The 68332-nt window shown below is 46.3% G+C and overlaps 2 protein-coding genes across 3 annotated transcripts; both read right to left on the bottom strand.

The window, feature by feature from the left end:
- Positions 1-26866: 26866 nt before the first annotated feature.
- PRR18 (proline rich 18) lies at positions 26867-33038 on the bottom strand. Its single transcript, XM_038001196.2, has one exon. The coding sequence runs from the start codon at positions 29868-29870 to the stop codon at positions 28986-28988; it is 885 nt and encodes a 294-aa protein (XP_037857124.2). The 5' UTR covers positions 29871-33038; the 3' UTR covers positions 26867-28985.
- Positions 33039-41434: 8396 nt separating this feature from the next.
- SFT2D1 (SFT2 domain containing 1) lies at positions 41435-64207 on the bottom strand. Of its 2 annotated transcripts, XM_008007791.3 has the most exons (9): positions 64035-64197; positions 63345-63433; positions 51413-51499; positions 50750-50832; positions 49556-49637; positions 47442-47477; positions 45930-45988; positions 44276-44305; positions 41435-41661 (listed from the first exon to the last, which is right to left on the bottom strand). In XM_008007791.3, the coding sequence occupies exons 2-9, from the start codon at positions 63399-63401 to the stop codon at positions 41622-41624; spliced, it is 474 nt and encodes a 157-aa protein (XP_008005982.1). In that variant the 5' UTR covers positions 63402-63433; positions 64035-64197; the 3' UTR covers positions 41435-41621. The 2 variants fall into 2 exon arrangements, with proteins under 2 accessions (XP_008005982.1, XP_008005981.1); XM_008007790.3 differs by lacking the exon at positions 63345-63433 and having other exon boundaries at positions 64035-64207.
- Between the last annotated feature and the right edge of the window lie 4125 nt (positions 64208-68332).

Below are 68332 nucleotides of genomic sequence, written 5' to 3'. Positions count from 1 at the left end.
GGGCTTCCTTTCGCCCTCTGTGGTTCTTATTCTACACTCTTCCTTGGGGGTCTCAACTCCTCCTTCTGCTTTCATTGCCCCCAGGATGCTAATGACTCCTACATCTGTATCTCCAACTCTGACCTCTCCCTCCCTGCTCTAAACTCACACCCACCTGGAGGTTCTATCAGCACCTGAAACCCAGTATTTCCAAATCTGAGCTCATTGCTATCCCCAAGCCTCGTCTCCCTGCTATATTCCTTGTCCACCCAGATCAGAAGCCTTGGAGTCACCTTCTCCCTTAGGATCTCCCTCCATCTGTCACTAAGTCCTAAGAAACCCACCCTACAAATCCCATCAAAGTCCACCCCTCCCCTTCCTCTCCACCACCATCCTTCATTTCAGCCCGCATCATCTCTAGCCCAGCCTTACCTAAATTCCTCCTGTTCCCTCTACACTTCCCCTTGCCTACAGGATCTTCCTACAAATCTGATTGGCCATCGCCACCCCACCTGCCCATCTTCTAATGTGCCCCACTCCCATGGCAGTCAAACCCCAGGGTGTAAGAACCATCCAGAAGGAAAAGACAATCTCATATCCCGGAGTTCCCACTTCAGTCGTTCAAAGCAGGCTCGAGAATCCACTCAAATAAAACCCCAGGTGACTGTGATGCACGGGTGGGAAAGGGAAGTTGGGAAGAGAGGCTTCGAGAAACTCTGGAGATATTCTTTAATTTTGGTCCTTAGGAGTGGGGGTGGGAGGGCTTGCTACTAGAATCCAGTGGGTAGAGGCCAACATCCCGCAGCGCATGGAACAGAACACCCACCCACCAGGGAAGACCTGCCTAAATGTCAGTGCTGTGGGGTCTGAGATGCCCTGGCCAGGAGGATGAGGCTCCATCTCCTCAGTGCAAATGCAAAGCCCTGCCTGACCTCCCAGGTTGATTTCCCAAGAAAAGACACTCCACAAGGCCCAACACGGTGCAGCTCTGCACTCTGCATGCCACGCCTCCCCACCTACCTTTGTTACTAGGAAACATCGACCTCACTTGGGCTGCCTGGTAGACCCTTGCCTGTCTGGGCTCCTCCCTGTTTCCTTCAGGTGTCAACTGCTACCTCTCCCCTGCCTCCCATACACAGAATGAGGCAGGAACCACACTCCCAGCGTGGACCAGAGCGGGCCGAGTCTTTTGCAGCTTTCTTCTGGGCAGGGGACCCACACCTGCTCATCAGAAACCATTGCTTGGAATCTGATACCTGAGGGAGTGACTCAAAACTGTGGTGCCTGCGACCAGTCAGGAATCCCACAGCCCTGGTGCACACCTAGGCAGCAGGTCCTGTGGCACAGAAAAGGGGGTGGCATTTTAAGTGGCTGTTCCTGTGTGTGACTCAGCCCACAGCTCATCACCCCTAGCTCCAACTCACTTCTCCAAGCAGCCTCCTAGGCTCCCTGTTGACTTTGTGAGCAAGTTAATGGTTTTCCAATTAATTATCATCATTCTCTTTTTTTACTTATTTAGAAATTACTTACTGCTTTTTGTAGCCAAGAGTCAAATTGGCACAGGTTCTATTACTTAGCATGCTTGGCACTAGAAAGAACTCAATAAATATTTATTGTGTAACTGTTACTGTTAAGAAGGAAAACAGAGAGAATGCATTAGAACAAAAACCAGGCAAACTTGAAACGTCCCATAGAAGGGCAAGATGGCATTCGCCTTCTCAGAGGGCGTCACAGCACCAGGTGTGGAATCAGAAGCTCACTGGCAGAAAATACACCTTCTGCCTCTGTGCTGACACACTAGCTGTGAGAGCAAACTGGAGATGAATTAGATGATGACCTCACCTAAGCTAAAGAATATTTTCCAAAGTAAAGTCAGAAAAGAAGTTGAAGCTGGGAACTTCAACTGTGAATGAATGATGTGGTCCACCTTATACAGCTCTGGGGTTGAAACGAGCCAGTCTATGCTTGTTGAGTGTGTTAAAATCATTGTTCATAACCTGGAGCGGATGAATGAGCACTGTTTAATTATTTTAATTGAAAATAACAAAGGAAAAAATTAGTAGGGCAGAGGTTTATTGATGGAAATAAAATGAACCCTGAAGAAAAGACACAATATAAACGTGTATTGGGTATGCCCACTGTCTCAGTCTATTTGTGTTGCTATAACAGAATACTGCAGACAGAGTAATTTATAAAGAAGTGAAATTTATTTTTTCACAGTTCTGGAGGCTGGGAAGTCCAAGACCAAGGTGCCCACATTTGGTGTCTGGTGAGGGCCTTCTTGCTGTATCTTCACATGGCAGAAGGTGGAAGGGTATGAGAGCAAACTAGCCACATCTATATCAAACCTCTTTTCTAAAGGCCTTGATCTCACTTGTGAGGGAGGAACCCTCAGAACCTAATCACCTCCTCAAGGCTCTACCTCCTAATACTATCATATTGGCAACACCTGAATTTTGAAGGGGACACATTGAAACCACAGCACCAATTTGAACAAATTCTTTCAATTTCTCAAAAGCCAAGTTGAGTCTTCTAATCATAAGAAAGGCATATTTAGAAGATTCTAAACATTTCATACAGGCACAAATGCACACAGAGATCCTTTAAAAGGTAAACTTATCTTCCTTTAGAATACTGCTACTCAAAATGTGGTCCACAGGAAAGACAGAAATTGACAGTAAGGGCTTAGACACTTGTATGGCAAATTGAACAGAATTTTTTTTGTCTTGTCATATCTAATATAGAAAACATTGGCTTGTATTTTGTAGGTCTTTGTAAATTTCCTTGAGATTGAAAATTTTTAAAAAATTTCATTATTTTTATTATTTTTTTTTTTTTGAGATGGAGTCTCGCTCTGTTGCCCAGGCTGGAGCGCAGTGGCGCGATCTCGGCTCACTGCAAGCTCCGCCTCCCAGGTTCACACCATTCTCCTGCCTCAGCCTCCCGAGCAGATGGGACTACAGGCGCCTGCCACCACGCCCGGCTAATGTTGTTTTGTATTTTTTAGTTAGACGGGGTTTCACAGTGTTAGCCAGGATGGCCTTGATCTCCTGACCTCGTGATCCGCCTGCCTCAGCCTCCCAAAGTGCAGGGATTACAGGCGTGAGCCACTGCACCCGGCCAAAAAAATTTAATTCTTTACAGCAGATAATTTGGGAAACAGAGTAATAGGTTGATCTATGGAAGTAACAGTTTGTGGAAAACTGATTTGCTTGGTGTTTTGCTTCTAGCATAACAATCTTCAGGGGGAAAAATATCAAATGAAGGTATTGTGACTGGGGCCAAGCTCAATGTGCCAGAGTGGGCTGTTGGTTTACAATGTTCTGCTGCTTCTCTCCACTGGGTCCATCCCTACTAGGGAAATTAAGAACCTCTCAGAATGTTGAGCCAAAAACCATGAGAACAACAGCCTAAGGACCTAATTCCAAGGAGGAGAAGCATCAGGAGTTGCTCAGGGAATGTTCCCATTCCCAAAAGGCCCTGGCAGCACCTGCCTGCTAAGGTTTTGGAAGTGCTACATCCTGGTGACTGCCTCGAATCTATTCCCAGGGAAAATGCACTGCCCATGTTGGGTTGTTGCTCAGCTGTGGTGTATTGAGAATGTGGCTGGAAGGTGGTCATCTCTAATTCATTACCCAATGGTTGGTTTAATCTGTAGGTCTCTGGATCGAAAGGTGTCACACCCAGACCTGGTAGAAAGATCATCACAAGATCTGAGACTTGGAGTCTGATAGGGTTTCTAGGGTGTTTCCTCTGGGAAAGAAGGAGTGCATTTTGCATGTGGAAAGAAATGGAGCAAATATTTGTGATAGGAAGAGGAAGAGAAAGCTATAGCAGATGGCTTTGTTCATTCAAAACATTCTCTGTCCACCACTACCAAACTCGTCCAACAGGAGAATTTCACTTCCCATGGACTGGTGTGGACTGGGTGGCAGGGGGCAGCGTGCTCCCAGCAGGACCACGTGAGCGGACATAGTTTCACCACAGCTCTTTTCCCCTATGCCCTAAGAATGTGTTGGGAATGAAGGCGCTCCTTTAGCCTGAATCCCCATGTGACATGGCCATGGAGAAGGGGCACGCCTTGGCTACTGCTGATGTGATTGTGAGCTGATGAGGTTTGGGGACTGCTGGTCACTCCAGCACAGCTAGACGAAGCTGACACACTAACCCACGGGAATGGAGGTCTAGTTCCTGTTGTTGTCGTTGTTTGCATCAGGTATTTACACTGAACTTCCTTCAAAACCAGGGTAGCAAATGACAAGATAAGACTGTGATAGGGTTTCGCTGATACTGTGAGGAAGGGAAGAAAAGAATATGAAAGCTTACTGTGCACTGAAGCATGTGAGGGTGGGAGCCTGAGGCCTCAAGTGAAGTCCCAGAAGCAGAAGGTAAGTCCTCCAGACCCACGTTCCCAAAGGCGTTGTGCCAGGTGCTGTGACTTGGAGGCAAAGAAGGGGTTCCAACTTCAGACACTCAGGGGCTAGAGACACCGTTATTGATAAAAGTGATGCAGGTTTGTGAGGCAAAAGAAGTTTACTTTTATATCTTCAGAAACTTTGCCTTCATTGACCTTCCTCTTAGAGCGCCCTTAGGACAATTTCACCAATGCTCATTTTGCAAAGGGCCTCAAAACGTGTCTCTCCTCCAGGAATCAAACCAGCTCCATGGCTCCCAGCTCTCACTGACCTTGACCTCCCAATGTTAAGAACACACAGCTGTCTCCTCCACCCAAGTGTGAACTCCAGGAAGTCGAAGACATGTCTGTTCAACTTTGATCACCCAGTCTCGGGCTCAGCGTCTGGTCCATGTGAGGCTTCCATCCACGTTTGTTCTGTGTCCATGCCATAGTGCAGAATACATAGCAGTGGTTGGCATTGATCCCTGGCTTCAAGGGTCTTATCATTAAAAAGAGTTGATGAATCAGCAAAGGCGGTTACAAATTCAGTCTAAACTGTGCGGTAGGACTAGAGTAGGAAGTACGAAAAGCGTGGGTACTGCTATCCCATCGTCCCTGGAGCAGGCACTCACAAAGAACCAGACAGATGAAGGAAGGTGGAGATTCACTAGATAGAGTGAGGCTTGAGCTGGACCCTGGAGGAATTGGGTTAGTGAAGGAGAAAGGAAAGAGCTACTAGGGCAGGGAATGACATGAGCGAACCCAGGGAAGAAGAAAAGGGTGCAGTGTTTGTTGGGATGAAAGGAGACCAGGTCCAGATGAGGCACGGAGGCAGCATGAGGCCAGGGAAGGGAGGGGCATCTGGGGCAGGAAAATGGCCTGCCACTATTGCAGCCTTTGGAGCAAGGCCCAGAAACACCTCCTCCTTACATGCCACACACCATCTCCAGTTCTTAGCATGCTTGTGCCCACAGTGGCAGCCAGGTGGCTGGGCCTGGGGAAGCCTGGTGGCCTCCTGCAGGGACCAAGTGACACACAGCCCTTAGGACCCAGATGTAGCCAGTGCAGTCCAAGAGTGTCTTGCTGCCATTGGTGGAACCATAAATGCTACTTTACTCTGCTTCACAGGGTCACTCCCCCTGTCCCTGGGCCTCAAGCCTCCTCTGCCTGACGTTAGCTAGGAGACCGTCCTGCAGGCACTTTTGGTAGCAACGCTACCTCAATTCAGTAAATGAAAGTTTCCAATCCAGCCTAGGCAACATAGCAATACCCCCATGTCTAAAAACAATCAAATAATAAAAGGAAACAAAATAGCCAGATATGGTGGCCCGCACCTGGAGAATCCCTTGAGCCCACCGGTTTGAGGCGGCAGTAACTGTGATCACACCACTGCACTCCAGCCCAGGCAACAGAACAAGACCTTGTCTCTAAAAGATAAAGAAAGTAAGAAATAGTTCACCCTGGATGACCCTCCCAGCAGGAGGGGTCGAGGGTGAGAAAGTCTGAATTTGAACATGTATCTGATTGCTCACTCCTCTTCTATATCAACATGAAAACATTTAATAATAGCGCACTGTGCTTTTATAAAGAAGATGGTCTGGTCCCTGAGGGAAGCTCTTTGAGGGCGAGCTTTAGGGCCAGAAGGACCCAGGTTCTAGGGTGCTTTTCCAGTCATCAAGATGGATTTGAGGGGCCACCTTGAGGCTTTGTTTGGTCCCCACAGTGAACATAGAATAAGGCCCCTGGAGATGGGCCTGTGGTCAGGGAGCAAGAGGAAGTCTCCTGGCCACCCTGGGACTCCATTCATGACAAGAGGCTCCTGCAAGGATGATAAGAGCCCCCAAAGGCAGGAGGCCCCTTCTACCAGGGCCTTTCATTAAGGGTGACTCTGGTAACTTAACTCTAAGGTTACATGGACAAAAAGTGGAAGGAGAAGGATTCTTCCCGGGTGTGTCCGGCTCTGTTGGGAATGCCCTGCCTCCCTTTAGACTTCAACTGCCTAGTTTCTAAATGGCATCAGAAAGATCTTAACCGCCTGAGGCAGGGAGCTCCAGTTAGCATCTCAGGGTCCTCTGGCTACATACTCTAAGGTGCCTATCCCATCCAGCCTGGCCTACCTGGCTCCATCCTGTTGGACATGAAGCAGTAAGAGAAGCGTCAACACCACTGAAAGCCAGAAAGCAGCCTCCTCCATTCACCTACTGGGCAGTGACACTTCTCAGGAACTCTGGCCTCCCCGTTACACCGGGAATGTGGAGTTTTCCTGGAGCCTATGTTTCCGAGGTCTGTCCTCTATAAATGATGATGAGCAAGTGAACAAAACAGGCATGGATTTTAGATTGTTGGCGTGGACGATAATTTAAAGTAACTTGTAATGAAGCTCCATGGGGGTGGGGAGGGGCTAGGAAGTAAAGTGTTCAACTGTGCTTCCGACCCTGGCCACACCTGGACATCACCTGGGAGCTTCTGACCTGCACCCAGGCCACCTCAGAGACTCTGATTCACCAGGCGTTGGCTTTTTGTTGGTTGGTTTGTTTGTTAGCTACCCAGGCGCAGCCAGAATTGAGAACAGGTTATTCATTTCCAACACAGAATAGCTGTTCACTCAACTGGAAGGGGAAAAAAAAAATGTTTAGTGGTACTGCAACTTAAAAGTCATTTTACTGACTCAAGAAACTTCACATCATCTTTAAGAGTACTTAAGAATGTAACAATTTTCATTTTTTCTTGACTTGTTTTGATAACAATCGGAGTGGTATGCCACCCTACCCAATATTGCTAGATTTTTTTTTTTTTTTTTCAAAACAGAAACAAACAAATATCCAACCTGACAAAAAATGTGTTTGCTTTTCGCCAGTGCTGTTACATTTTCCCGTGCTTTTAATTCCCTTTAAATTCCCCAGATAGATCACAAAGCAGCGCGCCAGGGGCCCTTTCTGGGCCAGCGCAGGTGGTGCCCAGGAGGCCTCTCCGGGAGGGAGAAACTCTGGTCCCAGAGTCCGGGCTCCATCTCCGTCCCCTTTGCCCGCCCTGCCCTCTCCACTGCCTGGGTCAGCCTCGGTCCTCACCCACCCTAGGGCCTCTCGCCCCAGCTCCCACCTTGACTCTCCCGGGCTCCGCCCCGCTCCCGGGGGCCCCGTGGCCCTCACCCGCGCTCTATCACCTATCCCAGCTTGCGGTGCAGCTGCCTCTTGACCCGGAGTCCCCGTTGGTGCGGACCCCACAGTCCCCCCACGTCCAGGCTGGGGACTCGGAGCTGTGGGCTCCGAGCCTCCAGCCGGTGGTCACAACACCAGCCGTGGCCTGGAGACTAACGCGTGCCCTCCCTGCGCTCAGCCTCCCCGCACTTGACCTCTGTGTGCTCAGCCTCCCGGCACTCAACCTCCATGCACTCAGACTCCCCTCGCCCAGGCTCTGCGAGCTCATCCTCCGTGTGCTCGGCTTCACTGTTCTCAGCATCCCCAAGCTCAGATTTACTGCACTCAGCCTCCTTCTCCACACTGCACTCAGCCTCCCTGCGCCCAGCCTCCATGTGCTCAGCCTCTGTGCACTTGGCCTCCCCGAGCTCAGCCTTCGTGTGTTCAGCCTCCCCATGTTCTGCCTGCCAGGTGCCCAGTGTCCGAGGTCTCAGTTCTTGGTTTATTTTTCTCCTTCACCATTCTAGCCAAAAGCTACGTGGTTGGTGTTGGAACTTAATATTATTCCTTGCAGTAGAATGATCTTGCTCTTTTTAGATTTGCTCCTTGAGGTGTTGGATTCTCAATTTTGTCTCCATTGTACCCCCATTGCCTGAAAATTAGGAGACACTCAGGAACAGCCTATGTGCATTTAAAAAAAAACACATGCACAATGTGTGATACTTAAAATTATACTTAAAAATATAGCCTAATAATGCCTAGTTAGGTTAAATAACTGTGGAAATAGAAGTGATTTTCTGTTTATTATTCAATTGATGACATCGTTCCATCCTTTAAGCCACTTTCAGAGGTCAGAATCCTGGCACCAGGAGGGTGAGCAGGGTGGCCTGGGCACACTTGAGATAAGGGGAAACTGTGACTGAGTCCCTGTTCACATGGGTACAGAGGTTCTTATGGAGAGGGGGGTTTAGAGGGAGCCCAGGACCGCTCTGAGCCTTGTCTGCTCCTTTCACCAACCATCTGAACTTAACCCAGCACTTAACTTGAGCTTCAGTTTCCTTGTGGGCACACGGCTTCAATAAGGGGCTGCTCTGTTATTCATCCAAAGGGGCTTCACAGTAGTTTAGCACAGATTCTCCTCATTAAGCAGTTATATCGTTGGGGGGAAAAAATGGAACTGACAGGGTCATGTTCTTTCCTTTTTTTTTTTTTAAGAGAGAGTCTCACTCAGTCACCAAGGCTAGAGTACAGTGGTGCAATCTCAGCTCACTGCAACCTCCACCTCCCAGGTTCAAGCGGTTCTTATGCCTCAGCCTCCTGAGTAGCTGGGGTTACAGACGCGCACAACACCTGGTTAAATTTTGTATTTTTAGTACAGACGGGGTTTCACCATATTGGCCAGGATGATCTCGAACTCCTGACCTCGTGATCCACCTGCCTCAGCCTCGCAAAGTGCTGGGATTACAGGCATGAGCCACAGAGCCCAGCCTGGTCATGTTCTTTCTGAAAACTGGAAAGATGAGTGAGCTATGCATCTATTTCAGTCACATTAAAATCAAGATGCTTTATAAAATTATAATACTTTTTTCATCATTTTAAACTGAACATTATCTTGAAGCATATTTAAGAATGAAATAAATTTTATTTTTTCTTGTATCTTTTTGATGAAAATTGGACAACTATAACAATTATTTCTCTACGGCTCGAATTCTTCGATCATTCCTGCACAGGAGTCTAGAAAGCTGGTCCTGCACGTATGTGGGGACCCTTTTCCACCCAAGCGACAGAAACAGCTGCCAACAGGAGCAAGGCCCCTGGGAAGCAGGCATTCCTTCTTCCTCATTGCGAGGTGGAAGGGGCCGCTGGCGGGGGACGGCCTTACTGTGCTTTTGTGTTCACTAGCTCCACAAAGACCTACTTGCCACCTGGCCATAACAGGGAAAAACAACTGAGGTTACTTCCTGTTTCTCTTCGTTTGTTTACTCTACTGTAACAAAGCAGACCTCACCCACTCTGCGATCAGAGGCTGCAGCCAGGACGAAGTGCTGACCTAACAGGAAGAAAATGAAACCATTTTGAAGGGAATTTCTTTACTGATGACTCAACAGGTTCCCTTCTCCTGTCCCGCCGGCCTGGGAGAATGTGTTGGCAAGAGTTAGGCTAGAGGTTTGAGCCCTGGTTCCCAGAACTCCTGATCTCTGATGGTGGCCAAGTCCATGAACCTTTCCAGCCCTCCACGCTCTCATCTGCAAAATAGTGCCTGCCTCATAAGTGTGTCAGGCAATTAAAGGAGTCAATATCTGCACAGTGTTTGGAGCAAAGTCTAGCAGATATGAAATACTTTACAATTATTAGTCATTATTGTCACCTCGCATATGCTCAGCAGAAAATGTTTTAAAACAGCCATAAACAATTTATCAAAGAAGAAATACAGACCGGGCATGGTGGCTCATGCCTGTAATCCCAGCACTTTGGGAGGCTGAGGCAGGTGGATCACCCGAGGTCAGGAGTTTGAGACCAGCCTGAGCAACATGGTAAAACCCCGTCTCTACTAAAAATACAAAAATTAGCTGGGCGTGCCTATAATCCCAGCTACTCGGGAGGCTGAGGCAAAATTGCTTGAAACCAGGAAGTGGAGGTTGCAGTGAGCTGAGATCATGCCACTGCACTCCAGACTAGGTGACAGAGTGAGACTGTGTCTCAGAATACACACACACACACACACACATATATATATACACACATATATATATTCTGTATTTACCCTTTTAGAAAATTTTCAAATGTCCATTAAGCCACTACTGCTAAAGTATAGCAACCCCTCTGGCAAATGCGTGGCTGCATTGGCTATGTTCCTTCCCTTATTGGAGGGGCTTTTGCAGAGATAAGAGATGGCCCCATGGTGTAGTTCCATTTATCAAACATGAGTGTGCTGGGTGCTAGAGCAGGGAACTCCTTAGGTGTAAATATTTGCTCTGTCACTTGATAGCCATGTGGACTTGGGCAAGTAATCCTTGGACTTCAGTTTTCTCCTTGAAAATGCCCACCCCATAAGCATGGGGTCCTACAAGACTCCGCGTGATCTACCCCAACCCCCCGATGTCTCATGCAGGGCTCCCCTCTGGGCTCACTCCTCATTAGCCACTCAAACTTCCCTGTGGCTCAGTCCTGCCATGCAGCTGATCTTGGATCACTGTCCCTAGAATCTGATGGGCCAGCCCTTCGCCTTCTTAAAGTCTTTGCTCAGATTCACCTATTCCATAATGCCTTCCAGGAGTGCCTAACACTGCAGGCTGCCTCCACCACCCATCTCCCTTCACCTACTAGCTTGCTCTACTCTTCTTTCTCCATCGTGCGTATCACCTTCTCTTTCACTACACAATTCCCCTTGCTATTTATTATTCACTGTCTCCATCACTAGAATGTAAGCCCGTGAGGACATTTTGTTTAGTGCTGCATCCGAGCTCTCCGAATAGCACCCAGCATGTATCAGACATGTGGTCCACAGAAGACTATGGTTGCCATATGGTGGAGTGCACACAGGGTACCCAGCGCACAGTGGGTACTGCAGGTGCGTCGAGCTGTGCTGGCAGGCAGCATTCACCCCACTGTTCTCTGGCCAAGAATCCTCATCTCCCTTTGGAGTACCACCCCCAAACACACCACAAGGTCCTGGGAAGACTCACACCACAGCTGCCCTTTCTGTGAAATCTGCAGCCTGAAGAAAGTGGCCTACATGTGGAGCACAGCCGCAGATCCATCCACAACCCTGAGAGAATCTGCATTAGCTCCTGCGGACTGGATCCCCGGCCTACCTTGGTTCTTCAGTTTTTCCTTCCACTCCTTTTTGAGCCCATAGCCTTCTAATCACTTTCTTCTTTAATCACATTGAAGCAGAGCTGGCTTCTATTGTAAGCATAAGGAAGAAAAAAATTTTCTCTACCCTCTTATGTTCAGTGATGGGGGTGTGTGAATTAAACTGACAACAGACAGATTAACAAGAGAAAAATCATACAAATGTTTGCTAAGTCATGTGTACTCATGGGAGCACTCAGAGGATGGAAAAGGAATAGGGAGAAAGGGTAATTATGGAAAGCACATTACCTTTTTTTTTTTTTTTAAAGTAGAAATGGGGTTTCTCCATGTTGGTCAGGCTGGTCTGGAACTCCCAAGCTCAGATGATCCACCCACCTTGGCCTCCCAAAGTGCTGGGATTACAGGCATAAGACACCACGCCCAGCCCGAAAGCACAATACTTTTTGGAAAGATAAATAGGCCCTCAGGAGAACAGACAGAAGGTATGCCAGTCTTATGACAATGTCTTTCTGGTTGGGATGCCAACTTCGCTGAAAAAAGATGACAGTTGCTCCTGGGAGGGGATTTATAATAACTGAGTTCTTTTGGTAGGCTCCTCTTTTAGGCAGGTAAGGGATTTCAGGAACTCAAGTGCCTTCAACTCAATAGTTACAATAATCCTTATACCAAAGTGGCATATTTTGAGGTGACATTTCCTGATTCCCTTCACTAGAAACCAAAGAATCCTAAAGATAGATTTTTCTTTCTTAATTTATCTATTTAAATGCATTTATGGACAGTAAAACCAAGGTTAGAAACATTAATTTTTTAAAAAACATTAACTTTTAAAAACATTTTTAAAAAACATTAATAACTGGACTAAGCCTTAAATGTGTTCATGTACAGTTCCTGCCCAAATTACCCCCAAATCGTCACTTTCAAAAACCAAAAAACTGCCCAGTGTCGTCACATTCTGCAAACTATAGGAACTGTCAAGTCACAAACAAAGCTGCAGGTGAATCCTACTGGCAGTCATGAAATATGTGTTAATTACCAGCAGAATCTGATACTGAAAAAATAATGTTTAAAAATCCCTTCATCCTTCCCAGCACCCATGGCCTCTAGCTTTCATGGACACCCTATTAGCAAAAGGACATCCATTTGTTTACCCATTTCTGGTTGCTACTGGTGCGCCTGGAGAATTGATGTTTGCGTTACCAGCTTTCTGGCTGCTATGTTGAGACATCATCAGATTATAAATGTACTTGGGTGTGTATCTACTTTAGGTAAAGATGGATATAAAAGGTAATAGAAGAGTAAACAAGGCAAGTTTTTCTAGTATAAACTGGAGCACTAAAATCTAACAGGAATGGAGAATCCCATCTGTTTAAAACTCTAACCAAGAAGAGGGACAGTTTGAATGAATGTGGAGAAAACTGAGGTGGTCACCAGTATGCCAGTTCCATTTCTGATTCAACTGAAGCCTTTACTTAGTCATCCCACCTGCGTTTAGATTTCTCCATGTGCCAAGAAAGTAAGTTCCCTTTTATAGGAGCTGTATTGATCATTTCTGATAAATTAACTAAATCAGATGAGTTGCTCATTTAGTAAAATGCATTGTCACTTGCTCATTGGTGCAAGAGATATTTGTGCACATTTACAATGTGTGAGCAAGTGCACCTGGAGCATGAAGGTAAATGACAGCTCCTCAGTTCCGGCTGCTGGGAGGATGCACTCTAAGAGGAGAAAAGAGGTGAGCACAAAACTAGCCATGCTCAGGGCAGAGCATGGTCAGCATCAGAGGAGAGTTAGAAAGTTAGGGTGTGTAGGTTGATTCCATGTCAACCTAGATGCCCATCAATGACAGACTGGATAAAGACAATGTGGTACATATACACCATGGAATACTATGCAGCCCTTAAAAAGAATGAGATTATGTCTTTTGTGGAAACATGGATGAAGCTGGAGGGTATTATCCTTAGCAAAATAACACCGGAACAGAAAACCAAATACTGCATGTTCTCACTTATAAGTGGGAGATAAATGATGATAACTCATGACCACAAAGAAGGAACAACAGACCCCTGGGGTCTACTTGAAGGGAGAGGGTGGGAGGACGGAGAGAAGCAGAACATTTAACTATTGGGTACTGAACTTAATGCATGGATGATGAGATAATCTGTATAACAAACCCTTGGAACCTGAGTTTACCTATATAACAAACGTGCACATGTACCCCTGAACCTAAAATAAAAGTTAAAAAAAGAAAGAGTGGTTCCTCTGGGCAAGGAACGGTTCCCACCAACAGGTGATATTTGAGCTTTAACGTCCAGCAATGCCTTCCACAGGCAGAAGCCAAGGGCCAGGCACAGAGGTGGTTAATTCTCTAAAACAAAAGCACAAACAGGGATAGCATCAGCTGCTGCAGAAGTAGCTGGAGAGGACACCAGCTGAAAGAGGAGGGCACAGCTGCCTCGTGGGCCCCGGCCTTGGCCATGTGCAGGGGAGCCCTGGCCTCGACAGTCCCACTCCACTACCACCTTTTCTTTGTAATTTCCAAGACCGGCAGCATTTTAAAGCATGAGTTAAATATAGGTAAATGTATGAGTCAATGAGTTCACAAGAGCAAAAAGGGCCAAACAAGGATTTCAAATCGTAATGGAAGGAAAACAGTGAATAACTGATTCCTCTACTCTCTCAAAGCAATGGAACATTTAGCAAAGAGCTAAGCCTAGCTGTCTCATTCTGAGAGTTACACACCAATTACATTCTGAACCACATCCATGTTCAAATCTGAATTGATCTCTAATTCCAAGCACATAATGCATGAAGTACTTTTGTTTAAATCTTATTTCTTTGTTAGCTTAAAGAAACCCATACAAGGGAAGGTAATTGAAAATTAATCATGTCTGCTGAGATTACAATGATCACAAGTAGTTTGCCCATTTCACTTTCTCCTAAATGGTCTTTTATTTTTTCGATTTCACTATTGGATAGTCATGAGTTTTTTGTTTTGTTTTGTTTTTTAGATGGAGTCTTGTTCTGTTGCCCAGGCTGGAGTGAGGTGGTACAATCTTGGCTCACTGCAACCTCCTCCTCCTGTGTTCAAGCAATTCTCCTGCCTCAGTCTCCAGTGTAGCTGGGACTACAGGCGTGGGTCACCACACCTGGGTAAGTTTTGTGTTTTTAGTAGAGACATGGTTTCACCAGGTTGGCCAGGCTGATCTCGAACTCCTGACCTCAAGTGATCCACCCCACCCACTTTGGCCTCCCAAAGTGCCAGGATTACAGGCAGGAGCCACCATGCCCGGCCATGAAATCTTTTTTAAAGGACATCAGTGATCTAGTATTTTTTTTTAATTGCAAATTGTAAAATAAAATTTGTATTTGATTATAAGTCTTTGTAAGATAGGAAATGTTTTGAGAATAGAAAAACCAAATGAATAATATCCTACAGTCAGTCAAATTATTTGATATATAAATAAAATGGGTTTCGTGAGGCATCTGAGGAGCCTTGCGGAAGCTGTGTGAGAGGCATTTATATTTATCTAATGGTTTCTTCTTGTGCGTTCCTCTTCATGGCAGATTGGGGCTGGAGAGCAGCACAGGTATGGACCTTGTCGGAGGTTCATTTTTTGTTGTGGCTTTTGTTATTTTTAAGACATTATTTGACCAAGAAGCATCAATTCTGAATCAGGGCGATGACTTTTCTCACTTTGGATTTATTGTGCCCTTATTTATTTAAGATGAGCTGAAAGAGGCTACCAGCAGAGGACACCCAAGAAGTCCTTACAACTGGTAGAGGAAGCGAGGAGAAGACAAAAAGGGGAAAATGCCCACCCACCCCACACTGCTAAATCTGTGAGATGACTGTTTTTTTTCCAAAATGAAATTAAAATTGACGTGGGAGAAGAATCTTAGTGAACCAGAATGTTTCTAAGAAATTCGGACTCAGTGGCTACTGTGAATACGTAGCTCAGGTATCCCTGACCGAACGGTGTTTCCTGGTGCAGCGGGGCTGGCAGGGGCAATGTGGGAGGTGGAGTCTTCCTCACTGCAAGAGGGAATGGAAGAAGACACACGCCTGCAATTGCTGGGAAAACCAAACCCCAACTGGTTGCTCTGACAGCCTGCTGTCCTGACAGTCTGTCCTCAGGAACAGCGGACAAGTCCTCCCGGGGTGGGAGCTTGACAGCCAACAGCCACAATTGCCTGAGCCACTGTGCCAGTGATAGGCAGGCAGACCCCTTTGAGGCACTACTAAAGTCTTTTTGTGGCCAAATAGGCAAGTCTTTTTTCTAATATCATATATATACACATACATATATATGTATGTATGTGTGTGTGTGTGTATATATATATGTATGTATGTATTTGAGACAGGGTCTTGTTCTGTCTCCTGGGCTGGAGTGCAGTGGTGTGATCAGGCTCACTACAGCCTCAACTTCCTGAATTCAAGCAATCCTCCCACCTCAGCACCCCACATAGCTGGGACTGCAGGTGTACAGCACACCCAGCTAATTAAGTTTTTTTTGTAGAGATAGGGATTTGCTATGTTGCCTAGGCTGGTCTCAAACTCCTGGACTCAAGCAGTCCTCCCAGCTTGGCCTCCCAAAGTGCTGGGATTATAGGCATGAGTCTTTGTGTCCAGCCAAAACTAAAAGTTTTTTAAAAAAACATAATTGTATTAGTCCTCAGATTTTTAAAATTGCAAATGCATAGAACAGAATCATAACAATTGAGGAAAATAGTAAATCGAAGGCTGAAAGAAAAATGTCAGAAGAATCCACTTCAGGTTGACTTGGCCATCTTAGTAAATGACAGAGCTGGAGCACCGTCATCTTGGACAAACACTGCCACTTTAAGTTCTAGCTCCCTTTCTAGCCTCATGCATTTCAACGAAACCACTTCTCTTCTAACAACAAGCAGTCGGAAAGAGCAGACAGTAAAATACAGATAAGACAGCTCAGGCACAGAGGCAGGTGGGGGAAAGTCTCTTGGGTAACTCCCAAACTTCACCCTCACAGAGTGGGCCCCAGTAAAACAGTGGGCCTGAATAAGAACATTCTTTTCTCTTCACGTGCACTAAGATAGGGAAGCTAAAAGCAGAACTCGGGGGTGGGGTCGGGGGAGGTGTACGCCTGCAGCCACAGAAAGACATATGGGAACAGACACACAACTCTCCCTCCCGGATAAGCACAACAAAAAGACACAGAAGCAGTCCAAGCCTCTAATAAACTTTCCCTCCCTGAATCCTTAAAAACCCATAGTCTGTAAGAGAAAGTACCTCTGACCTCACTTGGCCAGAAGCCCCTCTCAGGTTTATTCTCTAAAATAAACCTGTCTTTGACTGTCAAGCCACTTTTCATGTTTCTTTCCTCTTTCTTTAATTCTTACAGTAAGGAGAACTTTGGAGCATAGGGACTTTTAACTTTGTCTTTATATATTTCTATCCTTGGGCACAATGAGTATGTATAATTTTATAATTTAAAAAATCAGAGAAAGCTTTAAGTGAAAATTGTTCTTTTCTGTGATGCCTGAAGAAGGTCAGTTGCACAAGGTGGAATTTTCCATGCTCTTCTATCAGGTCTGCAGTAGCAGAAGTGTGTGTGTGTGTGTGTGTGTGTGTGTGTGTGTGTGTGTATTGGGGTGGGAGGAACAGCTTAAAGTCAGCTAAATGTGAGACAGCTCTGCGTCCTTCCAACACTACTGGTAAACAAACACATGCCATGTCAACATAGCCTGTTGGAAATGTATAGTTCATAGTCTAACCATATTAAAGAACCAGTCTGCAGGATGAATCCCCTTTAAGCTACATGAAAGCCACCTAGATGTGCACCAGTCTACCATCCCTGGTGCATTACCCAGCTGCCAAGTGTCCTGAGAGGGGGATTTATAATTTGTCCACAATACCAAGTACTTGAAATTTTTTCTCTCTCAATTTCCTGAACAAATCAACAACACTAACAAGCTGTACATACCAGAGTAGACTAGCAATGCTCTGGAAACAATAGCAGGCTCTTTAGTCCCAGCTGAAGGAACAAGTCTTTCAGTCTCTGCAATCCCATCTGGGTATGTTATTGGTGCCATTACAGTTAAAGAAATCCATGCATTGCAGAACAGTTAAGAATCTGAAACACTGGTCTGTAGAATGAAAGAGTGACTCAGGATGTTTTTATCAACCCAATCAACATGAAGCAATCTAAATACCCAGGGATGTTCATGCCAGCAAGCCCAGCACAGCCCCACCAAACCACACAGGATGCTTCTGTTTATGCATCCCATGAATGTGGTGCAAAAAAGACAAATGGTACTGATTGGAGTCTGTTTCATTAAAAACTGACTCTGAAGGAGTTTCTCATAGAGAATGATCAGAACCATTTTGGGCTTTGGAGAATTTGCTTGGCCCTGGAGGAGGGGCTGGCTTGAGAGAGAGGGAAGTGAGCAGGGGGCCCTCCGGCATTTTGCAAAGCCCAGGGTAAGTGGGTTTCCCTCTCTTCCTCCCGCTCACCAGTTCTCTCCTTCCTCTTCCTCCAGGGCTGGCAGGGCAGAGGTGACACCAGTGGGTGTCAGCTGACCCTGTTCTTTCCATGCCCAAGTCTTCCCTCGTTCTGGGTGCCCTGCCCACCCCTCTCCCACCTCTTCAAACACTTCATGCCCTCCATTCTCCTCGTTAAAAAATCCCAGTAGCTTACTATGGAGCAAATGAGCCATCTCCAGTTGCCTTGCCATGCTCACCCTAATGGTACTGACTGTGTTTTACAGCAAAAGTAAAATCTTCAGCCAATATCACTAAGTACGTACACATGGGGTTCAGTGCTTGGGGAGGCTACAGAAAATCGAGACATCAGGCGATTCCAGCCAGCGAATTCCCAGGCCTCCAGTACCACTGGAAACAAGCTCCCCTGGGTTCAGAAATCACAGGACCATTTCTTAGTCAGAGATCTTCGTGTAATTAGAACTTGCTCTGTCCCTTCATTTCCCAGCTCCTCATATATCATCCTAACCAGATCTATTTTCAAACAAAGGTAAGTATAACCTAAAAAGTACACACAGCAAAATATCATTGGTGTGATCACAATATTCTCCCGTGCTCCCGGCATGAGGCGCTACATTGAAAATATTGAGAACGCATTTTTTTTTAATTCTGGTAAATATTTTCTTGTGGACGTGTGAGTTTCTTCTGGAAGTTGCTGGGCTGCAAGCCCAGATATGTATCCCTAGAAAAGATGCCCATAACTTTTTATCTCCACAAAGTATATGCCTGCTATTGAGAGTAGGGAGATAAAGTCATCTCTGTAGCGTGGCTTTGACTATAGCCCTGGCTGACCCCTGAATCCAGTTGGCCTGAGAGCATCACGATTTGTAACAAATATGAAACTATGTGAGCTCATCTATTCTTCAGTTTTCTTTAATTGACACTTCCACTCCTCTCGATGCCTCTCCGCAGACCCTGGGATGACACAGAAGCGGGCGCTCATTGTCCTTTAAGTGGATGAACGAGGCCCTTTGTTCGAAGTCTCTGTCTCCTCTGTGCTGCCTGTGCTCTTTTTCTGCAGCATGACGACACTGCAGATGAGGAGAGCCACAATGGGCAGCGAGTGTCTCGGAACTCTGTGGCTCCATTGTCTCCGCGGTGCTGGGCTACAGTCAAGCCACGCTCACCCTTGCAGGACTGCACCAAGGGACAAGATGTGACAGTGACAGAGGATGGCCAAGACCATCTTATTGAGTGCCAGGCACAGGCCTCGGCACCTGCTGTGCTCTGTCTGGGGAAGCAGGCACAGAGAAGAAGTGGGCACAGAGATGAAGCGGCCCCATGGCAGTCCCTCCCCAAGAAAGGGGTGGACCTGGGGCCGGAGCCAGCACAGGGGACGCATGGCCCCCGTCGGAGCCGTCTGGTGCCCCTCAGCGCCTGTCCTCCTTCTCGTTTTCCCAGATAGCTGGTTTCGTATAAGTGTTTTTGTTTGTTTTTTATTTGTTTCTTTGCTTGTTTTGAGATGGAGTTTTGCTTTCGTTGCCCAGGTTGGAGTGCAATGGCACGATCTCGGGTCACTGCAACCTCTGCCTCCCGTGTTCAAGCGATTCTCCTGCCTCAGCATCCTGAGTAGCTGGAATTACAGGCGTGCACTGCCACCCCACCCGGCTAGTTTTGTATTTTTAGTAGGACAGGGTTTTACCATATTGGCCAGGCTGGTCTCAAACTCCCAACCTCAGGTGATCAGCCCGCCTCGGCCTCCCAAAGTGCTGGGATTACAGGCATGAGCCACTGTGCCTGGCTCGTATAAGTGTTTTTTAAACAACTTCCTGGAGTAAAGATTTCCTACTTTCATGATACTAACTCAGGAACCCCACGCCGACCCCTCCATTGTGAGATATAGTAAGGAAACAGGCCGCTTTCTCTAATCCCCGGACAGTCTTAACTCGAATGTGGCCTCTCGACCGTGAAGTTACAGTGGCAAGTACATGTCGGGAGGTTGTCCAAAGTACATTTGCAGGGATGTTTCCCTCCCTGCTTCAACAGAAGCACATCCCTGTGGGGTGAGGTACAGCGAGGAGCACACCCAGTCCAGCTCTCTCCGCTGACCCCAGGCCCTGAGGCAGGCACTGCCCAGAAGGGAGCTATGTCTGCCTTAAACTGGCTGTGAGTTAGTTGTTGCCACTCCTACCTGAGTGATGAGGGACCCCTCCCAAAGAGTTTCCCCGCCTTTATCTACAAGATTGACCAAGCAGTAGCGTCCAGTCAGTGATGAATGTGAGACCTCGAAAATTAAGGTAAGTCTTCTTATCGATGTTACTAGAAGGTGGGAAAGGCTATGGGGAGCTGATCTCTGGCACAGATCTACAGGGGCGGAGAGGTGAGCTAAAGTCCAGTGCTTGCTCAGAAAGGGCAGTGGGTGTCGGTGGGGCACTGGGGCTCTCACGCTCCAGGGACCAGGCATCCCCCGCTCCATGAATGCTGTGGCCATGCAAATTAGGCTCTTGTTTGCAAAAGGGAAAGATTTTTTCCAAAACATTTGAGATGATGTGTGCTGGGGGAGTTCTACGTATCTATTATTTTGATGAAGGAAATAAAAGCAAAATCCTCCTTGCCTCCACTCCTACAAAGAATATCATAAATCACAGAATTTCAGCCTCAGTCATGTGTATATGGGCTGTTTTTAATTATGGCAAAGAAGGTATTGACCACAGAAAAAATCTTTCTAAAATCACAGTGGGAAATGAGGTTGAGTTCTCCCTCTGCATGATGCTGAGGGCAGTGGGACGGAGGGGCTGCAGCCTGGGCCTCTTTCTGTTCATGGTGTGTCTGTGGATCCTTTTCACATCTGTAGGATCTGTAGTTATATCCCTTCTTTCATTCCTGGTCTTGATAATTTTTTTTTCCTTCATCAATCTTGCTAAGGGTTGCTTAATCTAATTTTTTTTCAAAGAACCAACTTTGGACCTTGTTTATCTTCCCTATTGTCCTATTTTGCTGATTTCTGCCATGGTCATTTTTCATCAGAGGTTTTAAATCTGTGGTCCATGGAACCCTCAAGGGTCCTAAATCCACTTCCTGGGAGGCTCCTGGATGTGGCACTGGTGTAAGTCCTACCTGGTGTCCCACTTGGCCCCACAGCACTGGGACAGGCCCTTTGCATACTGGTTAAGAACTTGAACTCAGGCCTACCTGGGCATGAGCTCAGCTGTAAAACTAAAGTAAATAGGTGTGAGGTGAATGTGCCAGTTGCTTTACCCTCAGAGACTCATTTTCTTTTTTTTTCTTTTTTTTTTTTGTTTTGAGACACGAAGTCTTACTCTTGTCACCCAGGCTGGAGTGCAGTGGCGCTATCTCGGCTCACTGCAACCTCCACCTCTGGGGTTCAAGTGATTCTCCTGACTCAGCCTGCCAAGTAGCTGGGATTACAGGTGCCTGCCACTATGCCCGGATAATTTTTGCATTTTTAGTAGAGACGGGGTTTCACCATGTTGGCCAGGCTGGTCTCAAACTCCTGACCTCAGGCGATCTGCCCGCCTTGGCCTCCCAAAGTGCTGGGATTACAGGTGTGAGCCAACGTGCCCAGCCAGAGACTCATTTTCTACACCTGTAAAGAGAAAGAAGGTTGCTGTGAGGCTCAAGCTTGCCCATGTGTGCCAAGCAGTCAGCACCAGCATCTTGACGTTCTGCCTGTTGCAGGATATGTGAGAAGCCACCTCCAGGACTTACGCAGATGTTATGAATTTTTAATATGATGCATAATGATTAATACAAGCTGATTGATCTATCCATCACCTCAGAAGTTTGACATTTTTGTGATGAGAACGTTTGAGATTTTCTCTCTTAGTGATATGGAAATGTATAGTCTGTGGCCTCTTGATTCGGTGGCCTCCACCTAGAAGGAAAAGGAAGATAACTGCTGAGTCAGCTAGAGACATCATATGGTCATGGCTTTAGCAAAAAGAAGAGAAAATTAAGAGCAAAAGAAAAATGCCAAGAAGTGATCAGAAGAAGGAAAAAGAGAGAAGGTGGGAAAAAGAAAAGAAAATTTTTTAAGAAGAGAAAGCAAGACAGAGTGTTTCTCTGTACATGTGCATCATGCAAGAATGCAGACAGACGGCTGGAGCCACAGGGCTGTGGGCCAGCAGGCAGCGGAGAACAGCCCGGCCAGGACTGTGCCCTGCATAGGTTCATTAAGGGACTGTGCCTTAGATTATCTGCCTGGCACCGCAGATTCAGTCAAAAATTTTGAGCAGGCCAGACGAGGTGGCTCAAGCCTATAATCCCCGCACTTTAGGTGGCTGAGGCAGGTGGATTACCTGAGGTCAGGAGTTCAAGACCAGCCTGGCCAACATGGTGAAACCCCGTTTCTACTAAAAATACAAAAATTAGCCAGACGTGGTTGTGGGCACTTGTAATCCCAGCTACTTGGGGGGCTGACGCAGGAGACTCTCTTGAACTCAGGAGGCGGAGGTTGCAGTGAGCCAAGATCGCGCCATTGCACTCCAGCCCGGGTGACAAAGTGGGACTCTGTCTCAAAAACAAAAACAAACAAAATTTCAGAGCAGATACAAAGGCAAAAATAAGAGATTGTAGAGAGCAAATAAACTCTTTGCAATCTTAGGTTACAGACTTCAGACCTGGCTTCAACTTTTCTGACTAGTTGGGCAAGTTCTTTTATCTCCACATTCTTGTAGGTAGAAATAAAAAGGTTGAACTAATTAATTTTTCAAATTTCAATAAAAATTCTTCTATTTTTATGCTTCCAAAAGTTATGTGTGCATGTGCATGCTTGCGTATGTGTGCATGAGTGTGTTTGTGCACGTGTATGTGTACATGCGTGTATTTGTGTGTGTGTGCTGCGTGTGCACCTAAGAGGTGGGAAGAAGCTGAGGATCTTATCTTGCTATCATATTCCATAAGTGGCCTTAAAAAGCAACTGAAACCATAGACCACGTTCTGGGTTGAATCTTGTCCCCAACACCTCCAAATTAATATTAATATATCAAAGCTCTAAATGCACTGTGACTGTATTTGCAGAGTGCCTTTAAGGAGGTAAAGGTTAAATGGGCACATACGTGTGGACTGTGATCCAACAGAACTGGTGTCCCTGTAGGAGAAGGAAGAAATACCAAGGCTCTGTGAGGACACAGTGCCAGAGGCGGCCGTCTGTAAGCCAGGAAAGAGGCCTCACCAGAGACCAGCCTTGCCGGCACCTTGATCTTGAACATCCAGCCTTCAGAACTATAAGAAAATAAATCTGTTTTTTAAGCCACCCAGTGTTGGTATTCTGTTAAGTTGGCCCAAGTAAACAAATACAGATCAATGGCTGTCCTAAAGAACCACTCAACAGGCTGGGCGTGGTGGCTCATGCCTGTAATCCCAGCACTTTGGGAGGCCGAGATGGGCGGATCACGAGGTCAGGAGATCGAGACCATCCTGGCTAACACGGTGAAACCCCGTCTCTACTAAAAATACAAAAATTAGCTGGGCGTGGTGGCGGGCGCCTGTAGTCCCAGCTACTCAAGAGGCTGAGGCAGGAGAATGGCATGAACCTGGGAGGCGGGGCTTGCAGTGAGTGGAGATCGCGCCACTGCACTCCAGCCCAGGGGACAGAGCGAGACTCTGTCTCAAAAAAAAAAAAAAAAAAGAGAACCACTCAATATTGACTGTCCTCAAACCAAAAGGCATTGCTCTTGGCAGACCTGGATACACCTTTGAACAGGCCAACCCATTCGATTACATAGGGAACAGTTCCAGTTAGTTTTGTATCTCAGATACCCTTCATCCTGTAGACGCAGGGTAAATATTTTTGAATGAATAACTGAACCATTCTGGGCCTGCTGGCATACTACGCGGCTCAAAGTGAAATATTCAATAGATACTTGTTATAATTTCCTCATAAAATCAGGTGTTGAGCTCTGTGCACTGTCTGGGGTTGGCTTTTCAGGACACGGCCATGCATCTGCAGTTCTCAGAGTCTGCCCTCCCACTCCGGTGACACGACGGCATCAGGAGTGGCATGTGTGTGTTGTGGAAGCTTGTATATGGGAGGCCCTCATAATTATGCTGACAGAGGTAGATGAGGGAAGACCTAGGACATCAGTCATCAACGGAGAGGACTTGGGATGAATGAGATCTGGGGCAAGGCCCCCAAGAAGTGGAGTGGCCAGCACTCCCAATTCTGTGAGGTGGACGGTGCCTAGGCTGATGACATAGGGTCACTTTAGTTATTTTTGGTCATTGCATCCTACCCTCCCTCCTGTGAAAACACATGGCCAGGAAGGGAGACATAACTACCTAGAAAAGGAGACTGATATTGACAGGGTAGCATTGCAGTGTCTATTCTGAGAGGACATAGTTGGTTAAATCCACCTTCAATAAAATCTGCCTGAAGTATTTCCTGAGCCTGGTCTTGTATTTCTTGCCATATAGCAATGGCTCCCAACCTGGTGGCACATCAGCCCTTTCCCAGATCTATTGAACTAGTAGTATCCTTAGGTCTGAAGTCTGGAAAGTATGTTTCTTAAAACACTTCCTGTCCATTTCAGATGCAGCTAAGCCAGCTCTTATAGCAGGCACTAGGAGCTGACATGGTATGGATGAAACCAGCAGTTTGACTGTTCTGGGGTCTCTGCTTTAAGTTCTGATACAGGAAGTCCTGATAGATAAACCCGCACTGAAGAAGGTTCTTTGGCTTCCCTCAATGCTTTTTTCCCCTTCAATAATTTTTGAGACTAGAAAGAGGTCATGAGCCCAAACATTTAAGGACTGATGTAGAATTGTCTGAGGTTCTAGGGCAGTACTTGCTAAATATTTGAGCAGATCTAAAACTGCTTCCTGAAGATTCCCTACTGTATTTTGCAGGTTTCCATCTATGCCACCTCCATAAGGTGGGATGGTCCAGTTCCAGGAAGGATGTCACTGATGATGGCCCCACTGGCTTTCATCAAGAGCTAACAGTGATGTAAAGAACATTTAGGCATCTTGTGCCGGGCGCAGTGGCTGACGCTTGTAATCCCAGCACTTTGGGAGGCCTAGGTGGGTGAATCACGAGGTCAGGAGATCGAGACCATCCTGGCTAATACGGTGAAACCCCGTCTCTACTAAAAATACAAAAAATTTAGCCAGGCCTGGTGGCAGGCGCCTGTGTAGGCTGAGGCAGGAGAATGGTGTAAACCCGGGAGGCGGAGCTTGCAGTGAGCTGGGATCGCACCACTGCATTCAGCCTGGACGACAGAGTGAGACTCCGTCTGAAAAAATAAAAAAACAACAAGAACATTTAGGCATCTTCGAGAAGCTGCATTTAAGTATACTATCCATTATGTTGTATATAATTCAAATACACACATAATAATTTTCTCCAAAAAGTGTTTCTTGTTATTGGATATTGAGGTTATATGACTCATTACTTTAAACTTTGTCTCTGCTACCAGGTAGCTCAGAGCTAAATTTTGTGCTCGTAACATAATAATTAAGTGTGAGATAAGAAGGCAAAACACAATAGACATTGTAATGTTTTAATTCCTCAGGAAAATAAAAGTGTAGGTGTGCATTAAATGGTTAAAGATAAAAATCTCAGAATGCTGTAACCAGGGAGGGTTTCCAATGTGCACATGAGTGACAGAGAAGGATGTTTTTTGAGTAAAGACTTTTTTGAAATAGTAAAAATTACAGTTAACCTTGAGCTGGGGGAACGCTTTGCATATTGCCTCACAATCCTCACCAGGGTCACCTATGTTCAACTATCCCCACAGACAGAAGATGAAACAGACATGGAAGTTTAATGAAACACATGGATAAATGACAGCATCAGTGTGGGAACTTCAGCCTCCAGGGCACCAAAACCCACCTTGAACCATGGTGCGGTTCTCCCGCACAATGCTGAGGGGTGCTCCATCTCCAAGCCAGGCCATGGGGCCACCACTACAGCTGTGTCCTTATCCAGACAGCATCTGGACAGAGGCCATGCTGGGGAACCACATCAATCCAGGTTTCCCGCAGGTCACAAAGGCCTGCATGTGCATTTCTGTTGATGCAAAAGTGTCCTTGCTTACTACAGAGACTATTATTTTCAGACTTTCTTTGAATGATATACAATGGTTGGTTGAAATGACCATGCTGAAAAGCAAAGATCCCACAGATCACCCACCCTAATCTGAATTGCGTAATTTCCAGGGAAACCCCAAAATTAATGGTTCTGAAAACTTGGCATTCACTTTTCTAGAAATAAGGCAGATCAACATAAAAACCTATCTTAAAGCGCCAGCGATTCTCTAAATAGATGGAATTAAGTCACATACATGCTCAGCTTTTGCAATTGGCAATACTTTTACTTACATAGTGGCACCCAATTTACTCTCCTGGGGTGGAAGTCCCCCTCAGTCCCTGCTATGAGCCAGCACAGTTATGGGAGAATTTGATAGTAATATAATAGTTATCTAATAGTCTAGCCATTATTCAAATTGACCCTTTAATTTCCGATTGGTATGGCCTCCCAGTTTGAAATTACTGTAGGCAAAAGAAAAAAATATTTTAGTGAGTGTATACAGGAGGAGTCCCTAACCTGGGACCCATGAGCTTCCTAAAATATATGCAAATTATATGCAATGTTTTGTTGCTATGTGGTACATGGTTTTAGGAGTCTTTCTGGAATATAGTTTTCATGGAGATTTGTGGCCCCATGAAAGGTCAAGTGTCATTGCCAAATAAACTTTTTTTTGTTTGTTTGAGACGGAGTCTCGCTCTGTCGCCCAGGCTGGAGTGCAGTGGCCGGATCTCAGCTCACTGCAAGCTCCGCCTCCCGCGTTTACGCCATTCTCCCGCCTCAGCCTCCCGAGTAGCTGGGACTACAGGCGCCCGTCACCTCGCCCGGCTAGGTTTTTGTATTTTTTTTAGTAGAGACGGGGTTTCACCGTGTTAGCCAGGATGGTCTCAATCTCCTGACCTCGTGATCCACCCGCCTCAGCCTCCCAAAGTGCTGGGATTACAGGCTTGAGCCACCGCGCCCGGCGCCAAATAACCTTACAGTATTTGACTATCTTAAAAATCCTGGTAGTGATGCTTAAAAATTCTAGTAGTGATTAAAACCATCAAACCTTTGTCAACTCCTGGAAATCACAGAAACTTAGGTTGCACGCCACTCTGAAGAAACCATGTCATGTGAATTGTCAATCCCTCAGTGGTCTCTTCCTGACCAGTTTTCAGTGTCCTCCTCAAAAAGAAGCACAAGTCACTGAATTTCTCTTTTATTTAAGCATTAAGAAATTGGAGCATAGCAACTTAGAAAACTTTCTCAAAATGTCCTTCACAGCAGTGAAAAGATATCGTGTGTCACGTGTCAAACCTTTTTTTCTGTTTGTTTTTTTATTGAGGCTCATTGACCAGAGAAACATAAATGTTCCACTCATCTGCTTTTAAAGTAGAGAACAAGGCCTACAAACTCGATTTAATAAATGCAAATTACGAAAAAATGTGCTTAGTGTTGTATTGTGGCCAGTTAAGAACAGGAGATGCTGGGACGGAGCCTGGAGAAAGAGCGGGAGAAGAAAGGAAATCAAAATGAAGCAGCTGACAGGGACGTCAGGGATACACAGGTGCAGGGACAGGCACACGGCAGCAGAAGCTCAGCTTGGAAGACAGAGGCTGCAGAAAGTTGGTCCCTCTAGGATGCCACCAGGGAAAAGTCTTCAAAACGTTGTTGTTACTGTGGCCAAGGGCAGAAGTCTAGGCATTTTAATTATTGGTATTTGCACTAAGTGCAAGATGAGACCAAGTCGAGCCGCTCCTGCCTTCGGCTTGGAGTCAGTGCACTCTTGCCCCACCCTCTCCGCTCCAGACTGTGTGCCCTGCCCAGGATGGAGCACTCAGAGACCATCTGGGTGGGGGTGGAACAACAGCAGCAGCATCTCTTCAGCAAGCATTGCTAGTTTTGCCCCTCTAGTATTAATACATTCATTTCACGTAAAAGAAAACTTATCTCCAGATTCAAAGAAGTTATTCAATGGGTAGGTTTGTTTTTGTTTTTGTTTTTGCAACTTATCTGGCAGCTGACCTAGCTCCCAATGAATTAAATGCTTCACATCTAACTAAATGTGTGCCTAGAATGAGAAAGGGGGGGGAGGGGGATGGGGGTGGAGAGAGAGAGAGATTAGAGCAAAGACCTCCACGAGAAAAACACAAAATCTGTTTTTAAAAATGTAAGCCTTCAATTTAAAATACAATTAGGACTCGATACATTTAAAGTCTATCAAGATAAACATTAAACCAGTTATTGGCTTTTACAAAGTAAGTCAAAACTTGAGGTAATACATTACTCTTCTATAACCAGCCTTATCTGATTATAACATTTTATTTCCTTCTCATCCTTCGAGTTAGATATTCTCAGATACATGGAAGAAATATGTAGAAATCAGCCTCCAGTTAGCGGGGGAAAGGGTATGGTTACGAAACAGCAGAGGAGCTTTACTCTCTATTCAAATAATACACCGAAAAAATGTAATCAGCCAAGCGGTTTCCATGGAAGCACTCATTGACCGGGGTTCACCAGCGCCTGGCGATGCCTACCCTTCCGCTTTGGCGACTGGAAACTCGTTTAACTGAGTTTCAGGGATTTCTAATACCCTCAACATTTTTCTGACTTGGGAGAAAACAAAATCACAAATGTAGCACCGGGTCCCAGCTCTGCAGGAGGCCACCGTCGCGGCCACCTACCCTGGGCCATCGCCCACCGCACTGTCCAGGGTGCCCGGCAACGGCTGAGGGTGACACCGCAGGGGGTGCAGATGTAGCCCTGGGGAAGGCCCGCCTCCAGGCAGAGGGTCTCTGGGACCTAGACGAACCCTGGGACTGGGGGCGCCGAGAGGCATTTTCTCAGTTGCTTAATTCCCCACGAACTGCATGGACACTCGGGGACGCCAAAAGGAGGCCAGAGTGGGGCAGAGGTGAGCGACTGGGATAGATACCACCAGTGTGACCGAGAAAGGCCCGGGCTGCCTGCTGGTGAGGGCAGGAGGGGGGCCGTGGCCGTCGGGCGAGTCTGGCTGCACCCCACGCGGGCCAGCTTGCTCACGGGTGTCCCGGAAGTGGGCGCTGGCGGCCAGAGGAACCTGTGGTCTCCCCCGAGGGTCCCCAGGCGGAGTGGCGCGTGCAGGAGGTGATGTGGGATCAGGTCTGGCCTGTCCCCGCAGGACAGCTGGGCTCACAGCGTGCTCAGGTGCCGCCGTGAGTCCAGGGCCCCAGACCGGCCCCGCGCGGCAGCCGCCGACTCCACGCCGCGCAGCCACTCCGTGCACTTGCGCACCAGGCCCTCGTCCACCGCCTCGGGCTCCTCCTCGTACTCCACGTCGTCGTACCTGTGCCGCTCGTTGAGCAGCGACACCTTGAGCATCGGGCGCAGGGCCCCGGACCGCGGGCTGAGCTGGGGAACCTGCAGGCCGCCGGACAGCAGCTGGGCGCGGGGCAGAGGGTCGCGGCGGCCCAGGCCAGCTGCTGGGGATGCGTCGGGGTCGCTGGCGGGGCCGCCCGTCCGCAGGCCCGCGGCCCTGGCCCGGGGACAGGGAGTGAGTAGGCGCCTGGGTTCGGCCGAGGGTGAGGGGAAGGGCCTGCGAGGCCGCGCCAGTAGCTGCTTCTCCAGATGACGCCTCTGGATGACCAGGACGGCCTCGGGGGTGAGGTTCAGGGAGAAGCGCGCAGCGGTGTCGGGACCGGCGCCCGTCCCCGAAGAGGTCCCTGCGGCGGTGGTCCCCGTCCCTGCTGAGGTCGCCGCGTAGGTGGTCCTCGCCGGGCTGTGGCCGGAGCCGGCTGGCCGGGGCGGGGCGCACGTGGCTGGGGCCAGCGAGCGGCAGGGCGAGGCCTGGGGGGAGACGCCCGGAGGGGCCGGCAGCTGCGTCCTGTCCCGGCCGGGGCCGCGCCGGGCCGGCGGCCTCTTGAGCGTGGCGGAGGGCCAGGAGCTGGAGAGGAACCCCTCGGGCCTCTGTAGGGGCCTCTTCTTGTCCCCCGCGGCGCAGGGCCTCCGGGGTAAGTGGCGCGCGGCTTGGGCCCCCGGTGCGGGGGCGGTCTGCGGCTGCATGGGAGGGAAGGGCATGGTGCTGCCGAGACGCGGGATCCTCAGCCGCTAGAAGAAGAGGCGGGCGCTCAGCCACTGTGCGCGGAGCGGGTCCCCGCAGTTCGGGCTGCTCCGCCACACCCACCTGCGTCCCGCCGCGGCCTCTCCGGCTTCCTCACATCCCGGCGACCAAACCCGGGGACTCCAAGAGAGGAGCTCCCACCCTCCCCTCCTCCTGGGGCCAGGGGCTCCTCTCTGACTCGGTGCTTCCGGGACTGGACCCTGCGGGAACCGCCTCCCGCCGTCCAACTGTGGGCGAGTCGCGGCGCCCCCGGGTCCCCACGGCTGAGACGCGGGCCGGGCCGGCAGGAGGAGGAGCCCAGCGCGCTCGCTAAGGACGCAGCCCTGCCAGGCCCCGGGCTGTGCCCAGCTGGTGTCACCACCGACTGTTGAATGGGAGCAAAGTGCCAGGACAGCGGAGGGCAGAGCGCGCGCCAGGCATCCCGGGGCTCCCCCAGCTGGCGCTCCGGTGGTGGCCCGAGGTTAATTTAGTCCATCGAAAGCCAGGAGCAGCCCCCTGGGGGAGCCGGCAGCCTTCCGGAGTCATAGGTGGAGGCCCTGCACATTTGAGAGAAAATCCCTTGTAGCCTTCCCCGTGCCTTTGAGACAGCAGGAAGGGCACCGCGAGTAAATACAGCTCTGCTGCCCCACACATCCTGCTTCACAGAGAAAAGCGGGCTGGAGCTGAGAGTGGAGAAAAGACCTTCGGTGAATCTTACATAGTGTTCACAGCCACCCCTTGAGGAGTCACTTTCAAATTCTATTTGAATTTAATTCTATCAGTATCTATGAACAGGCAAAATAGTTCAGTTTCAGCTATATAATGCTGATTACATAGCAAGTATTAGATATTAAGTCCCTTTAATGATTCCTGTGAGCAAAGCAATATATTTATCACTGTAGCAGAGATTCAGAATTAATGAGATAAATCTTCACTGTCAATTTACATTCTGGTTGTAGACACATGAAGACATCCTACGATATTCAAATATTTGTTTAATAAATAATTGAACAATTGCAAAGTGATGGAACAAAAAGTCAACGTTTCATGTGTGCAGTCGCTGCATTACTTCAGGATAATTATCAACTGCTTAGATCTCCACAAAGTACTTCCCATCAGATACGCTTTTCTGATGGAAACCAGGTGTGTGATGGTTATGGCCCCAGGTTAGCTCCAAAGCACATTCAAATGTGAGTAAACACAAATGTGCCCTGTGCCAACAGTCACAGCAGGACAGCATCGCCCTCCCCCCGCTGCCTCAGTCTCCCAGGCAGCAGCAACGCCTCCCCCTGTTGACTGTTGGTGGCCTCAGAGAACTGCACTGTGGATACAGGGGAGAGTCAAGGAAACCTGGTAGGTGGTGGGAAACGCTTCTCACCTGAGCTTGGGTTGGGGTGACAGGTTTGGGCTCCATCATCTCTACCAGCACCTCCCAAACCACCCCAACACAGCTTTGAAACAAACCTCCCAGTTCACAGGCACCTTCCCTCCATCCCTGCCAGCCTGTCTCTGCCCGTGGGCTCAGGCTGTTAATCGGCTTGACAGGTGAGGTCCTAAGATACTGAAAGCTCCCCCACAATGTGTTTTATTCCAGGTTTTAGAATCTCTGGGTGGGTGTGGCCAGAGGCACATCAGTGGCGGCAGAAGGTCCACAGTTCTGTGCCTGGAAAGTGGAGGATTGGAAGGGAGTGTGAGGAAGGAGAGGATGGGGGTGGGGCGAGGGGAGGTATCAGATATCACTTATGGGGGTCACAGCTGGAGAGGCAGGCTATGGAGAAAAATCAGTGGACACTTGGACACTCAGACTTCTGAGTTTGGAGCCCCGTAGTTCAAAAGCGGTGATGGTGCTGGTGGCAATGTGTGAAATTGGTGGGCTCGTGCAGTATTCTCTCCTTCCTGTCTCCTTACTCTTAGGATGCTTCAGAAGGAATGACAGTTTGGGGGTGAGAGTGGGTTAGTGGCCTCATAATGCTTCCAACTTCCACTGCTATCTCCATTCTGCTGGGACACTGGGCGTACAGAAGCGAGGTAACTACACACCTGCCATCACATGGCTCTAAGGGGACGGAGGAGATAAGACTCCACCCCAGGAGTGCAAATCCAAGACCAGATTGCAACTTTTACACTAAAGCTGAGAGGGAAAAAGTATTGGTAGATCAGGATGACTGGATTAAGTGACCCCTCACCCACAAACTAGTAGCGATTTGGGCCTTTTTAAGCCAAGAAAAGTGATAGTTTGTCAGATTAATGCACATGTCTGACCGGACGAGGAACTGGGATTCTCCAAGTCCTCCGAGACAACTCATCCCAGCCCAGAAGCTTGGAGACCTGGAAAGCTGTAAGTTTGTGGGACCCTTAAGAGGCAGAAAAGTACATTCTGAGTGTCCGCTACCTTGTCACCAGGCCAGGTAGGAGGGGCAGTGCCTCTTCCCTGTCTCCCCAGAACCTCCAGAGCAAAGCATGCCGCTATGAGGGGTTCTGAGCTCGGGTTCTCATGAGAGGCTGCAGCCCCAGGAGTGACGGAGGAGTTAGCATTGCCGACGGACTCTCCCCTCTTCAGACTCTGATAAAAGCACCCAAATGACAGCATCACTTGTCCCCTGCCCAGCTACTTCTGCTACTTGAAACCTTCAGCTCCTTATAAATTAGAAGTTAGAAAGATTGGCTTGGGCCTGGAATAGAACGTGTGAAAGCAGCCTCTGTCGCTGGCCCTCACTGGTGCTGTGGCTGTTAAAAGAATCCGTTACAAATACCCTTCGGTTGACACAAGCAGCCGGCAGCAGTTCCCAGCAAGGGAAGCTACGCCAAAGAGATGGCTACGTTTAACTTCAGAACAGTAGGTGTAACTGAAAAGCGATTAAAGAAATATAGTAGCTGGTTGCAGTAGCTCACGCCTGTAATCCCAGCACTTTGGGAGGCCAAGGCAGGTGAACTACCTGAGGTCATGAGTTCGAGACCAGCCTGACCAACATGGTGAAACCCCGTCTCTACTAAAGATACAAAAATTAGCTGGGAGTGGTGGCATGCACTTGAAATATCAGCTACTCGGGAGGCTGAGGCAGGAGAATCATTCAAACCTGGGAGGTGGAGGTTGCAGTGAGCCGAGATTATGCCATTGCACTCCAGCCTGGGTGACAGAGCAAGACTCCATCTAAAAAAAAATAAAAATAGTAAAATTTAGCTTACAGTTTACAAGGGATTTCTCATAGCTTGCCCAGAACACAATAATTATAACTATTCATATATAATATTAAATGGCAAAGCTTGGGTACTAGAATACTGAGATCAGCTAATCTGTCTCAGAACTATATTTTGGGGTTCACCTGAACAAGAGCTGATCTCTAAAATGCATGATTACATCTTATCTTGCATGATTACATCTTATCTAAACTTACTGTCTCAAATAAGTTGGTTGATTTAAAAGGTCAACTAAGCAAAACCAAATACAGTTGACCCTTGAATCCCATGGGTTTGAACTGTGAGGGTCCACTTATAGGAGGATTTTCCTCTGCCTCTGCCACTCCTGAGACAGCAAGACCAACCCCTCCCCTTCCTCCTCCTCAGCCTACTCAAGGTAATGGTGATGAGGATGAAGACCTTCGTGATGATCCACTTCTATACTTAAGAATAGTAAATATATTTTCTCTTATGATTGTCTTAACATTCTCTTCAGCTTACTTTACTGTAAGAATACTGTATAATATATATATATAATACATATAATGTAGAAAATATGTTAACGAACTATGATATTGATAAGACTTCTGGTCAACAGTAGGCTATTAGTAGTTACACTTTGCAGAGTCAAAATTCATACAAGGATTTCTGACCCTAAGGGAGGCTGGCACCCCTAACCCCCACATTGCTCAAGGGTCATATGTATTTAGAATTGTCCATATTTTTGACTTATGTTTTACATCATTTATGTTTTAAATTTGATTTTCAGATTTCAAATATAACAATAGCACAATATTGCCCACATATGGGAATGGTGATTATCCACCTGCCCCACTATTCTGTCAGAGTCAAGTGTATATCAGAGTAAAGAATTTCCATTACAACAATCCTTTAAGACATTCCCGGTGAATAATATGTGCAGAGAGAATATTTCAGTCACTAAAATAAAACACCAGGAAGATTATATTCAGGCCCAACTAAAATTATAGAGGCAACTGTTCCACAGATTTGAACTGTGTGAACTGAAGAATTATCAAGGCTGCAGCTCAGTGACCCTGCTGTGTAAAGGGCCTCAGATCTGATCATCCCCACTGCCCAGACCCTATAGAAATGATCCCAAGGATTCTGTGCTCCCACACAATGCACGATGGCTGCTGACTGCTCAACTGGTCATTCCTGCATCATTACCAGTGAATAAAATTAGAGCCAGTAATCACATCACACCACCAGGAAATTAGCCATTATTCAAAAAAAAGTTTCATTTTGCTCATTAACTTAATTTCTTCTTTTTTACTAAGTCATATAATATTTAAATGTACATTCAGAAAAATTTCAAAATGGGAGCTATTTCAGTACATTGTTTCTCATTATTCCCTATGGTCTACTTCTTTCTATATTTTCATTCAAATCATTTTTACATGATATAACAGTAAGCAGTCAAACATCTAGAACTAAAACTAAACCTGAATTTTAACACAGGAAAAGCTTATTCCAATTTAAAACCAATTTTATTACTTGGAAAACTGGAATAACTTAAAAATGTCTAAATTTCTTCTAACTCTGGTCTGTTACTGTGAAAGGCTTTGGGAATTAAAAAACACTTAGGAAATGTGTTGGATGCTAATAATTTTAAAGTATTTCTTTTTTCCCATTATTAAGATAATAGGCAATGTCTATTCCACACTAAATAATCCACTTTATCTGGATTAGTTATATCATTGAAAGCTCATGAAAGCCCTATGAGAGCAGTACTAGCAATACTTGCATTTTACAGACGACAAACCAAGGCTTACCCAAGTAGCCACACAACTAGCATGTGGCCAAGAGCAGCCTGTCTAGGCAGGGGGCGCCAGAGCACACTCTTCCCTCCATGCGGGGGACGGGGGATCGCAATTTTTTTGGTCTCCAGACCAGATGGCCGAGAACCCCAAAAAGCTTCTGTTTTGTGGATTTTACCCATTATGTTAACCTTATTAAAAATTTAAATAGCTTTAAATACATACATGTTAGCAATAAACCCATTGTGTTAACATATTTTTAATGTATTTTTAAAAACTATTTTCTAAAACAATCAAATGAGAGATGAGTGGTGGGCTCAGTAGAAGCCATGGGATCTCGTATCCACTGTGTTCTGTCCTGTGTCATTATGCACCATGGGACCTCAGTAAGGCCACTGTGCACTGGGGATAGCAGGAGAGGGGAAAAGAGTGACGCTGGCTCAGTATCACTATGAAAACAGACCCTAACAGGCCTCTGGACCCCCAGGTGTCCCAGGAACGCACTGTGAGAAGTGCTGCATTGAGACCACTGACAACCAGTAGCCTTCCTATCAAAAATCCTTAACCCAGTAACCCGTGGATGGCCCAAATGCATTCCATCAACTGCTTTGCTAGAAGTAGAAAAATAACTTTTAGAGGAAACCTCATTGTAAGCACACCTCACCAGTTCAGCACTATCCTAAGTAAAAATAAGCAAAAAAGTAGCTTACTAACTCAACATTCTAAAAGTATAGGTGTAAGGAAAAGGTGATTTAACATAAACCACTAAAAATTCCCTTAACCAAGCAGGTTTCCTAACAAGGAATTTAAATCTTAATTACCATACAAAGGTCTGACTAGACCTAGGAGGAACTCCCTTCAGGACAGGACCATAGATGGTTCCTCCCGGGTGATTGGGGGAGGGGGGGCGGGGGGGAAGCCCACGATGGGTATTCAGTAATTTATAGGGAAACTCTTCTAGAAGCAGAGTTAGGAAATTTGCCTAATAATTGGTCTGCTCAAACGTGGGAGCTCTTTGCACTCAGCCAAGCCTTAAAGTACTCACAGAATCAAAAAACTCTCTCTCTATCCTGACTCAAAAGGTTACCTACACCCTCTCTGAAATGAATTTGCATAAGAACTGTTATTTATGGGAGTGCATCTTGATGGGGCGGCTGGGTTGTTATGAAATCCTCAGGAACCCAGCCCAGCTCTAGAACTCACCCCTGAGCACAAAGACAATGTTGGTCACGCTGGTAAAGGACCACTAGAATACAGCAGGCCGGACCCCTTTCTTTGTAGTCAAGAAAGGTGGGAAAAGGGGAGTAGGACTGCGACATTGGTGAGCGTAATGAATCTGATAGGCAGAGGTCTGAGGGCAGTTACGCACCCTGGAAAGGAATAAGCATCAGGACCTTAGAGGACGCTCTAGGACTAATGCTCATTGAAAAATGACTAGGGGTGCTGGCATCCCTATTTTTTTTTTTCAGATGGGAAATGTTCCCCCTAAGACAAAAAACGCCCGTAAGATGTATTCTGGAGAATTTGGCCCAGTCAGGGTATATGTACCTTTTTCCTTCTCAGACTTGAAACAAATTAAAATAGACCTAGGTAAATTCTCAGATAACCCTGATGGCTATACTGATGTTTCACGAGGGTTAGGACAATCCTTTGATCTGACACGGAGAGAGAACATTACCACTAGATCAGACACTAACCCCAAATGAGAGAAGTGCCGCCATAACTGCAGCCCAAGAGTTTGGCCATCTCTGGTATCTCAGTCAGGTCAATGACAGGATGACAACAGAGGAAAGAGAATGATTCCCCGCAGGCCAGCAGGCAGTTCCCAGTGTAGACCCTCATTGGGACACAGAATCAGAACACAGAGATTGGTGCTGCAGACGTTTGCTAACTTGTGTGCTAGAAGGACAAAGGAAAACCAAGAAGCAGCCTATGAATTATTCAGTGATGTCCACTATAACACAGGGAAAGGAAGAAAATCCTACTGCCTTTCTGGAGAGACAAAGGGAGGCATTGAGGAAGCATACCTCTCTGTCACCTGACTCTACTGAAGGCCAACTATCTTAAAGGATAGGTCTGTCACTCAGTCAGCTGCAGACATTAGAAAAAACTTTCAAAGTCTGTCTTAGGACTGGAGCAAAACTTAAAAATGCTATTGAACTTGGCAACCTCGGTTTCTTTTATACTAGAGATCAGGAGGAGCAGGTGGAACGGGACAAACAGGATTAAAAAAAAAAAAAAAAGGCCACCCCACCGCTTTAGTCATGGCCCTCAGGTAAGCGGATTTTGGAGGCTCTGGAAGAGGGAAAGGCTGGGAAAATCAAATGCCTAATAGGGCTTGCTTCCAGTGTGGTCTACAAGGATACTTTCAAAAGATTGTCCGAATAGAAATTAGCTGCCCCCTCGTCCATGCCCCTATGCAAGGGAATCACTGGAAGGCCCACTGCCCTGGGGGACAAAGGTCCTCTGAGTCAGAAGCCACTAACCAGATGATCCAGCAGCAGGACTGAGGGAGCCTGGGGCAAGCGCCAGCCCATGCCATCACCCTCACAGAGCCCCGGGTATGCTTGACCATTGAGGGCCAGGAGGTTAACTGTCTCCTGGACACTGGTGCGGCCTTCTCAGTCTTACTCTCCTGTCCTGGACAACTGTCCTCCAGATCTGTCGCTCTCCGAGGGGTCCTAGGACAGGCGGTCACTAGATACTTCTCCCAGCCACTAAGTTGTGACTGGGGAACTTGACTCTTCTCACATGCCTTTCTAATTATGCCCGAAAGCCCCACTCCTTTGTTAGGGAGAGACATCCTAGCAAAAGCAGGGGCCATTGTACACTAGAATTAGAAGGAAAAAAGGTAAATATATATACAGACTCTAAGTATGCTTACCTAGTCCTCCATGCCCACGCAGCAATATGGAGAGAAAGGGAATTCCTAGCTTCCGAGGGAACACCTATCAAACATCAGGAAGTCATTAGGCCCCCAAATTCTCCTTACCTCTGAATCTACTTTCTCCAATCCCTGCCTAAAGATAATTTTATGGGGAGGACGATTTGCTTGTCTCTCTCCAGCTGATAATCAGGTGCCTATGTGGGTGCCCACCAAACATCTGAAGATTTATCAGCCATAGCATCTAGTGGACCCCCCTGTACAGCGTGAAATGAAGGTTTGAAAAGCCTCGATACGATTTCTCTATGCCTTGTGTTAATCAGAAAAGGCCTGTTTCTCATTATCGGTGGCCTCCCGGCTACAGCCACAAAAGTTTTTGCTTCTGTTTCAGTAGATTTACTAACGTGGGGGTGAGGTATGCTTGTGAATTTGCAGGAGATGAACGAACCATGTGGACGCCCTGAAGATGTGTACGACCACGGAACAGGAGACTGGAGGGACCCATGGATCCCAACCATGGACCGCGTTTCCCCAGTATGAGCCATGAGCCAGCTGAATCTGAATGCGAAGATGGAACGAGGACCGACCGGAGTCACAATGCTTAACGGACCAATGCTTTCTGACTCAGCTCCTCTCTACCCTGAGTAGGAGAGACCCTAATAGTTAGGCAGGAGTATCATCGCCCTTACTCAGCATGAAGACGTTATGGAAGATGGACCTTCATCCTTCTGCAACCCCTAGGATTAAGGGTCCTCTTGTAAAAGGGAAAGGGGTGATATGTTGGAAGCGTTCAAACCATAGTGACTCCAGTTTGAATAAGGGCTAAGAGAAGCTGGGTCACCTACCAGCAATTAAGGGCTGCACAGCCTGCAAGCACCTTGCTAATGACAGCTGTTAATAATGATAGTAATGATACCTTCTCTTTTACAAAAAAGAGAAGGGAGACATGTTGGGAAAAAGCTGAGTGTTGGGGGGAAACTGAGGCAGGGCTTGCATAATGTCCTCTGGAATGTGTCTAGACTTGCTGGCTCCTTGCTTCTAGCCTTCCTAGGCCCCTATTCCCATTATCTCAAGTAGCAGAACATGTTCCATATAAATGCTAAACTGTCACAGCTGTAGATCATGTGCCTGCCCTTTTGACCTCCATGTCCTCACTACCTGTTTCCTTGTTGGATTACCAGTAAATACTGTGGGCTCCCAGAGCTCGGCCCTTCGCAACCTCCACAATGGCAATGGCCCCCCTGGTGTCCCACCTTTCTCTCTCAAACTTTTTCTCAGTCCTTTGACTCCACCGGACTTTGTCACCCCCATGACCTGGTGTTGGGTCTGATCACCCCAACAGAGCCTGTGCTCACCAATTTTAGTCCTTTCCAGCACCGACCCAGGCCTTCTGGAGCCCAAGGCATGCCTGCCCTGCTGCCGGTGTCTGGACTGAGACCGAGGGCATCCATCCTATCCATCCGGGAAGCCTGAGAGCTCTGAGCAAGGCAGCGCCCTTGTCTGAACTCAGATGTCTCTCTCTACCACCTGGGCAGACTGAATGACGCCCTTCTCTATCCTGAGGCCACGCCTCACACCCCATGGTGGACCCAAAGCTACTCCATATCCTGTCCTGGAACTACCTCTCACCCCCCGACCCCTGCATCAATCAGAGGTAGTTTCTGAACCCACATTGCTCCAAATGGTTACTCTAAGTGTGGCCTCCAGTTTATCCCTCAGTTCTGGAAGACTGGGATTCCTCTAGAGATAGGCGCGAGCTTACCGCCTGTGCCACCAGTCCCTGCTCTAAGCTCTCAGGCTGCCCGGATGTGACACTTTTCAAGCTCACCCCTGACTTATCTCACACAGACTCCTAGAAGACCCCATACTTTGATCAGGTCAGATCTGCCGCCAACACAGAGCAAATGGGAAGCAAAGAGCCGTTTCCATGCTTAAGTCTACCTGGGCAGAAATGAAGCTCAACAGACAATTCTCAGGAAGATTCCCAATGCCGGGGGATATTTCCTAGAGGAACATTTCTGTGGCTGACAAACACGGATGCAGAAAAATGACTCTGGGGAGGCGGCAGAGCACAATGGGGGCACAGCCTCCGCAGCCCACAAGCTGGCCACACCTGCCCTGCCACGCAGGCTGAGTCACCACGGCAGCTGAGTCACCACGGCAGCTGCGCCTCTGTATGGCATGGAGACTCGGCCACGCCGCAGGGCTGTGGGCCGGCCCACGGACGAACCAGGCCCCAGACAGAGCTCAGCACATGACTTCAGATCTTCCTAGTCTCTTCTGCAGACTGACATGTCTTGTCTTTACTCCCATTGTCACCTACTGTCTAAGATTCTTCTCCAGGCTGCCGCTACCCTCAAACTCCAGCTCCGTCATGTTTTCTGGAGCCCCGCGTCCTCTGTGGCGCTCCACGCTGGCCACGCTGTGCCCCTCCACACCACCCTCTTCTTCTGCCCCTCTGCTCGTCACCCTCCCTGCAGCTGGGTGAGCTGTCCTCCACACGCCTGCCGGGCCCTGTGGACGTCTCTGAAGCCAGTCCCCACACCTCACCGTAACAACTGGGAACGCGTCTGTCCCCATAATCGTAAAGTCTTTGAGGACAAGCACGTCTGTTGCATCTTCCTTGACCACCAAGCACAGTGTCCGCCCACTCACCAGAACTCACTCTTTTCCTGCACCTTCTTTTCCAAGCGTATGCCTGACTTCCAGTGTCCTAAGGCCTGACCCTGGCTCCCCGCCAGCTTCGTGTCCCTCCCCGCAATGCTACTCCTGGACTTCAGCCACACCTAACGACCTGAACGACGACAAGGCCCGGCCACCACCAACCCGAGGCACACAGGCTCCCTTCTGCCCATCTGCCTGCTGCCCCTCAAGGACAGCCCCCCACTTCTCCTCTAAGCTGACTGTGCAGAAAGCGATGCTCCCATTACCTTGCTGTATGCTCTTTATTAACTGTCCCTACCCTGGACAGACATAGGGCTGCCTTCCCTCCTGCTGGCACCACCACATCATGCTGGCACCCGCCTATCTGCCTCTCCCTGGCAACTAAGGAGACCAGGACGGCCAGTGGGAGACCTGCGGGAAGGAGGAGGGCGCTGGCTAGTTCTCCTCCCTCTCTGCTTCTCCTCCAGCGCGGGGTGAAGGTAGCTTCCTGCTGCCATTACTGTCCGGTGGCCTGACTTCTCCTGACACCTTCACAGCCAATGCTGCCTCACTTCCTGCCCCTGCACTTCCTGGAATGGGCTCTGCTGTCAGTCCCATTCTCTCTCACAATTTGTACTTAGTGGTATTATTTAGGGGAGACTGTATCTTACTCATTTTTCTACAGAAAGGCTGTGTAGTGCCTAAATATTGAATTGAGTCACTTAAAATATTATAAATTTGATTCAGAAAATGTTATTTTTCCAAGGATGGGTTTATTTCAAAATTGTAAAGATTTATATATTATTTTTATTACATATAGTAAGCAATTAGCTTAAAATAAGAAGTTTCACATTTAAAGTAAAAAAAAAAAAAAAGTCTTAAAAATGCAGACATTTTTTAAAAGCCAAAAAAGCTGAATTATCTCGCAGCACAGGTCTACCCTTAAATATTCACATTTCAAAGCTGTTTTGAAAAGATTTAAAAATTGGCTAAAAATAATTTATGACTGGTAGTGATTAAAAATCTCCTTTGAAAAAGCGTATTAATGACACATAATGAATTTAAAGTTACAAGCATTTAACGGTTTAATCAAGCATGTAGTTTTTACCAGTATACAAAATGAGATTTAGTACAAAACGGTCTTCAACAGTCACTTCAGTTGTTTCTGGAGTATTTTATGGGGAAAAGCAAACTTCACCAAACAGAGTATCAACATTCAAGTGCTCTCTTCCACGAGTTTCTGATTTTCAACTTAGGAGAGAAGAACAGCATTTAATAACTGCATCCCTGGTGGAAAAAAAGAGGGAAAAAAACAGAATATAATATTCCTCAAGAGCAAAGTTGCAGAAAATGTTCCTGCTAAGTCACCGTTTTTAACAGAACTCAGTGGATGCTCCAGCGCACTTTCTGATTAATAAAAACTTTGTTCAGTATCATTTAAGATTAAGAGCTGAGACGTGAAAACATTTTGCTAACTTTTGACATGGTATGTATCTTAAGAAATTTTTACTGGCATATACACTGATCTCAATACAAAGAAATAAGTTTAAATACCAAAAATAACCTAACAGAAGATCTAACTTTTTTCTTTTTGAGACAGGTTCTTGCTCTGTCTTCCAGGCTAAGTGCAGTGGCGTGAGCAGATCCTCCCACCTCAGCCTCCCAAGGAACTGGGACTGTAGGGCACGCCACCATGCAAATTTTTTTTTTTTTTTTTTTTTGGTAGAGACAGGGTCTTGCTCTGATGCCCAGGCTGGTCTCAAACTCTTGGGCTCAAGCCATCTACCCATCTCAGCCTCCCAAAATGCTGGGATTACAGGCATGAGCCACCACACCCGCCACAAAGATTTAATTTTTTAAAAGAACTAGGCCAGGCAAGGTGGCTCATGCCTGTAAGGCGGGTGGATCACTTGAGGTCAGGAGTTCGAGACCAGCCTGGCCAACGTGGTGAAACCCCATCTCTACTAAAAAATACAAAAATTAGCTGGGCCGACGTCGCAGCATGTGCCTGTAATCCCAGCTACTCAGGAGGCTGAGCCAGGAGGATCTCTTGAACCCGGGAGGCGGAGGTTGCAGTGAGCGGAGATCACGCCATTGTACTCCAGTCTGGGTGACAAAATGAGACTCCATCTCAAAAAAAAAAAAAAAAAAAAAGACGAATGAACTGAGTTTTAATGAACTGAGTTTTAAAAGTGTAATGTTTATAACTGAATCCTCAGAATTGAAAAAAGATTAAAGTGTGACCTTTCATATTTTTTCCAAAACTGTTATTACTTGATACTTTCATTAAAAAAGCTTTCACCTAGGCTATTAAAATATCCACTAATAAAATTCTTTTTTTTTTTTGAGATGGAGTAATAAAATTCTTATAGGCAAAATCTGTACATTGTTTATTGCTCTCAAGTGCAGGATCCTAAGTGTCTGGAGAGGCTGGTCATTTTCTTGAAGTCCTGCCATCTCTTCAGAGCCTCTTGTACGGGACATCATGTCTAGAGGTCCTTTCCTCAGCACCAAGAAGTACTGGAGGTCTCCTTGCTCTAAAGCTCCTAGGCATGGTAAATTACCCTTGCACACTCTTGGTTAAGCAGTTTTCTCACCTGTAGCTGACTTTGTTTTGCTTTTTCTCCTTATAAGTATCTATCAGAAAGAATCATACATTTGAAATGGAATAAAAATAAAATTTCTACCAATTTGCTTCATTGTTCGTATTAATCAGACAATTTTGCTGTTTTTAAATATAGAACATATCTTTGAATTTCACAAACAGGCAAAGCTGTGCCTCACCAGAATCTTTTTCTAAATCTATCAGATTTAAAATTGGAACTCGTTTTGTTTTCTCCTCCACGGCTAAATAAATACATTTCTCTGGAAAAATATTTTAAAATGCCAGTTACCTCTTGACATACAACTGTTTTTGCTGACTAAAAATAAGCATTTATGTGCAAGCCCTCATTTTCCCAGTAACTTCCTTTTTTATTGAGATGGAGTCTGGCTCTCATCCAGGCTGGAGTGCAGGGGCACGAACTTGGCTCACTGCAACCTCTGCCTCCTGGGTTCAAGTGATTCTCCCACCTCAGCCTCCCGAGTAGCTGGGATTACAGGCGCGCACATCATGCCCAGCTAATTCTGTATTTTTTAGTAGAAATGAGGTTTTGCCATGTTGGCCAGGCTGGTCTTGAACTCCTGACCTCAAGTGATCCTCCCAAAGTACTAGGATTACAGGCGTAAGCCACCGCACCCAGCAGTAACTTCCTTTTTTTAAGTAGAATTTGTTTTCCTGGAGTCTCTGTGTCCTATTTTCTGAACTCCTAAAGCCACGGAGGGGTCCAGAATCTCATCCACATTCCCTACTGCATGCCAGGCAGCAGGGCGGGAGGATACTCCCCACACAGCTGCTCCATGTCACCAAAATGTTTCCACACAGACATTATCATGGCAAGCTTCTATTCATCTCATTGAAAACATGTCTATTGCCGGGTGCGGTGGCTCCACGGTTGTAATCCCAGCATTTTGGGAGGCCAAGGTGGTCGGATCACAAAGTCAGGAGACTGAGACCATCCTGGACAACATGATGAAACCCCATCTCTACTAAAATACAAAAAAAAATTAGCCGGGCATGGTAGTATATGCCTGTAGTCCCAGCTACTTAGGAGGCTGAGGTGGGGGAATCTTGAACCTGAGAGGCAGAGATTTCAGTGAGCCGAAATCGCACCACTGTACTCTAGCCTGGCGACAGAGCAAGACTCCATCTCAAAAAAAAAAAAAAAGTTTATTTCCTTTCAGGAAATTAAGATCAACCAAAAAAAGTGTTTAAATAGTATTTTTATGTAAAAATTACTTAAATTCATATGTTTGCGTGAGGATAAGAACCAGAAACAAGACAGAATTCAAACAAGCTCACCTTGCATATGGGATGTACGACAGGCTATACCTGCAAGAAATATTCAAGCATGTTAAATCTTCATCTGAATGATGGTTTTTCTTTATGCCGAAAGGTCATGTCTAACCTTATAATAAATACAGCACCATGAGACTGTACAGTGGTTCTCAAAGTGTGACCCCGACCAGCAGTGAGAGTATCATCTGGGAACTTGTTAAAAATGTAAATTATTAGGCCCTACCCTAAACCTCCTAAATCACAAGCTTGCTTTAACAAGCAACCTGCACTTTAAACAAACTCTCTAGGTGATTCCGGTGCATGCTAAAGTTTGAGCTTCTTATAATAAAATAGAAACTGTACCAAAACTGGTATTTATAGTCTCCTTTAGGGATAAATCAATTATTAGGTACAAATTAGGCAATAAAAGGCAAAATACTAGAGAAAATAACCAAGAGATTAAATTTAGGTTTCTTCACATATCAATGAAAAAGAATAAGGAACATTATATGGTTAATTTGAGATATACAGAGAATTGCATTTAACATTCATCGATGTTTCACCTGTCAGTGGAAAGAGGGCCAAAAGAAAGGTGATCCCAAACTGGGTAACATCGAGTAAGAGGAATGTAAAATGGCAAAACCAGGAAGCAAAAATGAGGAAGCAAGCAAGAGCTGCTCTAAAGGAAAAGGAAAAGGAAAAGGAAAAGCCCTCTTCACTAACACAGAAGAGCACAGGAGTTGTAGGGCATGTTTAATCAGCCGCCCGGCTATTTATGGCCTTTATGCTGATGAACTCTTACGGTACGAGACACAAAAAGGCTAAGAGGAGGAGAGTCTGAGCGGGAACCAGGGCATTACTGAATATTCACAAAAGTGGAGTGGGAAAGGCAGTGCAGGTGAAGCATCTCTGATCTGAAATGCTTGGGACTAGAAATGTGTTGGATACTGGATTTTTCTGGATTTTTGGAATATCTGCATTACATTTACTGGTTATCAACCAAATCTGAGCATCATGTTAGCGTTCAAGAAGTTTTGGATTTTGGGCTGGGCATGGTGCCTCACACTTGTAATCCCAGCTACCTGAGAGGCTGAGGCACAAGAATCACCCGGAGGCAGAGGCTGCAGTGAGCCAAGATAATGCCACTGTACTCCAGCCTGGGTGACAGAGTGAGACTGTCTCAAAAAAAAAAAAAAAGAAGTTTGGATCCTGAAGCATTTTGGATTTGGGATGCTCAACCAGTAACTTAAGAAGTATTAATCACTGCCAATTCAGAAGACATCTCCAGATATCACAGGGCCACGGAGTCAACATTAAGATAAATTCCACCTTGTATTTATCCAGCAATAGAGTAGATAATGCAGGGAAACTCATCTTCCCTTGGTCTCACCCTGTGATTTGGTCTCACTTTTATGTTTTCACATGGCATCACCTACTTTTCTTATTTCTTTCTCACATTAGAAAAAAGCAGAACATATCACTACGTAACTACACGAGCACAGCACCCCATACTTCTCCCTAACAGCACCACTGAGCCACGCTGTCAACTCCAACAGGACTCATCCCAGACCTCCCCTCCTCTGAGCCTGCACGGCCTGTCTGGCTCCGAAACACCAGACGAAATGCTTGTCACATCTCAGGCAATTTTAACATTTTACTAGGATAAGGAAAGACTTACCAGGTCATTGACAAGAACTGCAATATGCAGAATAACACAGCCAGTCCCTTCTTATGCCACTAACAACAGCAAAAACAGAGGAATTATGAGTTTCAAAGTTTTAAAACAGCTTTCTCAATCAAACTTAATTCTTCTCTTTCAAAAATGTAGATGGCTCCATTTATCTTCTTTATTAAATTTTAGTGTGATAAATTTAAAATACAGTTGATCTGAAACTTTAGAATCCATAAAATAATTTCCTTTCTAAAACTATATCCATTAATTTAAATATTGCAAAATATGTGACTTTAAATAAATGTTACTGAAACAATCGTGCACAGGCTGAAAACATTAAACTTTTAAAGGTGGTTAGGTCTTTAAAGTCAATGTTAATTTATCTAGAATCAACATTTAAAATCCCACTAAGATCTGTATGCCCCATGTGAAATTTACTTATTTTACTCATGCCTATTTTTTCCTTGAGTGACATTTCGAAGGAAATTTGTATTTTATTGTGATCTTCTGGAATAATATAATCAGTTTCCATGGTTGTTTTAAAAGATCTATTTTGAGAATTCCTTGTCCATCAGTACTTTTTTACTTATTTATCTTCAGTCTACTGTTTATAAGTAAACAGACAATTCCAAAACCAAATATCAATGTTCTATAGAGATGTGCAAGAATATTCTTTTATCATTAATAAATGACACGTAAATCAATCTCATATAACTAAAGTTCTGTCCTTACATCACCAAAATAAAAAAACCTGGAATATTTCTGATAGAATATGTCTAAACTATCTACCCTTTCTTCTTTAAAATGGGACTTTTCTTGTTGATAGTTCAAGAACTGCTTCAAACCTTTTTGGGAAATAGGTTGAGTACAGTAGAAAAGTATGATGTAGAATCAGGAAGATCAAAAAGTAAACGGAATTGCAACATTGTGACTTCTTTAAAGGCTAGTGAAGAGCTGTTAACCTTCTCCACAGGGTAGGAGGAGGATTTCAGTTCCTCTGTCTCTCTGTTGTTACTATTTGCGTTTTCTGGCCTTCTCCATTGGTTTTACACCTTGCTACTTGCAGCGCACTTGCCTCACCACTGCAGAGTCACAGTGCACCCCTGCAGCAGCATGAGGGAGAGAGCACACCCCTGAGCGAGGGCCCCTCACCACACAGGGCACTGTCAGAGGAGCCAACCGGGCCCACAAGCAGGTGAGCTCTCGGGCACACGTGTGTGTTTATTAACGACCTCTATGCTATAGACAGCAGCATCTATGGCACATTTAGCCACTAGCTGGATGGGTGAGCAAGTGTGCACATGTGGGTTTACTGACTACCTCTACGCTGTAGACAGTAGAATCTGTGGCATTTTTAGCCACTAGCTGGACGTTAACATGTCAAATTTTAGGAATACCTAATCTTTAGAGAGTTTAAAAAAAAACAGATGAGCTATTTTAAGATAACGGTGTGATGACACTTCAGCTGGGGAGGGGGCACACAGTTAACTGAGAGCCAGTAGGGCTGGCATAACTTACCCAAAGAGCAGCACACAGGGTAAATATGAAACACAACTACAAGGGAAGAAAGAGTAGATTATAAATTTGAGATCCTTTCAAAAGCCTAATAGAAATGCATAAACTATTCTGCATTCATTTGCATAGGTAATATACTATAGAACAAAGGTAAGAATACAGCTGACTAGTTTTACTTACATTTTCTGTAAGTATTACTTTACTTTAAAGTCTACGACTGCAATATTCCTTGGCAAATTGGAAGCACCTGATAATTTACTCTGTTAAGTAAACTGAAAGATGATCATTCCTCATCCCTGTGAAAGCAAGTAGGCACAGGAGTGAACGTGAGAGGTGGGCAGTGTGGTGTTGGAAAGACCTAAAGAGATCCCAGCTCTGATGCCTGCTATCTGAGGGTCCTTGGTGAAGTCAGTGGACTTGTCTAAACCTGTTTTCTCTTTAAAATGAGGAGAGTTCCTACCTACATGCTTTAAAGGGCTGTCGTAATGAATAAGGTAGAGTGCATCCACGATGGGCTTGAGCTAGAAGCTGGCATGTGCAAGGCTCTACGTGACAGAGCCTCTTCACCACCATTACTAGGCATGATCTTATGTGGGCAGCAAATCAAACCAATCAAAGTGCTCCACCTTGGGAAACGTCTTATATGTTCAAACGCTCCCACATTCTCTCAATTTGATGTGTATTTTTGTAAGGTACAGTATGTTACTGAAAAGGCTGAGGGATAAGTGCCAGGATTTCTTAAATAAAACTAACTAAAATCTTCGTGGAATATAAACTACTTATATTCTAACAGTGAAATATAATTTCTTCGTAAGCTAAAGTTAAATGTTTATATATATGTTGTTACATATGCTATTATAGGAAATTCAAAATAACTGGAGATTATAAAAGTAAGAAAATACGAAGTTGAATAAAGACATAATAAATAAAGCTAAAAATGATTCCTCTAGTGAGGAGATGGGAGAAGACTGCCAGGCAGATTAGAGTTAACAAATATTTCCTTGTAAATTAACATAGGTTAGCTGTGTTTGGAAAGCTCATGTTAATAGTTTTAATGGTGATATTTCAATCCTTTAAATATCATAAATGCTTGAAGGCAAAAGAAATCCACAAGAGACACAGACCAGGTGAGTTAGGCGACAGAGGCAGGATGGAGAAGAGATTTGGGTCCCCCTCCTGCCCACAATACACGAAACGATGAACAGCTCAACACCCGGCATGTGTGAGAATGGAAACAACCTTTCTAGCCAAAGCGTAAACTCTAATCTACCGACCACCCGGGCTCAAGAAAACAAGAGCGATGACCTGAGAGTTGTGGACAGAATCCACAACGTAATGGAAGGCACATTTAAAGATACTGTTATGGGAGCCATATTGTTAGAATGTGTCAAGTCGGCACACAGGGAAGGGACAAAAGTCAGATGACAAATGATGCTAAATCTCCCTAAGAATATTCCTAAGGACACAGAAGTATGGTGTCTATGGAGGGTGTTCTGGAGGGTGTCTACACCCACCCTCCAAAGGGTACGAACTAACAATCCCTTATGAAACCATCGGCAGGGCTTAAAAATGAAAGCACACTCGGCTCTAGGGTTCATTTAAATACACAGCTACACCATTCCATATACACAACAGAAGCAGGCTTTACCCAGCCAGTAGTCTCAGACAATACTGTACCATCTGAACTCTATAACACACAGGACATAACTTTTTATTTTTTTCTTTTTTAGACAGAGCTTCACTCTTGTTGGCCAGGCTGGAGTGCAATGGCGCGATCTTGGCTCACTGCAACCTCCGCCTCCCACGTTCAAGCAATTCTCCTATCTCAGCCTCCCAAGTAGCTGGGATTACAGGCACATGCCACCACGCCGGGCTAATTTTTGTATTTTTAGTAGAGACGGGGTTTCATCATATTGGTCAGGTTGGTCTTGACCTCCTGCCCTCAGGTGATCCGGCCTCCTAAAGTGCTGCGGTTACAGGTGTGAGCCACCGTGCCCGGCCAGATATAATTATTACATCCAGCACAAGAAGTATACATACCTAAGAACAGACAATTATTCATAAAATAACAGTGCAAATACTTCAATAAAAGTTTTAAAAATGCACTATTTACTTACGAGCATAATAATTGTTGCAAGCAATCTTGTTGTTTCAAACATTTTCTTCAGTTGCTTCACAGGTCCCATTAAAAAGCATGTACTGTTTGAAACAAATAAAGTTTAACTGAGGTACAGGTCTACTAATTGATCTGGCTATGCAAAAATAAACTGCTTTTTAAAAAAAGAAACCCTGTTGGTTTATTTAGTTAACATCTCTCACTAAATCTGTTTTATTTTTTCCTTAACTTTATAAAGAAACTTCACAACTATTCCACTAGACATGCTATGGTGTGAAGGTGTCCTCTTCCAAATGTAGGTGTCCTCAGCGTGGTAGTGTGAAGACCGGATTAGGCTGTGAGAACTCCTCTGAAAGGGATCAGAGGGACTTGGAGGAGAGGCTGCCCAGGGGTTGCTCTTTTCTGCCCTGGGAGGACACGGGGATCTTCCCCTTGGGGGATGCATCCATCAGCAGGAAACTAAGCCTGCTAGTGCCTTAACCTTGGACCTTCAGGCCTCCAACTGTGAGAAAAATTTCTCTTCTTCCTAAGTCACCCAGTCTACAGTATTCTGTTACTGCAGCACAAAAGGGACTAAGACAAATAACAACCCAAGGATGAGTCAAAGGTTCTCCAAGAGGGATTCTCATACTCCCAATCTAAAGTAGCCCTCAGTCACTACTGCCACACCCTATTTTAATTCTCTGCACAGCACCAATGCCATCCCATCTTTCTCTGGCTTATGATGTGAACATCTTCATTAAAATGTAAGCTCCACAAGAGCAAGGCCTAGAGTGCAGCAGCTCCAAGCCTGGGCTCCGGAGCCCACTGTCTGCAGGATTCCCACCTCAGCCATGATTTAGGTTCACTGCCACGGGCAGCACTGACCCCCCTGCTCTGCGCTATTATCTCCAGCTATAAACGGGGATGATAATACTGCCTACCTCACAAGCTCGTCGTAATACATATAAAACACTCAGAACAGTCCCACACAGTAAGTGCCCCACAAAGGCTGGCTATTCCTAGCACTAATACCGTCTGTTATGGGAGATGGTATGTAGCAGCAGTCAATACATATTTACTTAATACATGTAAATCTTGTGGCTGAATTTACAATATGTACAGAGCTACATAAACATCCTACTGGGAAAGTGTTTATTAGAAAGGTAAACTTGGTAGCAAGAGCAAACCAGATATTTTGAGAAGCCAAACGTACCTGGCTAACGCAGCAAGATTGCCGAGGGTATAAAACACTGCAAAAAGCTTTATGCCACCCGGAAGCCACAGCAATCCAGTTCCCTAAGTTAAGATATTGTAGTTATTTAAAAATAATTTTACGATTTTAATGGTTAAAATATAAATGTGCTACTGCAGTAATACAATACCAATATTATGTAAATACAAATGTTTAAATACAAATCTGCTTGTAGACAGTCTAGTCTGATTACACAGAAAAAACAGTTAATTTTCAATGTTATACACTAACTTGAATCTTCTTCCTATTTGCACTAGCATATATAAATGAGCCATAACAACACTTTCTTTGTGCTTATCAGTAAATCTCAGTCTATTTAAGTTAAATATTCATGCTAAATGTCAAGTATGAACAGGTAATAAACATCTAGATTACTGATTTTCCAGCTCTTTTAACACACTGATAAATTTTTCTTAAATTACTTCAACTATCCACAAAACTCCCCAAAATATTAATTTCTACGTATTTTCATTGATCTCTACCCCTTTATTTCAGTTCAATAAATATGTTCCACCAAAATAGTCTAACAGGGATTTAGTAAAGGACATTCATTTTTGGTTCTAAATGGAATTATTAGTCTAATACAAAATAAAAATTATTAAACAATATAAAGCCTTAACTCACAAGAATAGAAAAGAAAATGCCACATACGAAGCAGATGGCAAACCATTTCAATCTGGTGTTGAAACTAAGGGATGAGGCATCCAAGACCTTAATAAAAAATGGGAAAATTTAGAATATAATCTTAATTCACCACCAATCTGATTCTTTATCCTAAATTAAAGCAAAGTTTGAACACACAGTCTAAATCATTTATTTTGCATATCACAGTGTCATTTAAGAATACTAAGACTCCACGGTTGTTACGAGTAGTATGACCATGGTCTGGGTAGCAGATGATGCTGAGGAATAACCATTAATTTTGCTAAGTCTGATAATATGTTTCACAAAAGTCCTTATCTGTTAGGGACAGCCAATATACACTGATATGGATAAAATGACATATGAGATATATTATAAAATATACAAAGATTAAAAAAATACGGGGGGCAGATAAACAGGCCAGGCAAAACACTGAAACTGTTGGGGCTCGGAAAGAGTTCACAGGTTCATGACTGGTTCTCTCAGCCTCTGTAGGATGAATTCCTTAGGTTCCCAGATGCAGAGTCTGAGGAGATACTTAGGCAGGAACTGCTCCCGGAAGCCTTTAAGAAGTGAGGGAAGTGGAACAGAGAAGTGGAAGGAACCAAGCAAGGACCTGGTTTCACCCAGAGTGCAGCGTGGGCCCGCAGTGTAAACGCACTGCACTGCCAAGTCCTGCCGTGAGGCAGAGGCTGCCCTTCTAGACGCCACCTCCCTTCGGCCGGTCATTGGCTGCAGGCCGGGGGTGGAGTGGCGTGACTGCACCCCATAGAGGGTAGAGGACGCTGGCCACCTACAGGAGGCAGCCTGAGCAGCCCCAGCAGAGACCATCACAGCACACACCAGACGGTGCCCATTCTAAGCTCTTTCAATCCAAGCCATGAAAGCTTTGGGCCCCTCCACCACCACTGTAAAAACGTACTGTGAAATGATCATTTATTCTAGAGCAACAGCATTGCTACACAGCATGCAAATATTCTAGCCAAATTATGTGGGGAAAAGAGTAGAAATTACTGTGTCTACTTCCTACAGTATAATAACCCAGCAACAGTAGGTGCAATAAACACACTCAGATTACTAATTATACTATTAAAACATACTTTCCCAATAAGGCTAAAAAAAGTACATCGACAGCAGCTGTGCAAGAAACTAGAAACACACAGTAAGGATTTATATTCCAAAATTTAAATTTCTAATTTATACTACCACATCCACTTAAAAATAAGACTACATGCTTATATTTTCAAGAATAATGAAAAATAAGAGAAAGCTCCATATGTAACAGCTCAAAATACATTTTGGTTACATTCCTTACCTCAAGAGATTAATCTGTGAATCCTTATGTAGCATGAAAAGCAGATAAAAATAACTAAGTATTCTGTAATGAAACATATATCACTCTTTAACACATTTTAAATGTTTTTTACGTTTTGTTTTAATTCACAGACATTCTTGTTTCCAGCAATGTCATCTGTTTACGGCAAAACTAAACACTTGATTTTAAACAAAGAGTCAACTTGCCTATAAAAACATCTAAATTTCATTCTTACTGATCAGGAAGAATACGAATACACACAAAGTATATTTTAACTACGCAGGCCAGAATAAACTGGAAAGACTGAACTACATAGTAAATGATCTGTTAAAAAAAAAAAAAAATGGAGACATGTTCATTAGCTTGATTTAACCATCCCACAAAGTATACATGTCAAAACATCGCGCTGTACACAATAAATGTATACAATTTTTATTTGTCAACTGAAAATGGAAAGAATAAACTAATGATTTCTAAAGGTTAGTGTGAGTCCACAATGATGTGAGGATTTAGTGAGAGGAAAAAGCATCCATTTTTCCTTCTTTTACAAGTTCAAATCACCCCATTGTTCACAAGTTCAACGCTGGTTTTCAATAGCCAGTTTTTCTCTCAGCAATGAAACAGCATGGTTATTTGTATAAAAGTAGGTGTTTTTTCCTCTTACTGCCATCTTCCATGTACAGATCTTTAAAACGAAACAGCATGACAAATTATTTCCATTTGTAAACACAGAATATTCAATCCACAAGCAAATGATTTGTCTCGTCTTGCAAATTGTCCAGGATACAGAAACAAATACAGATTTCCTAACTGCTAACTGGGAAAACTGCGAAATGCTTCAACATGAAAGAAAACCTGGCAGTGCATCTTCCAACTAGGAGACAGAAGGAACGCTCACATCTGCTTATCACAAGCATTTTTTTTGAGACAGTCTCACTCTGTTGCTCAGGCGCGATCTCAGCTCAAAGCAACCTCTGCCTCCCACAGTCAAGTGATTCTCCTACCTCAGCCTCCCAATTAGCTGGGACTACAGGTCCACACCACCATGCCTAATTTTTTGTATTTTTAGTAGAGACGGGGTTTCACTATATTGGCCAGGCTGGTCTCAAACTCCTGACCTCATGTGATCACCCACCTCAGTCTCCCAAAGTGCTGGGATTACAGGCATGAGCCACAGCTCCCAGCCTCCTTACCATAAGCATTTATGTGCTGCTTAATTTTACCACCAATCAGGAGCAATCCCACCAAAACCAGCAACTTTGTTAATCTCTTAGTCTTAGAAAAGAAATAAAATTGCCACCTCTTTCTCTCCCAAAACCACCATCAATCATTTTACTTACCTGTTACCACAGGAAGGGGAAGCCAAGAGAATACAGGCCCTTCAGCAGGGACTGCTCTCCCTATTCCTGCCACAGTAGACACAGCACTGCTTGCAACTAGAACTTCATTCATTTTTTTTAAAAAGCAGGTGAGAAACATAACAGAGGAAAATGTAGTCCTAGCAGCAACAACACGAAGGCTGAATGAGTGGCTCCCACAGCACAGCCGAAACCCACCCCTTTAGGTGACGGAGAAGCGGAGGAACAGCTCTAACCCATGCAGCGCCAGGAAACAGCACAGCTGGAAGGACCTGAGCCTTGCCCCTGGGCTTCTGCCATCTAAACACAGAAAACACTTGTGGCTTTCCACTAATGATGACACTGAACCCAGCATTCCTCCCACTCCTTTTTCAAAATACCAGTGGGTATAAAAAGACAAACTTGCGCAGACAAGTGAGAAAAAGAAACAGGCATCTGCAGACCCTCAGGCCCATTCCAGGCGGAACTGCCCGCTCCCCCGGTCGCCTGCTCCCCACACCGGATGCTGCGGTCCACACTTTTGAGGGCCACCTTTTCCTCCTCCTCATTCAGGAATCTTGATCAGGGGGCCGATCCAGATCCTTGCAACATCTGGCACGGTTTCCACGTCCACATGGGCAGCCTGGCCTTTCTGTTTCTCATTCCCTAATCTCCACTGGCATTTCCCCTCCAGTCCATGACCCAGCCCAGGGCAGTTGTTCTACCCGAAACTACACCATCGCCAAAATTCCGGCTGCCGCTCTCCGACCGCAGCAGGCTGGTTCCTTGGCTCCCACTGTCTGACTCCTTGGCCTCCTGAACACCTCATCCGGCCCTTCTCCTTTTTTTCAGTGGCATCGACAGGACATTCCAATTCCCTTTCCGCTGCCTCCACCTGGTAACATCCCACCGGAGTGCAGCTTTCCCTCCTCCTGCTCCAGGAGGTGCTGAGCTGAGCTCTGCTGGGTGAAGTCAGGCACAGGGCAGGGGGGTCCTGAGCCGGTCCTCATCAGCACCCCACGGCCTGCACACTGCTACCTAGCAAACTAAGGCTTCTTGCTTTATCTCAACGTGCATTTTACTCTAACCCACTTCGAACCTCCACTTCCTGCCCCACGCTTCCATTCTTAGCAGACAACTTCCCCTACTTCACACACAGAAACCCAAAGTCATCAGTGGGAACTCCCTCACCTTCCTGCTGCTACCAAACCACCAAACCCACCCGGTAAGAACACCCATGCTCTCGTCCTTTCCTGGTTCCCACAGAGCTGAGATCCACCTGTCCACCCTGCTTTACAGCCAACCCCTGACGGGCTCAGGGAATTTATGCTATTGGGCTCTTCCTCTAGTGAGTGTGTTCTCACTCTCTGAAACTGCGTCTATCAACTTTTAAATATGCTGAAACCCCTTCCATCTTAAACAGAAAGCGTACTTGACTTCAGCTTCCAGCCTCTGTACACTCACACCTTCATTCATCCATCCATCCATCCACTAACTGGCTCAATACTTACTGAGTGCCGCTGTGTGCCTGTTCTAAGTGCTGGGTAAGGGATCTAGCTCCTGGTTAAAAATCTATGTGCTGGCTGCTACAACAAAAATACCATAGGCCAGGCACTGTGGCTCATGCCTGTAATCCTGGAATTTTTTGAGGCTGAGGCAGGCGGATCGCTTGAACTCAGTTCAAGAACAGCCTGGGCAACATGGCAAGACTCCCATCTCTACAAAAGATAGAAAAATTAGCCAGGTATGGGGGCACACACCTGTGGTGCCAGCTACTTGGGAGACTGAGGTGGGAGGATCACCTGAGCCCGGGAGTCAGAGGTTGCAGTGAGCCGACATCACACCACTGCATTCCAGTCTAGGTCAGTCTCCCAAAGAGCCCAAACAGCTGTGGAAGCTCGTCACTGGAGGGCTGAGCTTTGACACAACTGATGAGAACCTGAGAAGCCAATCTGAGCAATGGGGAACGCTCATGGACTGTGTGGTCATGAGATCCAAGCACCTAGCGCTCTGGGGGCTTTGGCTTTGTCCTGTATGCCACTGTGAAGGAGGTGGATGCGCCATGAATGCAAGGCCACACGAGGTGGATGAAGAGCTGTGGAACCAAAGAGCTGTCTCAAGAGAAGATTCTCAAAGACCAGGTGCCCAAGTAATTGTGAAAAAGGTATTTGTTGGTGGCATTAAAGAAGACACTGAAGAACATCGCCTAAGAGATCTTGAACAGTGTGGAAAAACTGAAGTGACTGAAATCATGACTGATAGAGGGAGTGCCAAGAAAAGGGGCTATGCCTTCGTAGTCTTTGACAACCAGGACTGTGGACAAGACTGTCACTCAGAAATACCACACTGTGTATGGCCACAACTGTGAAGTTAGGGAAGTCCTGTGAAAGCAAGAGACGGCTAGTGCGTCATCCAGCCAAAGAGGTCAAAGGGCTTCTGGAAACTTTGGTGGTGGTTGTGGAGGTGGTTTTGGTGGAAATGACAACTTCAGTCATGGAGGAACCTTCAGTGGTCATGATGGCTTTCGTGGCAGCTGTCCACAGCGGTGGTGGTGGATACAGTGACAGCAGGGATGGCTGTAATGGATTTCGTAATGATGGAATCAAATCTGGAGGTGGCAGAAGCTCCAATGATTTGGCAATTACAGTCTTCAAATTTTGGACCTATAAAGGGAGGAAACTTTGGAGGCAGAAGCTCTGGCCCCTATGGTGGTGAACAATACTTTGCCAAACTTTACTTTACAATACTTTACAAAACCAAGGTGGCTACAGTGGTTCCAGTAGCAGCAGTATGCACTGGCAGAAGATTTTAACCCATTTAAGCCTGAGGTTGCATTTTTCTGAATTTGAAAAATCAGACCTTGGCGATGACCTTGAACAGGAGAATATAAATATCTCCCACATGCTTAGCGTTCCAATAATGGAACACCAGGCATAAATGGGTTCAAAAAACCAAGGTGGCTATGGTGGTTCCAGTAGCAGCAGTAGCCATGGCACTGGCAGAAGATTTTAATCACTGCCAGGAAACAAAGCTTAGTAGGAGAGGAGAGCCAGAGAAGCGACAGGGAAGCTACAGGTTACAAGAGATTTGTGAACTCAGCCAAGCACAGTGGTGGCAGAGCCCAGCTGCTACAAAGAAGATACGTTTCAGACAATACTCACGTGTATGAGCAAAAAACTCCAGGACTGTATTTGTGACTGATTTTATTAACAGGTTATTTTAGTTTCTGTTCTGTGGAAAGTACCAAGCATTCCAACAAAGGGTTTTAATGTAAATTTTTTTTTTTTTGCACTCATGCTGTTCGACACTAAATAAATGTGTCTTTTTAAAAAACGTGCTGTGTAAAGTTAGTCTCCTCTGAAGCCATCTTGGTAAATTTGTCCCAAGAGTGTGAAGTCAGAATTCCTTCAGGGTGATGCCAGGTTCTATTTGGAAATTATTCACAGTCTGCTTGGGTGGGGAAGCCATTGTCTTCAGTAAGCTCGGTGTAGCTGAACTGACAGTTACTGCTGTGACCTGAAGTTCACCACTAAAGGGGATCACCCAAGCAAAATCACAGAATTAACAGTTATAAAAATGATTGTTGGCCGGGCGCGGTGGCTCACGCCTGTAATCCCAGCACTTTGGGAGGCCGAGGCATGTGGACGACGAGGTCATGAGATCGAGACCATCTTGGCTAACACGGTGAAACCCCATCTCTACTAAAAAAAAATACAAAAAAATTAGACGGGCGTGGTGGCGGCTGAGGCAGGAGAATGGCGTGAACCCGGGAGGCGGAGCTTGCAGTGAGCCGAGATCGCGCCACTGCACTCCAGCCTGGGCGACAGAGCGAGACTCGGTCTCAGAAAAAAAAAAAAAAAAGATTGTTGGCACATCCCATGCAATATATCTAAACTGAATAATGGTACCAGATAACATTATAGATGGGAATGAAGCTTGTATATCATCCATAATTGTATGTAGCTAATAAAACTATTTAATTCTCTTAAAAAAAAAAAAAAAACAACACTGTGGACTGGGTAGCTTATAAACAACAGACACTTATTTCTCACAGTTCTAGAGACTGGAAGTCCATGATCAAACAGATTCGGCGTCTGGTGAGGCATCTCTGGTTCACAGATGACACCTTCTGAGTCCTCACACAGCGGAAAGGGCACTGCGTCCTTTGTTTCCTCAACTTCCCAGGCTCAAGCAATCCTCCCACCGCAGCCTCCCACGTAGCTGGGACCACAGGCACACACCATCACGCTCAACTAATTTTTAAATTTTTTGTAGAGATGGGGTCTCACCATGATGCCCAGACTGGTCTTGAACTCCTTGGCCCAAGCAATCCTCCTGCCTCAGGCTTCCAAAGTGCTGGGATTATAGTCATGAGCCACTGCACGTGGCCTGGGGCCTCTTTATTAGGGCATGAAACCCATTCCTAATCACACCCCAAAAGGCCCCTCCTCTTCATACCATCACACTGGGGATTAAGTTTCAACATAGGGATTCCAGGAGGACACAGACATTCAGACCACAGCACTGTGAGTGATTCTGGGGCTGGCCACAGGCAATTAATCACACAGGCTCTACCTGGCAGGCCTCCTGGGGAAAGCTCCCTCTGCATACCGGACTCGGAGCACAGTGCAGACTTGGAGCAGTGCAGCCCCTGGGGAGCTGCAGTCATGGTCCCAGGCCCTTCGGCCCCCACGCTTTTTCATGTAGTTCCCTTCCTAGCCCAGTGCCTTCTTTCCCAGGAATCCTTATCTGAGGCCACGGGAGTGGACAGGACCCCCGGCTGGCACACGCCTGGCAGTGGTTGGGAAGTTCACCTTGACCATTCTAGCTTCACATGCCTCACCTGGCTGAAACCCTGCAGACACAAGTCACTTCCCTGTCCTTAATTCCAAGGGACATTTTCGAGACATCAGTATCCTTCCCAACTCAACAGCACAGGACACTCTGGTATCCCTCCTGCTTGCAATGTTCTCTTCAACTCCCACACCCCACAGGCTCTCCTGACTGTCCTCCCGCCTCACCGGCTGCTCCTGCTGGGGGTCTCCTCTGCCGCCTGAGCTCCCTCTACCTGGAAAGACAGCTTCCCCCTTGTGCTTCTCTACACTCTCCCACTACCCACCTCACCCACACCCACCATGACAGTAAGGGAAGTAGATAAGGTAGGTATATTTACAATCTTCTAAGTGGGAGAGGCAGAGAGAGCTTAAATTGGATATTAGGCAATTTTCTCTTATAACCATCCTCCACGTGGTGATGTTTGAAGTGAAACATGATAAATTAATGCCATTTGTAAATATGAAATACTCAGTCAACATGCAAATGGACTTGTCTCAACACGTGTGCTATGGTCTGAGTGTTTGCTGAAATCCTCAGCCCCATGGTGATGGTACTGGAAGATGGCCCTTCAGGAGATGATCAGGTCATGGGGGTGGAGTCCTCATCAATGGGATCCATGCCCTAATAAGACGGGAAAGAGACTAAAGCTGTCTGTTCTCTGCCATGTCAAGATGTAAACAGAGGCAAAGTGTGACACCAGGAAGCGGGGAGGGGCTCACCAAGAACCCATGAGCACACCTTGATCTCTGACTTCCGGCCTCCAAACCTGTAAGAAATAAATTTCTGTTGCTTACAAATCACCAAGTCTAAGGTATTTTGTTACAGCAGGCTGAATGGACTAAGACATCTCGCAAAGTGTCAGCAGGGGTTAGTAGGGGCTCCCACAAGAGAACTCTGTAGAATGTTCCTGCCATTCTTGTCATCTAACTCCCAACAAGTACCTTATGCCAATGCCCTCACCTCTCCTTGGTAGTTACCCAAATCCAAACAACTCACTCCTCTGTTTGTTCAACAAGTAGTTATGAACAGCTATTAGACATCAGATACTTGATAGGTTCTACATACACAGAAGGGAATAAGACAGAACCTAGCACACTTACATTCAGATGGGGGAAAATGGGCAATAAACTAATGAGACAGGTTCTACTCAGGACATAAATAGGGGCAGCGTAACTGGGTCAGGAAGGGCCTCTCTAAAGAGGTGACCAAGTAAAGACGTCAGGAAGTGACCAATCCAACTTTGAAAAGAGCCAGGAAGGGGCATTCCAGAAAAAAGAAATGCAACTGCCAAGTCTCCCAGGCAGAAGAAAATGGCTCCAACTGAGGAGGAGAAAGAGCGCCGGGCAAGGCAAGCACCGGGGAGAGGGTGGGGATGCGGGTCAACAAGCAGTGAAGGGCTGAGAGGCCAAGGGAGGGATCTGGATTTTATTCAGGTGCTGCAGGAAGTCACTGAAGGATGTGATCAAGGGAGGAATATGATCAACTCTCTAAGATCTGGCTCAACATCTCTCCCTCCTTGACTTCTTCCCAGACATCTCAAAGGAGGGGTCCCAGAACTCTGCCTACCATGCCTCTCCCCTGGGCTCAAAGAACCTCCACAGGAGGGCGACGCAGCTTGGACGTCAGCATGCTCCCCTATGACCTTCACTGCCTCGCCCAACTCCTCAACTGGCCGAGAACCATCCCTGTCAAGACCCAATTCCAACGTGCCCACCGTCCTGGTTACGTCTTGCTGCACAAGAAGTGTAACACTCTCAGGTCATCCCTCACCCCATTCAGGTCTGTGCACCTTTAATCCCATCTCATCTCCTACCCATCTCCAAAAACCAACAGCAAACCTCCCTATGTCCTCACCCTCTTCTCTGAGGATCCTCTCACCTTCCTGCTAGGTTTGAAATTTAGTCTCCAGGGCCAGGGCTCTCCCCTACGAATCCTGCACCACTTGGACAGCAGTCAGCCAGGTGTCTTCCCTCCTCACTGCCACTTCCTGCCCCTTCCTCCTCCCTAGAGACACTTGCTTTCCAAGTCACTCCTTAATAGCCCCCTAGCAACAATCCCCTCTTGCCTGCCCCATAATTTTCCCCTTTCCTGGACCATTCCCAATGCACAGAAACATCCAGTATTTTCCTTGGGAAAATGACATGTTCCCCAACCTCACTGCATCCTTCAACTACCACCCACTTCTTTGCTCCACAGGAAAAATCACTGAGATGGCCATACTGTCTCCATCTTCTTTCTATTCTCCCCTGACTTCAGTCAGGCCTCTGTCCCCATCCAACCACCAAGACTGCTCTTGTGGAAGTGACAACTGATAAGAGCAGATTACCTGTGGAGGTTAACTTCTGAAACCTATCAACAGTACTGGGTCCCCTCCCCTTCCTAAAGCACTCTCTTCCCTCACTTTCTGAGGCATCCTTCTCTCTGGGTTCTCCTCCTCCTCCTCTTGCCGATCCTCTCAGCTGTCTTTGCTGGCTGCTGCTCATCCTCTAAACCTCTACACACCAGAGAAAACCAGAGGTCAAACCTTGGACCTCATCTGTTTTCTACTTGACGATCTCATCTCTCTCCTATTTCCTCCCACAAACTCTACAGTCTCATGTCCAACTGCTTTCCTGACATCTCCACTTGGATGCTACCTGGATCTCAGACCTCACGTCCACGCTGAAATTATTTTCTTCCCTGAACCTGCTCCTCCCACATTCACTTAATGGCAACTCCACCTCTCCAGACGCTTAGGTCGAATGCATGAGGCATCCTTGCCTCCTCTCACTCATACATCCAATCCGTCAACAGTGAGGCCTGCTGGCTGCACACTCAGACCATTTACAGAATCTGACCACTTTTTTGTTTTTTAAACAGGCTTTTTCGCTTTTTAAACCACTTGTATCACTGATTCGAGCCACAGTCATCTCTTGCCAGGACAACTGTACTTGTCTCCAGCCCAGTCTCTGGGCTTCTAACCTTGCCTCTACAGTTTGTTCTCCACAGAGCAGCCAGAGTGATCCTTTAAAATCCAAGTCGGTCACACCACAACTCTGCTCAAAACCCAAAGGCTTCCTATCACACTCAGAGTAAAGCTAAACTCCTTTCTATGGCCTATGAGAACCCTCACAATTGAGAATCCCCCTTCCTGCCTCACCTTCTCTCCTACAATTGTCCCTCTTCTCTGCCCCGCTGCTAGAGCCCCTCTGGCCTCCTTACTGGCCCTGAACATGCTGACCACACTCCACTCGGGACTCTGTATCTGCTGGGCCCTCTGCCTTGGAGGCTCTTACTCACAGGACGCTCAGACATCCCAGCAGCTCTTCTGAGCTGTGCACACACGGCTCCCTGGCAGGAAGGCCTTATCTAAGTAATATGGCAACCCCAACCTCCTCAACCTGCTCTTTTTCTGTGGCTGTCTGACACATTATACACTTGTTTATTCATTGTTTCCTCCAATTAAAATTTAAGTTCCATGTGAAAGAGGTATTTGCACTGGTCACTTGTTATTAACACCTGCATCTTGAACAATGTCAAACACATGCAGGAACTTGAATATTTGTTAATGAACGATCACCTCCTCTAAACTCGCAGCACTTGTCTATACAGCCAGTCACTCTAATCTTTGATTACTTCTCCACATATCTTTTCTCCCCTCTAGACAGTGGGCTCAAGATAAGTGGTATTACCTTCGTATCTCCAAAGTTTAGAGTAGCACTGTCCAATAGAATTTTCTGCAACGCAAATGTTCTATATCTGCACTGTTCAATACACTAGCCTTTAACCACATGTGTCTACTGAACACGTGAAATGTGGTTGCTGTGACTAAGGAACTGAATGTTAAATTTTATTTAATTTTAATTAAGTTAAATTTAATTGCTCCAGGCACTGTGGCTCAAGCCTGTCATTCCAGCACTTTGGGAGGTCAAGGTGGGCGAATCACTTGAGGTCAGGATTTCGAGACCAGCCGGACCAACATGGTGAAACCCCCATCTCTACTAAAAATACAAAATAATTAGCAGGGTGTGGTGGCAGGTGCCTGTAATCCCAGCTACTCAGGAGGCTGAGGCAGGAGAATTGCTTGAACCTGGGAGGCAGAGGTTGCAGTGAGTCGAGATCGCACCACTGCACTCCAGCCTGAGCGACAAAGCAAGACTCCATCTCAAAAAAAAAAAAAAAAAAAAAAAAAATTAATTGGCCACATGTGGCTGTGGTAATGTACAGAGTTACAGAGCACAATGAGAACAGATACTTGTCTTACACTCTCTGAACCCAAAACTCTAGCCCAGAACTCTGCCCACAAGAAGTGCTAAGTATAACGACAAGGAAGTCAGGCAGAGACAAACAGAAGATCCTTATGAAATACAATTTTAAAAGTCCAACTTCTGCGACAGCGCACAATAAAATGCAATATAATCTCAAGCAACAACAAAAATACTTATACCGCAGTTCCTGCTCCACTGCTACTTCGAAACTTCTTGCTGGAGAAAGTAACCCTCATCAAGTCTCGCTGGTAAGGCACAGACACAAGGGCTTTTATCAAGAAAGGAAAAAAAAATTCTCTTACCAGGGCTCACTTCCTTAACAGAAAATTTTTAATTCAATATAATTTCACTTATCAATGTCCTGTTTATTTTTCCTCTAGTCTCCCTACTTCCAAAAGACCAACCTCCCACACACACATATAGTACCTCCTTTATCTCCAGAGACAAACAGATGCAATAAGCTTTAGGGTCTCGGCTCACTGCAGCTCGCAGGATAAATGCCCTGCATAGCTACTCACGCTGCATAGCCGGAGGCCGAACCCCGCACTAGGCTCAGAAAACCAAATAGGGTGTGGGAGCGATGGATTATTTGGGAGAGCGAGGGCAGGCGTTGGTGGGTTCCTGAGAATCAGAGACCAGATGGAAGAGTTGGAGGGTGGGTCTCAAAGGGGGTTTAAGTAGACCCCATGGAAAACAGGAAGGTTCTCAAATTCTCCCCAGGAAGCAAACGGAGCTCTCCTAAATCAACCGGCCGAGCAGAGGAGGCCCAGACCCCCGGCCTCGCACCCAACCCACCCGCTCGGCCGGTCCTCACTGCGGCCGGGGCCGGCGGGCAGCCCCGGGACTGGACGAGGGCGCGGGTTTTCTACCTGCGTGGTCAGGCCCTGCTCCTCATCGTCCTGGCCGCTCAGGACCCGCCGCAGCTTCTCCATGGCCCCGTTCCAGGGCCGTAGCGCCCGCCACTCTGTTGCCGGCCCCTAACGCCCACCAGGAAACCCCGAACCCGAATCCCACAGAGCAGCCGGAAGTCCGGTCCCGCACACTTCCGGCTCGTCAGCGCTGCCAGGGCGGCCACCGTAGCAATGCGCGCATGCTCACTAGCGTTTCCTTCTGGCCTGGACGTGGTCCGTGAAGTCTGCGTAGTGGGCGCTGATGGTGGGGCTGTCCGTTCCCACTGTCCGCGAGGTGCGGGGTGGCAACGCGCGGGGACACAGCGTGGGTATGGACCCCCTTGCCCACAGCTGGCGCACAGCCATGAAGGTAGACCTGACCGGGGCACGAGCACTGAACCCTGCAGACCCGGCGTCCTCCGGACCCCGCGAGGGGCCCTGCTGGGCGGGTCCGCGGTCCCGAATGCGCCTTTCCTCGCCTGGAATCGGGGAGCGGAGGGCTTCTGGGGGCAGGTGGCCGTGCTCCGACGAGCGCCCTGCCACCCACGAGGGGGCTCTGGGGACGTCGGCAGCCCTCCCAGTGGGTCTGCTCATCCGGAGACACAAACACCTGCCTCAGGATTAAAGCGAGGAACTGTATTTCAGACCGTCTCAGGAGAAGTAGCAGGAGGCTGCCTCACTCCTTTGCCATTGTGAGAGCTATTTCTTTACTCAGTTCCCTGGTCAGCTAGGAGTTTGAAAGAGTGAAATCTTATAGAAGGAATAGCTACTGCAACCCATTTTTCCAGTTTTGCGTAAACAGACCATTGAACAAGCGTTCACTGTTCTCCAGCTCGTGCTGGATGAACAAACACTAACAGAGGGGGAAGTGGCATTTTTTTCTCTCATTTTCCACCATGCTAAGAAAGGAGATTAAAAATCAGGGCTGCCTAATATGGGCTCCAGAAGTCTTTAAGTGGTAGGTTTTGTTCTGTTTGCTTCTAGGCTTGGTAAGATGGTAAAGAGAATGTCTATTATTTTGTTTAACTACTTTGCCGACTCTATTTCCTCCCTAAAATCTTTCAGTTAAAAGGTGGATACTCAAAAAGGTTTATTGTCCATCCTACTGCCTCAGTAGAGATTTTATCTAAATTAGATGAAAACAAATACCACAGGAACCTTAGGAAAGCAAGTCGCGCCTTCTCGTGATAAAACAGTCTAATGCTCAGCATCCTTATCCTTTAGGCAGAAGATACTTCTATGTGGCCTATTCATACTAACATGTCAAGTCTTATCCTTATGTCCTTAACTTTAAAAGGTCAGAAAGTAGATTGTAAAATCTATAGAAAACTCTATGCTTCTATTGAATAAGTCATAGAGTATATCTGTTACAGGAAAGGGGTCCGGATCCATACCCCAAAAGAGAGTTCTTGGATCTTAAGAAAATATTCAGGGCAAGTGAAAGCAAGTTTATTAAGAAAGTAGAGGAACATCGGGAGGCTGAGGCAGAGAATTGCTTGAACCCGGGAGGCAAAGCTTGCAGTGAACCGAGATCGCTCCATTGCACTCCATCCTGGGTGACAGAGTGAGACTCCGTCTCAAAAAACAAACAAAAAACCATACTTCCTAGCTTTTCCTGCTTCCTGGCCACAGTTTTTTCAAGAGCCAATGACTCTCCTGAACACAAGGCAGCCCAGGCACAAAATTGTTGGGGTGATCAGACCCAACACAAGGTTTTGGGGGTGACAAAGTCCGGTGGAGTCAAAGGACTGAGAAAAAGTTTGAGGGAGAAACCTGGGACGATGGGGACCATCACTACTGTGGAGGCTGCGAAGACCCCCGAGGCTCTAGGAACCCACAGTATTTATTGGTAATCCAATAAAGAAACAGGTGGTAAGAATGTGGCGGGCAAAAGGACACGTTGCATTAAGCACCTGATTTACAGCTGTGATGGGTTACCTTTTATATGGAACATGTTCTGCTACTTGAGATAATGGGAATAGGGGCCTAGGAGCCTAGGAAGGCTAGACACATTCCAACGGACATTATGCAAGTCCTGCCTCGGTTTCCCTCCCAAAACTCTGCTTTTTCCCAACATGCCCCCCTTCTCTTTATTGTAAAAGAGAAGGTATCATTATTGCTAGCTGTCATTTTTACTAGAGTCACTCTGGTTTGAACGCTTCCAACATATCTCCCCTTTCCCTTTTACAAGAGGACCCTTAATCCTAGGGGTAGCAGAAGAATGAAGGTCCATCTTCTGTAACTTCTTCATGCTGAATAGGGGCGATGATACTCTTGCCTTAACTATTAGGGTCTCTCGTATTCAGGGTAGAGAGTAGCTGAGTCAGAAAGCATTGGTCCCTTAAGCATCGTAACTTGGTCGGTCCTCGTTCCATCTTCGCATTCAAATTCAACTGGCTCATGGCTTGTACTGAGAAATCCATGGGTCCCTCCAGTCTCCTGTTCCATGGCTGTACACATCTTGAGGGCATCCACGCAGTTCGTTCATTTGCAAAATCAGAAGCATACCTCACCCCCACGTTAGTAAATCTACTGAAACAGAAGCAAAAACTTTTGTGGCTGTAGCCGGGAGGCCACCGATAATGACAAACAGGCCTTTTCTGGTTAACACAAGGCATAGAGAAATCGTATCGAGGCTTTTCAAACCTTCATTTCGCGCTGTACGGGGGGGTCCACTAGATGCTATGGCTGATAGATCTTCAGATGTTTGGTGGGCACCCACATAGGCACCTGATTGTCACCTGGAAAGACACAAGCAAATTGTCTTCCCCATAAAATTATCTTTAGGCAGGGATTGGAGAAAGTAGATTCAGAGGTAAGGAGAATTTGGGGGCCTAATGACTTCCTGATGTTTGATAGGTGTTCCCTCGGAAGTTAGGAATTCCCTTTCTCTCCATATTGCTGCGTGGGCATGGAGGACTAGGTAAGCATACTTAGAGTCTGTATATATATTTACCTTTTTTCCTTCTAATTCTAGTGTACAATGGCCCCTGCTTTTGCTAGGATGTCTCTCCCTAACAAAGGAGTGGGGCTTTCGGGCATAATTAGAAAGGCATGTGAGAAGAGTCAAGTTCCCCAGTGACAACTTAGTGGCTGGGAGAAGTATCTAGTGACCGCTTGTCCTAGGACCCCTCGGAGAGCGACAGATCTGGAGGACAGTTGTCCAGGACAGGAGAGTAAGACTGAGAAGGCCGCACCAGTGTCCAGGAGACAGTTAACCTCCTGGCCCTCAATGGTCAAGCATACCCGGGGCTCTGTGAGGGTGATGGCATGGGCTGGCGCTTGCCCCAGGCTCCCTCAATCCTGCTGCTGGATCATCTGGTTAGTGGCTTCTGACTCAGAGGAACTTCGTCCCGCAGGGCAGTGGGCCTTCCAGTGATTCCCGTGACATAAGGGGCGTGGACGAGGGGGTGGCTAATTTCTATTCGGACAATCTTTTGAGAGTGCCCTTGTAGATCGCACTGGAAGCAAGCCCTATTAGGCTTTCGATTTTCCCAGCCTTTCCCTTTTCCAGAGCCTCCAAAGTCCGCTTGCCTGAAAGCCATGATTAAAGCAGTGGCCTTTTTTTTTTAAATCCTGTTTGTCCTGTTCCACCTGCTCCTCCTGATCTCTAGTATAAAAAAACCGAGGTTGCCAAGTTCAATAGGGTTTTTAAGTTTTGCTCCGGGCCTAAGGCAGACTTTGAAAATTTTTTCTAATGTCTGCAGCTGACTGAGTGACAGACTTATCCTTTAAGATTAGTTGGCCTTCAATAGAGTCAGGTGACAGAGAGGTATGCTTCCTCAATGCCTCCCTTTGTCTCTCCGGAAAGGCAGTAGGATTTTCTTCCTTTCCCCGTGTTATAGTAGACATCACTGAATAATTCATAGGCTTCTTCCTGGTTTTCCTTTGTCCTTCTAGCACACAAGTTAGCAAATGTCTGCGGCACCAATCTCTGTGTTCTGATTCTGTGTCCCAATGAGGGTCTACACTGGGAACTCCCTGCTGGCCTGTGGGGAATCGTTCTCTTTCCTCTGTTGTCATCCTGTCATTGACCTGACTGAGATCAGAGATGGCCAAACGCTTGGGCTGCAGTTATGGCGGCACTTCTCTCATTTGGGGTTAGTGTCTGATCTAGCAGTAACGTTATATCTCTCCATGTCAGATCAAAGGATTGTCCTAACCCTCGTGAAACATCAATATAGCCATCAGGGTTATCTGAGAATTTACCTAGGTCTATTTTAATTTGTTTCAAGTCTGAGAAGGAAAAAGGTAAGTATACCCTGACTGGGCCGAAT

Source organism: Chlorocebus sabaeus, chromosome 13 (genome assembly GCF_047675955.1).
Source record: "Chlorocebus sabaeus isolate Y175 chromosome 13, mChlSab1.0.hap1, whole genome shotgun sequence".
In the NCBI taxonomy this organism is placed as follows: Eukaryota; Metazoa; Chordata; class Mammalia; order Primates; family Cercopithecidae; genus Chlorocebus; species Chlorocebus sabaeus.
Note: the sequence above shows the minus strand (reverse complement) of the source record. Positions and strands in the feature narration are given on the sequence as shown.

Excerpts from the sequence above, each read along its gene's own strand:
- SFT2D1 (XM_008007790.3), bottom strand. The coding sequence starts at position 64,097 with ATGGAGAAGCTGCGGCGGGTCCTGAGCGGCCAGGACGATGAGGAGCAG. Across the intron at positions 45,989-47,441 it reads CCCTGTGTGCTGCTCTTTGG|TGGCATAAGAAGGGACTGGC; the intron begins GTAAGTTATGCC and ends TGCTGTTGTTAG. Across the intron at positions 41,662-44,275 it reads TCGTACATCCCATATGCAAG|GGATGCAGTTATTAAATGCT; the intron begins GTGAGCTTGTTT and ends TTTTTCCACCAG.
- PRR18 (XM_038001196.2), bottom strand. The coding sequence starts at position 29,870 with ATGCCCTTCCCTCCCATGCAGCCGCAGACCGCCCCCGCACCGGGGGCC.